This window comes from Herpailurus yagouaroundi, unplaced genomic scaffold (assembly GCF_014898765.1).
Source record: "Herpailurus yagouaroundi ecotype Mexico unplaced genomic scaffold, PumYag 28, whole genome shotgun sequence".
Lineage (NCBI taxonomy): Eukaryota > Metazoa > Chordata > Mammalia > Carnivora > Felidae > Herpailurus > Herpailurus yagouaroundi.
Window position 1 is genome coordinate 157,567,452 of NW_024412376.1, and position 72,089 is coordinate 157,639,540.

The following is a 72,089-nucleotide window of genomic DNA, read 5'->3' on the forward strand; positions in this document are numbered from 1 at the left end:
AGATTACTTGTGAAAGACACTCTAAACTCTTAGAGGCACCAGTTGTTATTCTTGGAAAACCTGCAGTCCTCTATCTGAATGCAATTATAAAGTTTGAACATTTTTCATATATTAGGGTCTGTGTTCTTATGGTTGATTCAATTTCTTCTCCTTTGCATGCATTCAGCAGCCAAGTTTCCAATTATATCCTAAAACCCAGGTGGCTTCATCTGGATCTTATAATAAAGCCTTTGCTGAGTTCTATCAAATACGTGAAGACATCGAGAAAGAGGCCAAAGGAGAAATGAATCTTGTTGGAAAATTTCATCTTCCTCTTGGAAGATGTTGCTGAAGTTTAGAGATGGGAGAGTTAAGTGAAATGTTCTTTATCGAGAGTGGTAGGGAATAATCTAGTCATAACTTCGAGGTGAAGCCATTCGGGGGGCCCTTGCCCTGCTCCAGAGGGTTAGATGATCCACAGATGCCTACTGTGTGCTTGTCACTATTAGCTGTGAGAGACAGAGACGGGATAGAGCCGCTTCTGTGAGTTTCTCGAGAATTCACCTCTCATGGATTCCAGTCATGGTGAGCAAATCTGAAAGCCCCTTTTTACCTTCTTGGTGATATAAAGTAGAAGATCAGCTTATTGCCACTCATCAAAATGAGAAAAGGAGACTGTTTGTAGATCAGAGGATAGCCGACTGGGGACAATCGAACTCTCTCTGTCTGTTCACGAGCCTCCTTCACAGCCGTGGCAGAGGCCACTCCATTTCTGCTTGTCTGTTCCCAGGGAAAGGGGCCACAACTTCACCAGGTTATGCTCTGAGCAACAGCAAATATTCCTGCTCAGTTTTCCACACGTAAAAGCTGTTACAATCTCCAAAGGCTACTTTCAGCCATTCTCATCTCCCACAGGCCCGTTTTCCTCATCCCAAGTTCGATGATTCTGGCTCTTTCTAACTGTTCTTCATGTGACATGACTTCAATTAAGGTGCCATCTTGATTGGTTGCCCTTCGGTGAACCAATGTCCAATTTATTGCTAAATGACTCATGAGCCCTGTGGTAAGCTTACCAAGAATTCAACAGTTAGAGTTATAGCCTGAACTCTGAACTGGCCTTGAAAAGTCATTTTCCTACTCTTAGCCTCTGTATGTATGCCCCACCTATGTCCCAGCGCTTTGAGGCACAACACTTAGCCTTTGACTCTCTTTCCTCTGTGGGATCTTTCTTTCATGCGTTGGTCACCCTCTCTTTGGAATCTATAGAACTAATAGGACCTCTCCCCTGACACCATTCTTGTTTTTCTCATGCCTGCTGGATCTTACTTCTTGGAGATAGCACATTCTCTTCAGGTTTAATATCTCAAAAGAAAACTATTTTCCCTCAAACTCACTCTTCCTGAGTTACCTAATTCTGTCATTAAAACCACAATCCTGTCAGGTTGTCAGGATTTTAAATACTGCTTTTACTCCCTCTTCTACTTTCCCCCAAAATTCCATCATAAAATACTGATTGTTTCTTTATTATGTCTCTGAAATCTGGCATCCCGATGCACTTATATTATTACAATTTATTTATCCCAGTGTTTCCCTGGAGTGTTGTCTGTAGATTCATATTCTGGAATGTTCCATGGGAAGAAACATGACAGTAAAATAAGTTTGGATGATACTAGTTATATATAGGAATCTCTTAGTCTGCTCAGGCTGCCATAACAAAATGCCATAAACTGGGTGCTCCAAACAATAAAAATTTATTTTCTCATGGTTCTGGAGGCTGGAGATCTGACATCAGAGTGCCGTCAGGGTTCGGTTCTGGTGAGAGCTCTCTTTCTGTCTTCTTGACGGCACCTTCTTACTGTGTCCTCACATGGCAGGGAGATAGAGTTCTGGTGTCTTTTCCTTCTTTCTATAGGGTACAAATCTCATCACGAGGGCCCGACCCTTGTGACATCTAAACCTAACTATGTCCCAAAGACGCATCTCCAAGTGCCATCACATTGAGTGTTAGGATTTCAACATATGAATTTGGAGGGAAGGCAATTCAATCCATAACATTCTGCCCCAGGTCCTCCAAAATTCATGTTGTACTTGTATTCAGAATACATTAATTCCATCCCAAAGTCTTAACTTGTTCTAGTATCAACTCTAAAGTCCAAATTCTCATATAAATATCATCTCAGTCAGATATGGGTGAGACTCTAGGCAAGATTCATCCTGAGGCAAATCCCTCTTCAGCTGTGAACGTGTGAAACCAGAGAAGTTATGTGCTTCCAAAGTGCAATAGTTGAACAAGCATAGGGTAGACATTATTATAAAAGGAGAGATAGGAAAGAAGAAAGGGAGAATAGGCCTCAGGCAAGTCCAAAACTTAGCAAGGCAATTGCAAGGCAATTTGCATTCGATCTTAAGTTTTGTGAAGAAGCCACTTTGGTTTGATGCTCTGCCTCCAGACTGCCTGGGGGTAGTAGTATCACCCCACAGTTTAGCAGGGTGCCCACACCCATGAGGCTCTATTGGGTGGTGGTCTCACTCTTTGAAACTGTGGTGGAGGCCATCTTGCCTCTGAGCCTGTGTATTCTGGGTCTGTAGTGACAGTGGTAGCCTTGATGATTTCTGAATTGTTTTGAGGGTTCCTTCTTCCCTTTTCTGGAAAGATAGTACATGTTTACTGCCAAAGAACGATATGGTTCCATCCTGTAAAATCCAAAAAAAAAAAAAAACCAATATGACAGCCTTCCTTTATTTTCTCCCACCTTTTTTTTTCTCCTGTAGTCAAAGAGGCAGTGTCTCTGTTGATAAAATCCCATCTCTATTCCTGGCTTCTGTTGAGATGTCTGACTAAGTGAGTGAGCTCCACCCATGATCTCTCTACCAAATGCTTGTTCAGCTACCCCCTCCGTGTACTTTTCAGAACAAGTTTCTTACTTTTACGATATGCGTAAGCCGAGAATTTTCTAAACCCTCAATTTATAGTTCATTTTTGCGTAACAGTTCTTTCTTCAATTAATTTATCTCTTTTGGCATTTCACCCCAAGCAGCAGGAGCGTGGAAGCCACTTCTCCAGCATTTTGCTTAGAAATCTCAGCCAAACATCCGGTTTTGTTGCTCACAGTTTCTGCCTCATTCAAAACACTAGGAATATAGTTCAACCAAGTTCTCTGCTGATTTTAAGATTTTAAACAAGGATTACCTTTCCTTCAGTTCCCAATAACATGTCCCTCATCTGTCTGAGACTTGCCAGAATTGCTATTAATGTCTATATTTCCAATTTGGACAATATTCCAAATTCATATTTCTCAATTCCAAAGTTGCTTCCAGATGTTCAAGTGTTTGGTACACTGGCACCCTGCTTCTCGGTACCAAAAGCTGTCCTAGTCTGCTTGGGCTGCCATAACAAAATACTGTAAAGTGGTGGCTTACAAACAGCACATTTATTTTCTCGGAGTTCTGGAGCCTGGAGGTCTGAGATCAGGGTGCCAGTGTGGTCAGGTTCTGATGAGAGCTCTCTTCCTCCTGTTTTAGATGGCTGCCTTCTCACTGTGTCCTCACATGGAGTGGCAAGAGAGAACTCTGGTGTCTCTTCTTCTTCTTCTTATAAAGGCACTAATCCTGTCATAGGGGCCTCACCCTCATGACCTCATCTAAACCAATTTATTTCCCAAAGGCCCCACTACCAAATACCATCACAGTGTAGGTTAGGGCTTCAGCAGATGAATTCTGGAGTGACACAATTCATTCCAGAGCAATCTCATTTAGGGCATATCATTTAGCTATTCCAATTTTTTTAAATGCTTAAAACAGCAACAATTTATTATTCTTCATGAATCTGTAGGTTGACTGGGCAGTTCCACTGATCTTGGCTGTGCTTGGCTAGTAGGCATTTCTTCTGGTCTTGGTGGGCACTGACCCATATGTCTTTTGGTCTTCTGGCTGTTGGCTGATCCAAGATGGCCTTGGCTGGGCAACTGACTCTGCTTTGTGGGTCTTTTTCTCCAAAAGGATAGTGTGGGCATGTAGTTGTAAGGAAGTTGTAAGAGTCCAAAAGAAGAAGTGCAAATAGGCAACTATTTTTTTCAAATTTGTGTGTGCATCAAGTTTGCTATGAACCTATTGGCCAGAGCAAGTCTGGGCTCAAGCCCAGAGTCAGTGTGAGAGAGTCTACCAAAGTCATGGACACAAGATGTGAAAAAGCTGCATCATGAGTGCAATCAATCTTCGACTAACAGCTAAAATATTCCATATTTTTCAAAGAAACACTTGATTCAAAGAATGTTATTGGTGGTGCACATTATGATACAAATATTGGGCAAAGCACGTTCAGAAAGAGGCTGTTCTAAAGTAATGAACTTGTGGGGAAAGGGAGGATATGTTTATCTCCCTGCTCACGTCTCATCTTCAGCCCACAGGAGACACAAAGATAATACTACCATCTTCCCTTTCTGCAATCTTCCTTTCCTGGTGTAACCTCCCTCTAATGAAGACAGAGTTATAATCTGCTGGGTCCAAGGCTGGCCACAGTTCATTAGTGGATGGAGACACAGCCATGACAGCTTGGGGCTTTTCTAGCTGAGCTTTTTTTTGATTCTGTGGTCGACTGGGGAATAACTGGTGTCCTCAGGGCTGAGCAGAGCCAGTTCTCTTGTCTACCTTTCATTTCCTGTGCTTAAGTGAGGTGTGTGTTTTCAATTTCTTGTTTCTGTGTGGTAGTGGGCAAGTCAGTACCCCACCAGGTGGGTCCACCACTGCTTCCATGATTAAGTAAGTGGGTTCAGTGTTGGCTTTGTGAATATAGGGGTGGGAGATGTGGAGCAGCAAATCTCAGTTTGAATTGAAATTATAAACCTTGTGCTTCAGCACTAAACATCAGAAAAGTTCAGCTTTTCTTCTCCCTGACCAGGGAGTGGTACAAAGGGGGCACTCGCAAAGCTATTAAGCATCACTTTCTTCCCCACTTGGCTAGTAATTCTTGCATACATAGTTCTCTGGGAACAGCAAAGCCCTGCCTACAAGGACAAGTTGTAGCTTCCAAGCTACAACCATTTGTCTCATGCACAGAGTACTTACCACTTTCTGCTTTATCTTATAGTTCTTTATGTAAGTGCCCCCCCCCCTTCATACTAAAGTATAAGTTTCTTGAAGGCTGGGACTATGTCTTAAACTTCTTTGTAACTTTCCATTATCCATGGTGCCTTTTGCGATACCTTGTATTTATATACATGCTAAAAATTTGCCAAATGAAACTACATAAGGGTAAAACTATATGAAAGGTTACGTGGTGAAAATGTGGTCAGAGTTATGGAACAAATTTAAGGTACGAATGCATGCTTCCATCTATTTCTAACCTGTCATGAAGTGCTACCAGATATAATGCTTGGGACTGGACGTTATCATGTTGTGAATCATATTGTGAACAGGAAAGAGACAGACTATGTAAAACTGAAATCGTTACATTCTGATGGTGGTTTATTGCCAGAATGAAAGAGGAAAATGGGAACAGAGTCAAGAAAACACTTTTGCTTGGCTTTGGTTTTAGGGATGGACAGAATGTCTGGATCAACTTTTATTTTGCCTTCATGGATAAACTTGTACCTGAATGTGCAGTATAATTCTTTCAATTCACAAAAGGTCAAAATAAAATGTTATTTTACAACTGGCCAGAAGTTGAAATAATATATTTTCATTGATGATAGTGGTTCTTTAATTTGCAGTGTGCTTTTATGAGGTAGGTTTTGTTCTTCAAACCAAAATACTAGGCTGAAAGAAATAGTTCAATAAGATGATGCAGATAGTAGTGTATCCTTTTGAATGCTTTCAAAACTTATAATAATTGTAGCACAAATGCAATGGGGTCTTATCAGGTAACTTCTGCTCTTGGTACCTGACTTACAAGCACAGCTACAATTTCAAATAGATTGGTAAGAAATGTGGATTTACTGGAGGTTTTGTGAAGAGGTAGAGAAGACTACATTGCACACTCAACAACAAAACTTAATCCAAATTAAATGGGGCTGCTATGGAGTGTCTCCCTCTCTCAAATTCATACATTGAAACATTAACCTCAATGACATTTGGAGATGGCATCTTTAGGAAATAGTAAGGTTTAGATGAGGGCAGGAAGGTTGGCCCTGCCTAAGAAAAGACACCAGAAAGCTTGCTTCTTTCTCTCTTTCCAGCTTGATCACCTGCAAGCTGGGAAGGGAAGCTTCATTGGGGAACCAAGTTGGCCAGCGCCTATCTAGGAATTCTTAGTCTCCAGAACTGTGGAAAAATGAATTCCTGTAAATAAAGCCACCCAGTCTGTGGTATTTTGTTACGGCAGCTGGAGCAAATGAGTAAGGCGGTGCTGTGGGTAATGACATTAGGACACTGGGTAAAATCCCAAACTGTCCTAGAGACACTATGGTATATGGTAACTCTATACATTAGCCTTCTCTCTTATACATTTGTCGAGGTCTTCTCTCTTCTGATCTAAAAGAGTGTCTTAAGGGGTGTCACCAGGGAAATGGAAATTGAAAACATAGTGAGGTAACAGTACACACCCCCTACTGTGGCTAAAATGTAAAAAATGACACTGCCAAGAGTGGATAGATATGTGGAGCAACTGGAACTCTTGTGTATTGCTGGTGGGCGAGGAGAATAGCACAAACACTCTAAGAACTGGTTGGTGCCTTTATACACAGTTAACTACATCCTTATTGTGAAACCCAGCAATCCCACTCCTAGGCCATTTACCCAAGAGAAATGAAAGACTATCTGCAAGAAGTGAATACAAAAAAATATTCCTAGCAACCTAATGTTTAATAGCCCCAAACTAGAAACAAAACATTCATCTGTGATTGGATCACCAATTCTAAGTATATCCATAGGATAGAACACTACTCAGCAGTGAAACTACAAGCAACCCAAATGTTCATCAATTGGTGAACAAATAAACCAATTATGGTAAATTCATACAATGGAATACTACTCAAGAAAAAGAAAATGGAAGGCTGACCTGTGTAACAATGTGTATGAATTTCAAAAACACTTCTGAGCCAAAGAAATCGGATACGGAAAAGAATATACTATATGATTCCATTTGTAAGAAATTCTAGAACAGGCAGACCAATTTATAGTGAGAAAGAAGATCAGTGATTGCCTGGGTCTGGCATCGGAGTGGGGACTGAAAACACAGGGGCTGCAGGGAAGGGCTCCAGAAAAATTTGAGGGAGTACTGAGAACATTCTAGATCTTAACTGTGGTGGTGGTTACAAGGGTAGACAATTGTCACAACTCATTGAACCATAAAACCATACACTTAACGTGGTTGTATTATATACATTATACGTGAATTATATTTAAAGAAAGTTGACAAAAAGTATTGAAAAGAATTTTTGCAGTTATCTTGAGAATTCTGATTCTTCCCTTCAGTTTGTATATCCTCTTCAGAAAAGTGTATCCTGCGGTAGGAAGGCAAACATTATGATTGTTGATGTTCAAACACTCCTTGTGTTGTCTTCAGTTCATTGTACCATAGATATATTTCAGATAAATATTGGAAAGTCTTGAAAAGTACCATGATTTGATACTTGTTCTGAATTATTACCTATAAGCTGGCCTTATTTTTATATATTTATTTTCATCTGTTTATCAGGCATAAGGTTCTAAATTAAAAATTCTAAAATTTTTGTTGGCTCCAGCCATTCTATATTTGGGAATGTTTTCCAGACCCATCTCTATCCTCTTTTCATTAAGTCTTCCGTAGTCCTGGATATAAATGCCACATAATAATAAAAGTCCAGCTTGGCAGGAATTGTGCACCAACTTAAGTGAAGACTGGTCATTAAATTATCCAAACTATAAGCTGCCAACACAACTCAAGGGATAGAGACTGGCATCTGGTGGCCAGCTGTTTAGACCCTTTTAAAGAAAAGACACCAGACTTTAAAAGCCTTCCAGATGAAACAAAGTATACAGGTGGCATCATTTAACTTGATGACACAACTCATCATGCTTCGGAAACTGGGTCCCCAAGAGTTTTCCATTTGAGCTGTTAAAATGTCAAAGGAGAAAGTGTCTGATGGTGGGCACTGAAGGGTCTGGTTCAATGTTTTCAGCAGGACTTGAGTCCTGTAGCTGGAAGAGATCTACATTGTTACTGAACCCAGCTATCTTCCAGGCATGAAGTGTAGAAAGTTGTCAACAACAAAGCTCCTCCAGGCCACCTTTTCTTGGCCCACTCCAAAGCCACCAGCTTTTCTGGCTTTTGCTCAATGACTGCTAGCTCTCCACCCCACCCTGGGGCCACTGGGGCTGGGATGATTTCCAAAAAATGGTTTCCAGGTATTTGGTCCTTCCTTTCATGAGTTCCCTTTACACCTCACTGCTGTCTCTAGGATATCATCCTTGAACAGAAGGATCACAGAGTTACTTTACCACCTGAGGTTTTTTCAAAAACCACCCAAAGTTTTTCAAAACCTGAGGCGCAGAGCCGGTACGTGATATCTCCAATGATAGCTGCAGATGCCAGGTTGAGAACCCACACTCCAGGTCTCAAACTTTCATCCGAGGCAAATGTTCTCTACCTCACACACAGATTCAGAAGTATGCCTATATCATCCTGGGGGTGTGGTTTGAAGGATTTCAAAGCAAAGGGGTTGATCCAAAAATTTCTCCTCAGAAATGCCGTTTGGGTTCTTTCTCTTTGAATCGACGCCCATAAATTTCAAGTCACTGTGGAAGGATTTATTGAGCCTCCTAGACCAGGTTAGAACTCTTCCCTATCACCTTGGGCCACTAGGTCCTGGAGTACCCTGTCTGTTAGCTGTTAATATCGCATGCTGGTGAAGACAGCAATTATAGTCAGTCCTGTTCACAAATGGACAAACCCGTCACACACAGCACGTCACGCACAAAACACTGAACGAATTCTCTCAGCTCAGCAAAAATGAGCTTAATATCAGAGTTGCTTTTCTAATAATCTATGAAAATGAGTTTTTCAAAGTGTATGAAGGAGAGAGGGAGGAAGCAGGTTTGACTTTTAAGCAGGAGTTCAGGATCAAATACCAGAGGTTCTGAGTACTTGTCATGTAATATTGGTGGAACACGGAGAGTCTCTGGGTAACAGCTTCTTTATCCTCAGATGAGAAGTATCCATTACCATACGTAAGCCCTTTGGAGAATTAAATGAGATAATGCAAGTGCAGTCAAAAATGGACCATACTTGCTAGCCAAATTGCTAACCAAAATATAAGACATTTAAGAATTGACTGTGTGAATTATGATTCTAAATGGTGTGAAATAGTACTTCTCAAGCTTTATGTGTATGGGAATCACCAGTGTGGTAGGCTGAATTCAAAGATGAAGCTTCCAAGCCTCCCAAGGATGTTCCACCCTGTGATTATTGTTAAGAAATATATATTTTGTCTTTGTCACTGTTTCTATCACAGAGTTCTTAAAACCCTTGGAATTTCCTAAATGAGAAGAGCGATAAAGGGGTCTTGATATTTATAACAAACCACCTTCAACCATACCTGAGTTTTTGTTAAGGAAGTGATTTGGGGAAAAGGCCTAAGAATGGGGGCTGATTGCCAGGAGAACCAACCATGTGATTAGAGATTTGGCACTTTCAGCCCCTCCCCCTGACTTCCAGGGAAGAAAAAGGGGCTGGAGATTGAATCAGTTTCCAATGGCCAATGATTTGATCAATATGCCTACGTAATGAAGTCTCCATAAACCCAAAAGCATGGGGTCTGGAGAGCTTCCTAATTGATGGACACTAGGGTGCCTGCTTGGAGAAGACATGGAAGCCATCACATAACTTGCCTGTGCATCTCTTTCATCTGGTTGTTTCTGAATTATATCCTTTGGTAATAAACTGGTAACTAGTTCGTAAAATATTTCCCTGAGGTCTGTGAGCTGCCATAGCAAATTGATGGAACCCAAGGAGGAAGAAGTCATGGGAGCCTCTGATGTACAGCTGGTCAGTCAGAAGCACAGGTGACAGCCTGGACTTGTAATTAGTGTCTGGAGAGGGGGTAGTCTTGTGAGCCTGAGCCCTTACCTTGTGGGATCTGGTGCTGTCTGCAGGTATATAGTGTCAGAAGTCAGCTGAATTTGTCAGGCAGTGGGTCAGTGTTCACTGAGAAGTGGAGAATTGCTTGATGGCGTTGGAAAACACAGGAATCATACACCTGAATTCTCTGGGACCTGTGAATGGGGTGAGATACTACTCTGGTGATTGTGCTTTATGATATGGCTGCAAAGTTGACCTTAAGAGGGAGAGATTATCTATGTGGGCCTCATCTGATCACATGAGGCCTTAAAAGCAGAGTTTTCTCTGGCTTATTGGTGGCAACACAGGATGTTAGAGAGATTCTAAGGGTGAGGAGGATTCAGTGGCTGTTGCTGCTTTGAATTTGGAGGAGGCCATGGTAGAAGTAGTGTAAGTGCAGGCGACTTCTAGAAGTAGAGTGAGCCCTGGGTCACAGCCAGTAGGAAAGCGAGGATCTCCATCCTCCTACTGCAAGAAAATGGATTCTGCCAACAATCTGAATGAGCCTGAAGAAGATTCTTCCTTGGGACCCTCAGGTAAGAGGGTATGGCCAATAGCTTGATTTGGGGCTTATAAGACTCTGAATATAAAATCCAGCTGACTCTCTACCCCACCCCACCCCAGCTTCTGACCGGCAGAACTGTGAGCTATTAAATGGATGTTGTTTTCAGTCACTAATTGTGGGGTGTGTGTGTGTGTGTGTGTGTGTGTGTGTGTGTATTCTTTGGTTCTGTTTTTCTAGAGAATCTTGACAGATACACAAGGGTTAAGAGAAATAATGGCACGTTGGAGACATTAATAAATGTTTATTATTATTTTTAATTTGTGTCTCTTCACATTGCAGTAAAATTGATGGAGGAATATATGGCAGGAAGGGTTCATTATGGATTTCCATATTTCATCCCCATTATTTGGTCACATCTGTTGGTGATGTGATTAATTCTTTTTCCTATTCCAAGGGCGGGTGCTGGTGGAGACTCAGCAGGTTTCAATAATTACAGACTATGGAGATGATTATCATTGACATAAGCAGCCAAATTGGGGATCAACTATAATCATTCTGTGAAGGGAACCTGAAAGCAATTGCTGGGGGAGGATGGGCAGGAAGGAAGCACTTCTCCTGAAATCATACCAGGACCATAATGATGATGGTGTTAGTATTTCTCCTTTGATGTCATGTGTCTGATTATCCACATCTGCCTTCCAATGGGCTTGTCAACAACTTTTGCAGACTGAAGAAACCAAGGGTTGGTTGGCAGTTCTGGATGTGGATGGAAGAGTCACTTCACGTAGGAGGAAACTTGAAATGCGCGGATTGAAAAATGGCAGCAATCTTGTGTATTTGTGTAGGTTTTGCAGCATAAGAGGTGATTTCACTACTATCATCTTGTCTAACTTCTCCAAGTAGAGTATTGCTATCCCCATTTAGATGTGAAGGCATGGAGATGCCAAGACTTGGGGTTTCTCTGTGAAAGTTTTCTTGCAAGCCAAATGCAAAGCCTGGGTCTGTCTGGGGGAACAGTTCCATTTCCTCTGCAATAGCCACCTTGCTATGACATCTGTGCATTCCAGCAGGTTGCAAAAATCCCTGGCATCTAGGGATAACAGAAACTCTCCTTTGACTCTTCTCTCTTGTGGTGAGTGGAGAAACCTAATGATTAGAAACTTTTGGGGCATGGGGCCCTTCAATATTGGAACCATTGTATTGTGACTCAGGGCAGGAAGGAGGGGGTGGAGTTGGCAGGGAGGATGGGGACTGGCAAACACACAATAAGGCTAAGGTTATTAGTGCTCAAGAAATGAGGTCAGTTATGTTAGGAGCAAGATTATGAATTTTTAATGTAGACCAGACAAGAATTTTCAGAATGAAATTAATTCTCTTGGTGGTGAGGTACATTTAATTTTACATACCCCAGAGAGGCTCAAACCAAAATGCTTTCTGGGGGCCAGGAAAGTAGGATAAAGGAGTGAACAGGCTGTGTACAGGATAGTGGAGAGTCCAGGCTACTTTGGAGAACTAGGACATCTGGTCAAACAAGACATCTGTAGTTGAATTCTTGAGGACACTCGTTTCCTATCCCTATCTCTCAGACCAAGTAGTCACATGCTTCCCAATCATTAGGCAAGAGCTTGTGTTCAGTTTTCCAAGGAACTGGAAGACCACAAGCTGGAGCCCAGCTTTCCCCTTTAAGTGGGAAAGGGAGACATGCCTATGAAATTGAAGGGATACCCATTGCTGCAGGATTTTGCCTAATGTAAGAAGGAATCAAAGAGGATTGAGACCTGAGCAGTGAGACCTCATCAAAGAACGAAGGGGCTTAGCCAGGCCAACGGTTCAAGCCTTGATTTGTTCTACTCCTCACATTTCTCACCCCCTCCCATTGAGTGTCTCCAACCCCTGATCTCCAACTTTATCCAGCGTTGACACAATTTTCTGAAGTCTTTGGGATTTAAACCTTGATAGGTGTCAGTGTACCCTTGGATCTGGGAATCGTAGAGGCAGTGTCCTGAGTAAATGCCTAACATTCTGCTTCTCTACGTCTTGACTAGCATCCCCTCAAATTCATGTCCACCCAGAATCACAGAATGTAGCTTTTTTAAAAAAAAAAATAAGGTCTTTGCAAATGTAGTTAAGTCAAGGATCTTCAGATGAGGAGATCATACTGGACTCTTCAGATGGCTCTAAATCCAATGACAAATGTCTTTATAAAAACACACAGAAAGAAGCAAGATGTACAGAAGAAGAGGAGGCCAGTGATGATGGAGGCAGAGATTTGAGCAATGGGGCCATGCACCAAGTAACACGTGGAGCCACCAGAAGCTGGAAGAGGCAAAGAATGGACTTTCCCCTAGAACCTTCACAGGGAGCATGGCCTCAGGGACACCTTGATCTCAGGTTTCTCACCTCCAGAACTTCAAAAGAATAAATGTCTGCTGTTTTAGGCTACCCGTTCATGGCAATTATTTACGGCAGCTCTAAAATGAGCACACTTCATTCGTGGTCCTCACAGGCAGGAATCCCAATCATTCTGTGGGTACCTGGGCAATGGGAAGCATCAGCTGCTGGGAGACAAACCAGCTGGAAGAACAGCGAGATAAATCGCCTTCCAAACCATCTGGGTTCAAATAGGAACCCCTTGCTTACAACTCTGTCACCTTGGCAAGTTACTTAATAGCACTATGCTTCAGTTTCCATATCTCAAAGGGAGGACAATGGTAGGCTCTGCCTCACAAAATGGGTCAGGAGAGTCCAGGGTATGCTGTCATAACAAAAGACCTCCATTTTTCATGGTTTGTAATATCAGAGATTTTTTTATTTCTCTGATGCTCCATCTTCATGGTGGGTCAGTTGGGACTCTGTTCTGTCTTGTCAGAAGCTCATTATTATAACTACCTACCTTTTTTCTATAAAGTTGAAAAAAAACTGTTTTGGGTTCAACCTCTAACCATTATCGTCCATGCGAACTTGAGAAACACACTTGGTCTCTCTGAGCTTCAATTCCTACATCGTAAGAACTGACATTGGATTGTAGGATTGAGGCGAGGATAAAATGTGTGAGAAACTGCTTCTTAATAGAGCCAGTGGCACCTGAATGTTGTGGGTACTCATAGCAGGTGGAAAAGAGGTCTCTGGAGGGTCTGGTAATTTAGCTTAGCCAGGAAGACACACACATCACTTTTGCTTACAACTCATTGGTCAGAACCAGTCACATGACCTTGTCCAACCACAGGGGTTCAGGAGGTGCCTGCAGAATGGAGAGCCAGAAATAATTTGGTGAGCATAATTAGTGGCTAATACTTAGGGCTGTTGCAAGGATAAAGTGAGTTAATAGCTGTAACACCCTTAGAACAGTGCCCGGCACAGACTAAGGGTTTGATGACCTTTACAAAATAAGCTCTCTCCTTCCCAGAGGATATTCCCATGGAATAGAAAAGACAGGGTCTGGGCTCACTGTGTTAAGAAATGGCAAAAGAGTCCATTCCACCACTGTTTCTGTGTCTGTGGTTCTGATACAGGGCTGTGAGACTAACTAGCATGTGAACTTTGCCATATTCTTCCTTTTTCTAGCTCTAAAGTCCTTTCTCAATGCAATGAGAGAGTTAGGAAGTATGGTGTCTTGGGATCCTCAAACAAGAAGTGATTCAGGCAATCCCTATGAAAATAACACCAGTGTTCTTCACAGAGCTAGAACAAGCAATCCTAAAATTTGTATGGAACCAGAAAAGACCCGGAATAGAGAAAACAATCTTGAAAAAGAAAACCGAAGCTGGAGGCATCACAATCCCGGACTTTAAGACATATTACAAAGCTGTAATCATCAAGACAGTATGGTACTTGCACAAAAACAGACACTCAGATCAATGTAAGAGAATAGAGAACCCAGAAATGGACCCACAAACATATGGCCAACTAATCTTTGACAAAGCAGGAGAGAATATCCAATGGAATAAAGACAGTCTCTTTAGCAAATGGTGCTGGGAAAACTGGACAGCGACATGCAGAAAGATGAACCTGGACCACTTTCTTACCCCATACACAAAAACAAACTCAAAATGGATGAAAGACCTAAATGTAAGACAGGAAGCCATCAAAATCCTAGAAGAGAAAGCAGGAAAAAAACCTCTTTGACCTCGGCTGCAGCAACTTCTTACTCAACACATCTCCGGAGGCAAGGGAAACAAAAGCAAAAATGAACTATTGGGACCTCATCAAAATAAAAAGCTTCTGCACAGTGAAGGAAACAAGCAGCAAAACTAAAAGGCAACCTATGGATTGGGAGAAGATATTTACAAATGACATACCAGATAAAGGGTTAGTATCCAACATCTATAAAGAACTTATCAAACTCAACACCCAAAAAGCAAATAATCCAGTAAGAAATGGGCAAAAGACATGAATAGACACTTCTCCAAAGAAGACATCCAGGTGACTAACAGACACATGAAAAAATGCTCAACATAGCTCATCATCAGGGAAATATAAATTAAAACCACAATGAGAGATAACACCTCACACCTGTCAGAATGGCTAACATTAACAACCCAGACAACAATAAATGTTGCCAAGGATGCAGAGAAAGATGATCTCTTTTGCACTGCTGGTGGGAATGCAAACTGGTGCAGCCACTCTGAAAAACAGTATGGAGGTTCCCCAAAAACTAAAAATAGAACTACCCTACGACCCAGCAATTGCACTACTAGGCATTTATGCAAGGGATACTGGTGTGCTGTTTCGAAGGGGCACATGCACCCCAATGTTTATATCAGTACTATCGACAATAGCCAAAGTATGGAAAGACCTCAAATATCCATCGATGGATGAATGGATAAAGAAGATATGGTATACACACACACACACACACACACACACACACACACACACACACACACAATGGAGTATTACTTGGCAATCAAAAAGAATGAAGTCTTGCCATTTGCAACTATGTGTATGGAACTAGAAGGTATTCTGCTAAGTGAAATTAGTCAGTCAGAGAAAGACAAAAATCATATGACTTCACTCATATGAGAAATTTAAGATACTAAACAGATGAACACAAGGGAAGGAAAACAAAAATAATATAAAACAGGGAGGGGGACAGAACACAAGAGACTCTTAAATATGGAGAACAACAGAGGGTTGCTGAAGAGATTGTGGGAGGGGGGAGGGGCTAAATGGGTAAGGGGCATTAAGGAATCTACTCCTGAAATCATTGTTGCACTAGATGCTAACTAATTTGGATGTAAATTAAACAATAAAATTAAAAAAATAAAATCTTAAAAAAAAAGAAGGGATTCAGGGTCCATGCAGTGGATGAGGTCCTCAGGCTTCTGGGGGAGGAGATGGGATTTTGAAGGATTTGCAAAGGAAGAAGTAGAAAAAAATAATCAAAGGTCAGATCTATCCTCAAACAGTGAGGGTGCTTACATGATTGGCTAGCACTTCATATTTTAGAGGTTTGCAGCAAAGCCCACATCCAGAAAAGACTGAACTCTGGATTTTTAAGTAGGCTGTGGACCGTGGCATCATAGGGTGGGCCTCCTATGTTACCTGCCCTGCTTGGCTTTCCAAGGTGACTTATTGTTTGGCCATTGTTTTGCTTTCAGTGAATAATCTCTTTGATTTCAAAAGCATTATTCATTGGATTTGAATATTTGGGCTCCCAAGTATTTCCTTAAGAATAACTTCCCTTGATTTACTTGAAGTCACATGCATGTTGATTAAGGAACAGTGGCCGTGTGTGTAAGTGCTGATCCACAAGGGAGAGACCTGAGTTCATTTTTGAGAACTTCCAGAAGAGATGCTGTTTTTATTAATCAGGGAATTACTATGTGGCAGGCCCTGTTCTAGGAGCTGGGGATTTGGCAATGGTCACCACAGTCCCTTGGACCCTAGTTTTCTGGGCAGTGTTGAAGAGGGAGCTTGGGAGACACCAGCCTGTATGCGGAAGTCAATGAATTCATGTACCATTCTCTTTGCACTGCCAGAGAGAGCATCTGTTAGTCTCAAGTTGGGCTAGAATCTTGGGATTCTTTGGTAGGCTCCTCCTACTAGAACTATGACAAATCAAGGACCCCTCAGAATTTTTAAATGAGAATGATTAGACATTTATTTGTCTTTTCACTCATTTGGCAAAAAGTTCTCAACCACTCACCTTGTACGGCAGGCTGTGTTCTAGACATTACATATGGCGACGCATAAAATAAACAAGGTTCTGCCCTCTCAGAATGAATGTTCCAAAGGCCCGAGGCAGACCATAAAGGGGGAGTGAACAAACACCTATTCCACCAATTCTTAGACATGCATTCTTTCTTTTTTAATGTTTATTTATTTTTGAGAGAGAGAGTGAGAGAGTGTGTGTGTGTGTGTGTGTGTGTGTGCACAAGTGGGGGAGGGGCACAGAGAGAAGGGGACCGAGGATATGAAGCGGGCTCTGCATTGACAGCAGCGAGCTCAATGTGGGGTTCGAACTCACAAATTGTGAGATCATGACCTGAGCTGAAGACGGACGCTCAACCGACTGAGCCCCCCAGGTGCTCCTAGATGTGGATTCTTAATGTTGCAATAGTAAGAACAGAACTAGAGAATGTAGGCATAGTTGTATTTGCACATACAAACAATATATGCTGGTATGTATTTAACAACCAGATCCGCAAACAAACAGGACCTTGCTTTGTAGTACTTATGGATTTCCATGGTGTAAATATTTCCACCGCAGCCAATTTTAAGCTACCGATGTGATGTTACTGAACATGGCGTTGAGAACAGGTATGATAATGCAACTAACGTCAAGTGCATAGACAATAGTAAAATGTGGTAAAAAATGAGGATGTTATGAATTTTGTGTATTTTTTATCTTTATATATATATTTTTTATTTTAGAGAGAGACACACACACACACACACAGAGCATACACACAAGTGGGGGTGGGGCAGAGCGAGAGAGAGAACTTTAAGTAGGCTTCCCACTCAGCACAGAGCCTCATGCAGGGCTTGATCCCATGACACTGGGATCATGAGCTGAGCCGAAATCAAGAGGTGGATGCTCAACTGACTGAGCCATCCAGGTACCCCATTACCTTTATTTTTAATGTAATTAGTTTTAAGCTTATGTACTTTAATTTTAACAACACTTGCGATAACAACGGGCTCACAGAGTGCCTAATGTTGGAAAATAAGATCTCATGAGCTAGTATGGCTGTCTCTAACGTGCCACTGGCGCAAATACACATGTGTACACATGCACACACACATATGTATGCACATATGTACATGTTTTGGGAATCGTGAGTGTGCACTGACTGAAATCTCTCACTCCGGTCCGGGGGTCGTTCTTGGCACCCTCCCATTCTATATTTAAATTTCCCTTCTTCTTTAGTGAGAACCCTGGGTCCCAACAACATCAATGGCACATTACTCACTAAAATTGCTTCACCCACACCACTGAGAAAAACACACATCATAAGAGGAATTCAATTGTCTCCTGGTCCTCAACCCCACTCAAGATTAAGGGTGACACAGTGTGTTACTCAGATTAGTTATCCAACACCCCCCCCCCATCAGTATGGTTTTTGCATTGATTTTAAATATTTTGGGGTTTATTTGCCTTAGTTTGTAGCCGTTCTAGATTTTCTTCCCTCCATCCTATCCTTGCTGATTTAAAGTTACTTTTAGATACACAGAAATAAACTTGCTTCTGAAAGTCAAATCTATGGCGAAGATGTACTCGGAGAAATGCCACTTACTCTGGGACTCCCCCCACCTTGTTCTCCTCCCCGACATCAGCTTTCTCCTTCCTGTGGTTCTTTTTGCAGAGCTAAGCAGACGCACCTTTGTTTCTTACTTGATCTTCTTTCCCACCCACTTTTTGCACACTGCTCTCATCATTTGACATTATTTCCCGGAAATCACTTTGCATCAGTTCTTAGGGCTTCCTTTCTTTTCTTTCAGGTGCATAGTACTCCATTGTGTGCATGTGTGATAGTTTATTCACTCCAAATCCTATATTTGGGCACTGAAGTAGCTTCCAATATTTATAATTATAAATAAAGCAATAAAACCATGTGCATATGTATTTTCATGCTGCTGGAAGTATGGAAGTATGTTTGGGGTGGATTTCCAGGTGTGGGATTGTTAGATTGATGGAGGAATGCTTCCTGCTTGGGTTGTTTATGAGTATTACCAAATCTCCTCTTGGAATTGTATCATTTTTTATCCCCTCCAGCATTGAATGAAGGTATCTGTTCCCCCCATAGTCTATCCTATTTCTATATTTAAAGTCAAATTTAAAAAAAACGCACTAAAGACTGGATTTGGAATCTGGGGGTGTTGGATTTGAGCCACCCCCTGATTTTTACCACCTGTATGAGGTCAGGCAGTCCCCATATACAAGCCTCATTTTCCTTATCTAGAAAATTGGGATGATGGCTGCAGGATTGAAGCAATGGTGCAAAGTATCAGGCAAAGCTTTTGAAGCCGAGAAAAAGTGTACAAATATTGCTTATACTGTGCTTTTACTTGCTTTACATTAATCTTGATTAAGATAAGGTTCAAAAACAAGAATTCTGGCAACTCAGGGTTCCAAGTAGACAGGAATCTCCTTGTGGTTTTATTGAATGTGGACTGTAGGTCTGCCAGATAAAATCCAAGATGCACAGTTAAATTTGAATTTCAGATAAACAAGGAATAATGTTTTAGCATAGAGTGCCTCAAATATTGCATAGAAAAGACTGACACTGAAAATGTATACTGTTTTTTGTTTTGTTTTGTTTTGTTTTTACCTGAAATTCAGCTGGGCATTCTGTATTTTTGTTAAATCTGGCGACCCTATGATGGGGACAGGAAAAGGAAGACTTTTAAGTGAAAATGTCATGTCTTTGGTCCAAGATGGCTAAAAATAAAAATTCAATGTCCATTGATGGTTGACTGGATAAACACAAAATGTACATACATACAATGGAATATTATTCAACTTTATTTATTTATTTATTTATTTATTTATTTAAATTTTTAAAAAATGTTTACTTTTGAGAGCAAGAGACACTGAGCACAAGCAGGGGAAGAACAGAGGCAGGGCGAGGCGGGGGCACACAGAATCTGAACCCGCCTCCAGGCTCTGAGCTGTCAGCACAGAGCCTGACGCGGGGCCTGAACTCACGAACCATGATATCATGACCTGAGCTGAAGTCAGACACCCAACCGATTAGCCACCCAGGCGCCCCTAATATTATTCAACTTCAATAAGGAATGGAATTCGGAAACATGCTATAACATGGATGAATCTTAAAGATATTATGTTAAGTGAATGAAGCCAAAAAGGTAAATACTATATGATTCCCCTTACATGTGGCACTGGGAAGAGTCCATTTCACAGAGACAGAAAGTAGAATAAGGTTACCAGGAGCTGGGGGCACGGGGGCCAGACACGTAGGGTTGAATGGGTGTGCGGCTTCTGTCGGGGATGATGAAAGAGTCCCGGAGATGGATGGCAGTGTTGGTTGCATAACGAGGTAAATATACCTAATGTCACCGGACCGCACACTTAGAAATGGTTCAAATAGTAAATTTGATGTTAGGTGTATTTTGCCATACTAAAACAATTCGGAGGTGAGTTACTTCCGTTCTCTGGTTCTTAGTTTTCTAATCCACAAAATGGACCCCAGACCAGTGATGAAAGATGGGAATAGAGTGTCCTGGGCTGCATCAGACACACCCATGGCCTTGTTGCAAACATGAACTCCTCCCCCACCCCACTCCTGCCTCTGGGCTTCTAATTCTGTAGGATTCTGATGATCAGGGAACCTGTCATTTTAATGAGCATATCAGGTGCATCCTAAACAGCAGGAGAGTCTCTTTCACCAGAAGAATCTAGACACTTTCACAAGGACTCCAGGAGCTGAAATAATTAATGGATCTCACTGAATTCCTGTATTCACACTGAGTTTCCTCCTCTGGAAGAAATATTTTTCGATGTTTTTGAAAAAAGTTCAAAGCCATTGGAATTCAACCCAAACAGAAAGTCAAAAGGCTTCAATAAAATATGTCTAGGTTGATTTCCTGCCTTGGCAAAGATTTTTATTAATCCATTTTTTTCTTCTTTATCTTTCAACTTCCCTCTCATATACTTTGCATATTTTCCCCTGAAGTTTTCGGCTGTAACTTTGAACTTAGCTCTTTGAGGCACACACCACACACAATATTGATCTTTGTCCTACTTGTCCCTTTTATCAGAGAAAGAATGTAATTTCCAATGAGGTGTTAATCTGTAGATTAAAGAGGATTTCAAATTGTCTTTAGAGAAAAGGTCTAGAATATTCATTACCGGAAGAAAGAAAGAACAACAAATTCGCAGACTTTTAAAAGTCACTTCTCAAAAAAACCCATCGCAGCTTGCATTTTAGAACTCCAAAGTTGTCTTACTGGTTCGTATTAAAACACTTAATAAAAATCACTACTGTAGGGGCTTCCGTGGTCCAAAATGGATAATTAAAGCAAGCTGCCCCAATCTATAAGTCCTCCCTTCCTTGTTTTACAGGACGTAACGTTGTCTTCTCTGCCTGGTCTATAAACAAGGCTAATGAGGTCAGCCTGGGAGTAGAAATTCCAAAAGTGCTGCTAATTCTGTCATCCATCAACGCAAAATCAGGAAATCCCAGTTATTAGAGCTTAAATGACTCTGGGAAAAGAAGCATATGATATAATTGTTTATACTAGTCAGTGTATATAAAATAAATTTTTCTCAGGGGCGGGTGGAAAGGGAAGCTGGGGAATGTTTGTAGCAAGTTAGACCTTCAATTTTGGAGATGGATTGTGCTTAAGTTCTGGCTCTGCCTTTAATAACTGTGTGATTTTAATGAGAACACTTAACCTCTTTGCAAAAGATAGGTAATAATCCCTAAAATTCTCTCTGTGGCTAGTGCCAGAGGTACAAGAGATAGGTAATGATTCCCTACAAAAATAACGACAGTCAGAAGAACAAAAAACTAATATTCTACGGCCCCTACTCTGTGCCAGATACTGTTTGAAACACTTCACATTCAATAATTGAGTTTTCAGGGGCACCTGGGTGGCTCAGTCAGTTAAGTGTCCAACTCTTGGGCTTGGCTCAGGGCTCGTGGGTTCGAGCCCCGTGTCAGGTTCTGCACTGACGGTGTGGAGCCTGCTCGGGATTCTCTCTCTGTCTCCTTCTCTCTCTGCCCCTCCTCTGCTCATGATGTCTCTGTCTCTCTCAAAATAAATGGATAAACTTAAAAAATTTTTTCTAATGTTTATTTTTGAGAGAGTGTGAGAAAGAGAGAGAGAGACAGAGCACAAGCAGGGGAGGGACAGAAAGAGGGAGACACAGAATCCGAAGCAGGCTCCAGGCTCTGAGCCGTCAGCACAGAGCCCCATGTGGGACTTGAACCCATGAGCTGTGAGATCATGACTTGGGCTGAAGCCGGACACTTAACTGACTGAGCCACCCAGGCACCCCCCCACCCCAATTTTTTTTTAATAATTGAATTTTCCTTACAACCACATGAGGAAAGTTCAGTTCTTACTACTGTCTAACAGGTGAAGAAACTGAGTCACACTATGTGGATTAAGCATGCCCCTAGCATGGACGTTCCCTGAGGGTAAGAACTTCTGTTCCTGTTCTGTTTTCTTCACTGTTTTGGGCCCAATCTTTAGAATAGTGCCTGGCGCCCAAGCAGGGGCTTCGTGAAGCTCGTTGAATAAATGCATGCTTAAATATCTAGTTTCGTCTAGAGGACTTGTCTTAAATTAGGTACTCAATAATTGGCCAGCCCTGTCACCCCATTGTCCGCTGTGCTCTGATTATCTGGTGTTCATTGAGTGGTTACTCTATGCCATGCACAGAGCTAAATGTTGTCCACGCATGACTTCATTAAATTCTCACTCTAATTCTGTACCAGTGATACTATCATTTGTCTCATTTTGCACGTGTGGACACTGAGGCCCAAAGAGAGTCCTACTTGCCCAAGATCATGCTCTTGGTGAGAAACACAGCCAGGAGGCAAAGTCAGGTCTGTCTGACTCCAGACTTCACGTTTTCTGTTAATGTGGAAACTCCATACAAAGTTCTTAAGATTTAAAAAAGAAACCAGGGGCGCCTGTGTGGCTCAGTCGGTTAAGTGACTGACTCTTGATTTTGGCTCAAGTCACGATCTCATAGTTCATGAGTTCAAGCCCCGCATCAGTGTGGAGCCTGCTTCAGATCCTCTGTCTCCTTCTCTCTGCCCCTCCCCACTCATTCTCTCTCTCTCAAAAATAAATAAACCTTAAAAAAAGTGAAAAAAAGAAACCAGAACTTGACAGAGACAAGCATAGCTAAGCATTTATGGGAGGAAATAGCTACTTTTGAATTTTAAGGCGGCATATTGTCTTTGCATTTCTTTTCGCAGCTGTGCTGTGACTTCAGCCCCCTATGACATAAAGCCCTCAGTGACATACACATGGTCCCTGGCATGTGTCCAAGGTCCAAAATCCTCAGAATGGTATTCCAGGCTCTTCACGAAATATCCACAGCTAACTGGCATGTTGTGGGCAGTCAATAGAGACTTGTTGCATGAGTGGACGTATTCACTCAGTGGCCTGATTTCTCAATTTCCCCACATGCAACCAATTGAAGTTATGTCTGCCTCAAAAGTGTTGCATTCAGGGGTCCCTGGGTGGCTCAGTCAGTTCAGCATCTGACTCTTGATTTCGGCTCAGGTCATTATCTCATGGTTTGTGGGTTTGAGCCCCATGTCGGTCGTGCTTGGGATTCTATCTCTGTCCCTCTGCCTCTCCCTTTCTCTCTCTCTCTCTCTCTCTCTCTCAAAATAAACTCAAAAAAAAAAAAAAGTGTTGCATTCACGTTGCTTCCCTCAGGGTGACCAGGGCAGGATCTTGGGAACAGCAGGTTTTATTAGCATTTGTTGAAAGAATGACAAATGTAATAACCCTCAGTGTTCATTCAAATGTCTTCTGATAGCAATCAAGTTCATTCATTCATTCATTTATTTGGTATTTATTGAAACAATATATTTCAGATGCTATGCTTCATAGTAGAAATAAAGGGATGAATAAAATATTATCCTTGTAATCTACTTATTTAGTGCTATTGTGAGGAAGTGTTAGTTAAACAATAAACTTTTTAAAAAAAAACATGCAGAATTGAACTTAAAAAAATCTTTTAAAAACCCTGAGAGAGAAGCATGCATATACTGTGAGAGATCCCAGCAAGTCAGTTGTTTTCTCTTCATGAAACTTCATGAAGTTTTTTTAAAGCACTTTCTGGGCAAGAATGTCTTAATTTCCAAAATGGCTGAATCAAGACCATCCAAAGAACACTTCCAGCTCTCGTACTCTGCTGATTGTGTTTGTAATTACACAAAGGAGGAGAATTGCAACGGGATTCAATATTTTGGTGAAAAATCTCCTAGACATTAAGGTATATTTTCCACTATCTGAGCATCCAACGATCCATCCTAATACATGTCTCTCCATTTCTCTGTCCATCCATCCATCCATCCATCCACCCAACAGTCTATCCATCCATCCATCTCATGTACCTAACCATCCCTCCATCTGTCCATCCATCTTGTCCACCCAACTATCTATCTATCTATCCATACATCTATTATTTTATAAAGTGGAAAATTGAGGCCAGAGAAGATAAAATGAATGGTGCTTGGTATACAGTGAACTTGCAATAACCATTAGTTATCATTAGTATTAACTTATTCAGTCAACCTTTGCTGAGTACTGCTGATTACTGTGCTAAGCCTTGAGGATGCAGAAATTCGCCCAGAGCTGAGGAGGCATACATTCAAACACTTACTGATAGTAAAATAAGTACAATACGGAGATGCATTTACACTTACTGAAGGCTCTTCAGAAGATCTAAGGACATCTACTTCTTTCAGACAATAGACTTGTTTTCCAGCAAGCCTACCAGAGACGTAAGGCTTAATGGAAAGAACAGGAAGTAGGAAGATCTGCCCTCACCCTTTATTACCTCTGTGGAGCTTTGGCCTCAGTTTCTTCATTTCTGAAATAGAGACCGTCATCACAACAGCGATGGAAATAGACCCTCCCTCATTGGAGTGTAGTCAAGATCACCAACAAGTCTATCATGTTGAGAAGCTTCTGGGCCTTCCAGGCTCCCCTTTGCAGCCTCCTAATTGTACCTATGACTCTTGGCAAGTCTCTTCTCTTCTTCAAGTCTTAGTTTTCCTGCACGTGTTAAGAGGGATTTTGCTTAAAATCTGTTTTTCAAACACAGAAAGGTGAACCTCTTTAGGTTCTAAAGAGATGCCCAGAGGTGACACTCAGGTTGATGGTAGAGGGATGGAGGCAGGTAGAGTCCTGGTGACACATACCATTCTTCTAATTGGAAAGATTTATTTTATTTAAAAAAAGGTATTTATTTTTTGTAGTTGGCTCTTGCTGCTTAGTTCTTTTTTATTATTATTTAAATGTATTTATTTAAATTCAAGTTTCTTAACATACAGTGTAGTATTGGTTTCAGGAGTAGAACCCAGTGACTCATCACTTCTGTATAGCACCCAGTGCTCATCCCAACAAGTGCCCTCCTTAATGCCCATCACCCATTTAGCCTATCCCCCTACCCGCCTCCCCTCCAGCAACCCTCAGTTTGTTCTCTGTGTTTAAGAGTCTCTTATGGTTTGCCTCCCTCTCTGTTTTTATCTTATTTTTCCTTCCCTTCCCCTATGTTCATCTGTTGTGTTTCTTATATTCCACATGAGTGAAATCATATGATATTTGTCTTTCTCTGACTGATTTATTTTGCTTAGCATTATATACTCTAGTTCCATCCACGTTGTTGCAGATAGCAAGATTTCATTATTTTTCATTGCCAAGTAATATTCCATTGTATAGATCACGTCTTCTTTATCCATTCAGTAGTCAAAGGACATTTGGGCTCTTTCCATAATTTGGCTATTGTTGTTAGAGCTACTATAAATATTGGGGTGCATGTGCCTCTTTGATTCAGTATTTCTGTATCTTTTGGATAAATATCTAGTAGCGCAATTGTTGGGTTATAGAGTAGTTCTATTTTTAATTTTTTTGAGGAATCTCCATACTGTTTTCCAGAGTGGCTGTACCAGTTTGCATTCCCACCAGCAGTGCAAAAGTGTTCTCCTGGGAAAATTTCTTTTCAAATTAAGTTCTTGTGGTGAATATGTTTGAAAGCCACCAGATGAGACAATCGTCAGGTTTGCTGCTCAGCTCTTGACTTAAGGAATTCTGAATAAACAGATGCTAACTGGCTGCAAGAATGCAATCAATGCAATTATTTTAGTATAACTTGTAATTGTGGAGAGCACTACATCTCAAACTTGAAGTGTGTCTAAATCATCTGCAGATCTATTAAAATGTAGATTCTGGGCGAGTTGGCCCCTTGTCCTTTTTATTTCCTAGTATGCTCCTGGGTGCTGCTAAGGCTGCTGGGCCATGGACCATACTGAGCAAGCAGCAAGCATGTAGAACACACTCAGCTCATTGAGCTGGACAAAATATTTCTCAAAAGGCTTCCAGCAAAAAGGGTTTTCAGGTGAACCTTCAGTTAATCAGGGATGACCCCAGATTCCCCTTTCCTGAGTAATTTCAGTTAATCCAGGCTCCATTTTTTTTCATTTCTAAAAAATGAGCGAGTATATTGATTTTCTGTAGCTGCTGGGATGCATTACTACAAACTTAGTGGCTTAAACAACACAATTTTTTTATTCCATAGCTCTATAGTGTAGCAGTCCAACACGGGTCTCACTGGACTGAAATCAAGGTGTCATCAGCAGGCCTGAATTCCATTCTTGAGCCTCTAGAGGAGAATCCATCTCCTAGAGTCTGTCCACCTTCCTTGGCTTATGGCCTCCTTTTCCCATCTCCAGAACCACATTGGAATTCTTTCCACATTGCACTGCACTTACCACCCTTCCTACCTCCCTCTGCCATTTGCAGGGTCCCTTGTGATCACATTGGATCTACTCAGGAAATATAGGATAATCTTCTTATCTCAAGGTCCTTAATGTAATCACATTTGCGAAGTCTCTTTTACCATGCAAAGTAACACATTCATAAGTATTGGAGATTGGGCTGTGAATGTCCTTGGGGAGCCATTATTCTGTCAACCCCGCTGAGTAACAGCACATGAAGCACCAATAAGTCAGGGCAATTGGGAGGAAATGCTACAGATCCAAGTTTAGAGGAAGCAGTGACAGCTGAGCTTGGAAAAAGTGGAGAGCTTAGACATTCGTGACCAGAGAGTGAATGAGAGACCCAGGGCAGCAAGCAAAGAGAACTGTCCAGGAAGAGGCGGGGAAATCCGTGCAACAGGGTGAAACCAGGACTGGTCTGAGGTGGATGGAAGGGAGGACAGGGGATTCCTGGAGGACAGGATGAGAAAGTGGTTGCAGGTGTGAGGGAGAGAGAGCATCACGGGAAGGGTGTAACTGCATTTGGCTCGATACCTGGGTTTTAATGGACTCTTTCAACAGGACAGGTCACTTGTCCTCTTACTACCAGCAGAGAGGTCCCAACTGTAAATCATAATAACCAAAGTCCACCAGGCGCCCGGGGGGGGGGCTTGGCAAAGGAGGCCTCTGTTGTCACTCTAAAATGGAAAACTAATGACAGAGATAGAAGTTGAAATTTGAAAGAAGGGGACATGGAGAATAAAATACATTTTGACATGAAATCACAGGTGGGAGGCTAACCAAGCACATATTTCTATTTGAGCAAATAGAGGAGGAAGAGCCCATCTAAGTTAGGGCTGTGTGGAGCTCCTAAGGGTCAGGCTCTCATGTTAAGGGTCCTGGAGGGGTTCTCCTAGAAGTGTCCCAAGTGCTATAGAGCAACTATGGACCTGAACTCCAGTTCCATCCCTCACCAGCTATGTGATCTTGCTCAGTTCACTAAATCTCTAAATCTCGAATCTATTAAATAGAGGCAGTAGTATCAATCTTACACGGCTGTTGTGAGGACTAATGAGGTCAAGTGAGAGAACATACATAAAGAGCTTATCATACTATTTGACATACAACACACGATGGTTGATACATAACCAGAGTATGACCACCTTTCCTTATGTTGCATGGTTACTCTTCTGTTCTTTCTGGTCTCTTCCTCACATGCTTGTTCTGGTAACATTTTCTTTATTCCAGTGTCATGCAGTTTTTGCCTGGGTAGCATATGACTCCTCTCCCCTCCGTCCAGTATCATACAGGATCACCTAGTGAAGTCTGCAGAAGCTCCCTGTTGCTTCAGGCTGGAAATCAGCGTGCCTCAACCTGTAACTTGAGGCCCACCATTGTTTCACCATGACCTTCCTTTGATGCTCTCTGCTCCCCCAACCCCCACTGCTCCCCAAACACTAACCTTTGACTCCACCCAACAAATACATCCTTGTTGGGGTCACTTCTCTGTCCTCCCTCCTGTCCCTAAGACCTGCTGGTTCTCACCTTCAGTCACACCTTAGTCTCTGCCTAGAATATGTTCTCCCCTCTGCAAGTCATTATATTTATGATATTAGATGATGTAAGAGGAGAGGAGGAAGGAGAGAATTAGCAATGAAACCAATAATGACAGGAAGAAATGTGTATGTTGTGGTGGTGAAGGGATCTTCTGGTGGAAACACAGGGAGGGGAGGTGTTGAGTGGAGGAGGAAGAGAAAGAACAGATTCAGGAAACAGGAAATTGTTATCCTAAAGGCATATAAAAAAAACCTTCGTGGCAGAGGTGGTGAACATTGAGTGGAGATGGGTGAGATACAGATGACTCACTCACTCACTCATTTCCAAGACAATAATCCATGTGATAAAGGGAGGTGGAAGAAGACATCAGAACATCCACATTCCTTGGGATGGCATGCAATGTCTACCATTTATCTGGCCCCTTCTTTCTCAGCAAGGCTCATTCCCTACTGCCGCCCATTCCACCTTACTTTTCAGAAACATACAACTGCCTGTGGTCTACCTCGACCCTTGTTACCCACACCCTGGGTTGTCTGCTTTTTTTAATGTACTCATAGTCTTTTCCTCACCTGGAATGCTTTCCCATGCCTTGTCCAACTCTTATCCTTTCAAATGCAGCACCAAGAATAACATCCAAAGAGCCTTATTCAATGGATGTTGCTTTGCTTCCTCCTTTCTACACCTCAGACAGCCTCTCCTATCTCTGTGCTAGCTCTGCTTCTGCCCATGTTTCTGCTGCTACAAGCATCCTACTTTCTGAACTTCCTTTATTCATGCATTGCGTGCTCTATTATTGTAAACTGCTAAGTGTAGGAACTATGGTTTACTCATCTGTAAGTACTCAGTACCTACCTGATCATGTAGTAAATATCTAGAAACATTTATAAAGTTACATCAGATATCTTGGGAAGATTTGTTGACATTGCATATGGAGGGACAAAATGAGAAGTTTTAGGTAAAAATATAGGAATGGCGATGGCTTTACTTCACAAAGGTAATGGAGATAAACAGTGAAATGGGTATAATAGATAGTGTTGCCTAGACCAATAGAAAGAGTTTAATAAAAACCAATTCATGGCCCCAACCAATCAGAAGTTATAAATCAAGTATAAATGCTGATGCTTTTGTGTAAATCAATCTGTCATTATAATTAGCATCTAAAAATGTTGACATTTTACCTGAGGCCTGAATGATAAGAAGGAAGCCAGTGCAGTAAAAAGCTAAGACAAAGAACCTTCTCAACAGAATAGTTTTTGTGTATTGGTTAGCTTTTGCCGCATAACAAGCCAGCCATAAACAGCAAATATGTATTCTTTCTCACAACCCTTTGGGGCAGGGCTGGCTTGGCTGATCTCCATGCACAGTTGGTGTCTTCTCCAGGACTGGAGATTCTAGAGTGGCTCCGTTCATATGTTTAGCAGTTGGCAGAATGTTTAGTCTAGAGGTCCTCAAATGAGGTGCCTCATCTCTGCTTCAGTGCTGTCTCTTCTTCCAGTTGGCTGTTTAGGGCTTTTGCACATGGTAGACTCAGGGTTCCAAAGAACAGCAGAAGAGAGAAAGCCTCATCGAGCAAGTATCTGCTTATATCACATTTTTTATTGTCTGGTGGCCAAAACAAATCACACAGCCACGCTCAAAGTCAATGTGACAGGGGACCAAGAGAGTGAGGACAGAGAGGTACGGATCACTGGGGGACAATTTCAGCAATAGTCAACCACACTTGGGGAAGTCATCAGGGGGGATGCAGCTCTTTATGGAGATCTCCAGAGTCTGGTGTGACAGAAGTGAGAAGGGGTGAGTGGCATGAGGTGAGGATGGAAAGGCAGTCATGAGGTGGGACCACATGCTTTGATTTGACAAGTCAAATGGGAGCAAAAGCACTACATGTCATTTTCAGACAAATCAACTAATTGCCTATGTGAGATTCAATCACCCAGTTTTCTCTTACCCCAGCAATAATGGAATGTCTGACACAGAGGAGAGATGTTGAACCATCACATGTAGGAATAGCCAACCCAGAGAGACATCCAGACCCCCAGTATTCTTTGTGTGGAAGGCAAATAAGCCTTTGTTATTTTAAGCCTCAGCGTTTGGGGTATTGATGATTACTGCAGTATATCCCAACCCTGCTGATTAGTATGGAAATGAAAAGCATGGATCTGTTAAAGCCACAGAGATAGATGATTTTACCTGGGGAAAGAAGGGAAAGAGCAGGACTGAGTCTGGGAGAATTGCAACATTTGCGAGCAGATGGAGGAGGAGAAGTCAGCAAGAATCTGCCACCATTGAGACAAACATGTGGATGAAAACTGTGCATATCCGAACATTTTCTTCTCTAAATTCATGCATAACAGAAACTGATGGTTTTCATCTGTACAGGGCTACTGCTTATGCAGGGAAGCAGCTGCCACCTTTGGGTTTTCCTGAGCAACTTCTTACCTTGCAACTGGATCTACCAAGACACCAGAGTGAGGATGTGAAGATCAAAAACCAACCAGACAAACAAATAAACAACTCTCCAACAAATAAAACTCTTGCGTGGCTACAAATCACACAGGAGATTTTTGGTCCAAACAGGGGCATTCTTAAAGCTGAGAAAAGGGCAGAAGAAGAGGGTTCTTACATTGGTTATCCTTTTCATCTTCCTGTTTGTGTTTTCTTGGCTTTGTCAAGTACGCCCCTAGGGTACACAGGCTTGTACACCCACTGGCATCCCCAAGTAGCATCCCCGCATGTGACTTCCGGCTTAAAGCTGCAGGGGTTAGGAATGGGGGAGGGTGTGATTTTGTTTCCTGGGGTCATTTGTTGCAGAAAAGTTATTTTCTATTTTCAAGGGTGTCTCCGGCATGTTGTTGAATAACAGCCTTTCCCCTGCAGTGGATGTCTACAAAACATAATTGCTATCAGCATTGCAGTCTGCCATTATGATTCTCTTAGGCCTAAGGAGGCTGCCAGAATGTCTACCTTTGTTGATCCCGTGGGTGGAAGATGTGCTGACCCCCCCGTGTGTCCTAACTATGGCAATTTTGTTCTGAGAGCCGCATAGACGGATATGATCTAGCTCAACTATGAACCACTCGAAACCAGTTTTGCCAAGCCGGGTCTCTATTCCATGTCGAAATTCACATGGAATGCAAGTGGCAAGGGCTGATGACACTCCAGGGACGGATCTCCAATCCTCCCCACTAAGTTCCTGTGTGATAAACAAATCTGGAGGATTTGGTTCTGCAGTTTGAGCTAGTCTGGTCCTGCATGGGCCATTAACTGAAGATCAAGTTTTTAAATTTCAAGATTTACTTCCTTTGACCTGAACCAGCAGGAGGGCTGTTTTATCCTGCAGGTATCCCTGTGGTGAGAAAATGCTGCAGTGAACTCTGCCTGCAGTACATTTTCTGGATCTTGTTATTTCTGTATGTGGAATGTTCTCAAATGCCATACCTAGTCAGCCCTGGTTTGTTCTTCCTGTCACCCCAAGGACCCCCTTCTTCAGAAAGCTTCCCTGGCCCCTCCTCTCATTGCTGTCTGAGCTGAATGTACTTCCCTGGGCCTCCATGGTCACCTGGGGTCTACTGCCTAGTGACATTTCCACCCTTTGCTGTAAGTACCCAGCAGGAGCTTCCTGGGTCTTCCCAGGATGTGTCCTGTATCAGGGCTTCACGCATAGCATCTTGCGCAAAGCTCGGTCAATGTTATTGGCCTCTTCATTTTGCAGTTGAGAAAATGGAAGATTGCAGAGATTAAGAAACTTGCTCAAGGTCACACACACAGTAACTGGCATTTTAGATTCAAATCAAGGCAGCCCATGTCCACATAGGCCTTCCCATGACCCCCTGGCTTCATATAATCAGGGACCATAGTATGTCTACCTTTGTGTCTTGAGTACCAGCTAGAGTGCTCAGCATATGGAGAAAACTCTCTAGTATGGACCGGCGGACTGATCTGCATGAAGATCAATCTTGTAGGGTTGAAAGTTCTTTATGAGTAGGGGCTGTAGCCGTCTTAGAGCTGATGGCTGGTCACTAACAAAGACTCTGGCATAGATTGCCGAGTAATACTCCATCGTATATATATACCACATTTTCTTTATCCGTTCATCCATCTATGGACATTTGGGCTCTTTCCATACCTTGGACTTTAAGAGACAAAACAAATGAACATAAGGGAAGGGAAACAAAAATAATATAAAAACAGGGAGGGGGACAAAACAGAAGAGACTCGTAAATATGGAGAACAAACTGAGGGTTGCTGGAGGGGCTGTGGGAAGGGGGGATGGGGTAAGGGCCATTAAGGAATCTACTCCTGAAATCATTGTTTCACTATATGCTAACTAATTTGGATGTAAATTTTAAAAGATAAAAAATTAAATAAAAAAATACTCTGGCATAGAATAATATAAACAAAAAGAGTAGCAAACAACAGTGAGCATGTTTTCATATGCTGGGCACTATGGGAAGCACTTCACATCTATTATGTTTTAAATCTTGACAATAACTCTATAAGTCAAGTTCTTTTATAGTGCCCATTTTACAGATGCAGACGCTGGGGCACAGATAAGCTAGGAATTTATCTCAAGGAGGCAACTTGCTCAAAGTTACACAGCATGAAGACTGCAGTATTAGTTTATGGTCCCAAACAGTTTGTAGAGAGTAAATGTTTGTTATGAAATACATATGAAATAATGGGTGGTTAGTTTCTACATTTGGTTTGGTAGCAGCGTAGCTTCCTCTTTATTCCCTAGTTCCCTTGAACTAAACATTCACTGATGTGGCAACTGAAGTCTAGAACCCCTTTCTCACTTCAGCTGGGGTTCCTGTGTGAGCATATGGTGAAGAAGAGTTCCCATCATGGCTTTTTTTTGTGCCTTTTAGATAAAAGAGGTGAGATCATGGCCACCAAAATTAGAAAACGATTGCCACACCTCACCCGTGGAGGGACAGGTATAGAACTGGGAAGGAAGAGAAACCTCTGGAGGCCTTGCTATGGGATGCATCATTTCTGGGGAGAATCAAAACATGGCACAATCCACAGGAATCTCAAAGATGGCTCAATGCCATCCTCTCGTAATGAAGAAGGGAAATAGGGCTTGGAGAGAGGCAGACTTGGTTTCATCCCATAGCAGTTGGGAAGTGTTGTCAGGAGCACATTCTCTCAAGACCAGGTCAGAGGAAAAAGAATTTGGTTGCACATGGAAGAGAAAAGCAATCAGTCTCTCTTGGAAACTTGATCTGTTCCATGCACTGCGTTAGCCCCGTATATCCCTGATTTCATTTAGTCCTCAAATAATCCTAGGAGACCTGAAATCTCTCATTTCAGATGAAGAAACTCAGACTCTGGACCATTTGCTCAAGCTCATGCTGCTAATATGTATTTGAACCAAGGGGTTTTGAAAATGTCTATTTTGTCTAGAGTTTTTTAGTTTTCCAAAATGAAACCATTCTTTGGCATGAGACCAACTACTTAATTACTGTACTAGCCATAATAAAGAAAATTACTCCAAAGGCAATTAGCTTAGGGTTGCTGTAACAATGAAAAAGACCCCCTCAACCTCCTGACTCCTTTTCTTTTCTGAGTGTTTTCTTTCAAGAGCTAAGCGCATTGCTTCCATTTAGTTAATCTGGATGACACTCAAATACAGAGGAAGCAGAGTGGCTCATTTAATCTCACAAAGCATGCAGCCCAAGAAAAGCAGTTTCATGACAGAATGACCACTCTCTCCCTAGAAGGGCTCTCTCTATGAATCTGGAGACACCCAAGGTCCTTGGTGAGTCTGCATGCTCCAGGTATGATTTCAGCTGGGGTACAAAGTTACTTCACTTCCCCCCTCTGCAGACCCCTTTTTGCTCATCTGAAGAAGGTGGGCTTGGGCAGGTGGGGGCTGAGGTCATATCTATTGCCAATTGTCTGGGAGCTCCCGACTCTTTCCCTTGGGTTGTCTCTGTTTGGCCCCATTTTCCAGGCTGGGACAGGATGGGGAGGTGGATGTTCCTGGACTGGGCTGGTGGGCTCGAGCATTTGCCCAGAGTATCTGGCTGAGCCAGAAATACACTCTAAGTTGTCAATTTATTGGGATCTTTCATCAGAGATGCAAACAGTCTCCAAAGGAAACATAGGGGGGCATTTAGCATCTTTGAGAGAGGAGAAAGAAAGCTTCTCTTGGCCCATTTAGGCATGGTGATCTGCTCCAGGTCACTGCTTGAAAATCAAGGTTCTTTTTATTTACTGAGAGAGAGAGAATCCCAAGTAGGCTCCACGCTGTCAGCCCTGATGTGGGGCTCCATCTCATGGACCGTGAGATCATGACCTAAGTCGGACGCTTAACGAACTGAACCAGCCAGGTACCCCAGAAATCAAGGTTCTTACTAGCACTATGGCATCACAGTAACTTCAGTCAGCAAGCTGATGGAAATAGTAAAGAATGGGATTATTCTCCGGAGGGGAAGCAGGAAGTTCAAGATATGTTTTCTCTCTGCCTCATCCAGAATTTATGAAATGTTATCTTCAAGTCACTTAACTTCTTCATATCTCAGATTCTTCAGCTATCAAGAGGAAAAGATTTCATAGACCCTTTTCGACACGCCATACAGATGTTGTTAGAGGCGAATTTGTTCAAACTCAAAAATATTTTGTGATTCAGGGACACTGGATGATAAAAGAGAAAAGAGATTGATATTTCTTCAATTATATGACAAATATTCACAAAGCACCTATCAAGTACAGTGACTTTCTCTCACCACTGCATCATTACCGGTATGTTAATTTGTGTATTCAAGTTATCTTGAGATGAGATCTTTAATCACATCTAGCTCAATCTGTTGTTTGGGGCTCACTTGCTGAGGGGAATCAGGGCCCCAAAAGACAGCATCTCTGCCTCTCACTTTTTATTCAATTACAGTGCTCACCTGGACAATGGAGAATCTTTTCTAAGCCATCAATCATAGCTGACAGGCTGGGCTGCTTTCCTGAGCCCCATTTTTCCATTTCAGTGAAGTTGGGCTCATGCCAAAGAGCTGCCAGGGGGGTACAAATGCATCATAAGAAAATTAATCTGTGACTTTTCATCGAAGACAAAGTTATGGGCGACACAAGACCCATACTCCTTCCCCCGTGTTCCGTCTGACCTTTCATTTTGGAGATGGTCTTGGGGCCCCACTGGCACAGGCACCTCAGGTAATGGGATGTGTCATCACTTCCGTTGGCTCAGTGTTTCCTTCCTACAAAGCACTCATGTATGCATGCTCCAGGGTGACATACTCCAGTGGCCACAGAAGGTGTGGTTCAATTTTCCTTTTCATCACAGACCTGCTGTAAAAATTTGAGTACTAACCGAGTTCCCTGGAATAACCACTCACCATTCCCACAGATGCCTCTTTCCATTAACATCACTGGCCATTCTCTGCCAGGGGAGACCCAGCCACCCATCCTGGGGCTCAGTCACATTGCTTTCCCAATTGCCTATGTAACCTCTTGAGGGTTACTTGTAATACATTTGATAATCCTTTTGTCCACTCAGCTATAATTACACTTTTGTCCATGGTCTGAATTGTAGATTAAGGAGCCTTACATGTTTTTGGTTAAGGTTTGCATCAGAGACTGAACTTCAGTCTTCACAACTGATCAGAGCAGACAACATTCTAAGATTGCGGTACTGGCTCCAAGACACTTTTCACTCTCAGATCCTCAAGAAGACGGCACGGATGCAATCACTCATCCACTTAAGCCTGTCAGGAAGGAAATTGCTTATGAGAGGAAGGGAACTGTTATGTGAATTTCCATAAGATTGTGGGCCAAGACTATTACATGTCATGGCTTTTCAAATATTGAAAGAAGAAAAAAAAATCCACCCTATTATTTCTCCGGCTAAATACAACCTGCTCTTCTATTTATCCAATTCACTGAAGAAATTGTATTTAGCTGCTTAGAAAATTGCAAGACTATCTACCAGCAAATCTTGTATTGGGTATTATGTTTGGTCTTGGGTGTTGGCTCGTGGTCCATACATTTTCCTTAACTTGCTTTGCCAGATGGAGTTTGAAATGTCTAGGGAGCAGGGGCGGGTGGAGGGAAACATTTTTAATTAGTGGATTCATTCACCTATTCAGAGAAGGGGATTGTGTCCTATGGTTTTTGCCTGTGGTGCATTTATTCTCCTTTTTAGGGGTGGTGAATCTCCCTTTTGGAAATCACTCTACCCTCTATCCAGACATGCTAATCTGTTTCATGCTGGCCAATCAGAATACTATGTTTCCCTGGCCACAATGATTGGTTCAGAGAGGGATATATGAACCAATCAGGGCCAATCAGGGTCTTCATTGTGATTCTTACAGGGGCATTAAGAAAGAGAAGTCCTACTTCCAATGGCATTGCTAAGTTGGGAGTCCATGAGTCCAAGGCTCTGTGTGGCCATCATATTAACCATGCAAAGAGAACGTTGTTGAAATTAAGCCAAGAAGAGGGATGGAGGGAAGGCACAACCCTGGCCTCCTCTCTTGAGCACTGACTTCATCATCCCAGACTGCTTGAAGCCATCCAGAGAACCCACCCTTGGACTGAGGCTTGGTTATGAGAACCATAAAAAATCAATTCCACCTTTTATTAACATGGTTTGAATTAGATTTCTGTCGCTTGCAATTGAAAGAGACATTCCTCAAAACCCTTACTAGGTGCCAGACAATCGGCCAGACACTTTTCTTTCTGTACCTTTCTTAATCCTCAGAGTGTCCATAGGCATGAGAGAACACCATTCCCATTTTATGGTGGTTCCAAGAGGAATGAGGGGTCAGTCATGTTCTTGTGACTAAGGGATGGTATCTCCAGCTTCACACTCAGGTGATAACCAGATGTGAGAGGGTTTAGGTGTGAGCTCTCTCCATGCCACAGAGCAGGTCATTTTGGCTCACCAGTGCCCACTCTTAGCTCAGGAAATCCAGCGAAACTGGAAATGTTAGAAACATGGGAAGGTCATAAGGAAATGGAACTGAGGCTCCCAAAGTGGGGCCCCACCTCAGGGTCCTGTGCCATTCTGAAGAGAAACTAGCTTCATTTTTGGACATTGACCTAAGTTTCTCCCTGGGACTTCTATCTGACTTCGTTTCACAGGAAAGTAATGAAAAATGCAACCTTCTCTTTTTAAATTGGTTTGGGGCAGCCTCCCAAAATCTATCCCAAGGAGTTGTTATCAAACAAGAGAGAGAAGACATCATTTGGAACGCTAATTTTCTTCCATAACTGGATTAGGACAGATTAGATTATATTAGATTAGGTTAGGGAACACCATCTTCAGGATTCCCTTAGCAGCAGGAGCATAGATCACAGCTCAGTTAAAGCTCCTGGAGAGCTTGCCTGTGCCTTTTTGTTCCTACATGATGCCATTTTTCTAGCATTTGGCCAATAAACACTCATCTGGAAACAGGAAGTGCTCAGCTGGATGTGTGGCATATGCAACATCTACTGCACACCCAAGTCACATGTTCAACAAAGGCAATGGGAACAGGACAACAGAAGCTTCTAGGTTCCAGAATTTTGCTCTCTGTGTTAATTAAGAAGCTACAGGGGTGCCTGGGTGGCTCAGTTGGTTAAGTGTCCAGCTTCAGCTCGGGACATGATCTCATGGTTTGTGGGTTCGAGTCCCATGTCAGGTTCTGTGCTGACAGCTCAAAGCCTGGAGCCCGCTTTGGATTCTGTGTCTCCCCCTCTCTCTGTTCCTTCCCCACTTGCACTCTCTCTCTCAAAAGTAAATAAAGATTAAAAAATTAAAAAAAAAAGAAGCCACAGAGTCTTAAATACAGAGAACAAGCTGGGGGTTGCCAGAGGATGTGTGAAATAGATAAAGGGGATTAAGGGGTAGAAAATTCCAGTTACAAAATAAATAAATCATGGAGATTAAAAGTACAACACAGAGAATGTAGTCAATAATATTGTTATAACATGTATAGATTTTACTTCTTGTAGTGAGCATTGAGTAATAAAATTGTTGAATCAATACGTTGCTTACACCTGAAATTAATACAGTGTATGTTAATTATACTTTAATAAAAAAATACATTTCAGGTACATATATACAAATAATGATAGCTGCTTCAATATGCATTTATTAGGCACTAATAGTTGAAATTTCCCAAAATACTTATAAAAATCTTTCAAGCTAAGGATTATTGCCCCCATTTCATGGATAAGGACATTAAGGCTCAGAGAAGATAAGTAACTTTCCTGAATTCCCCAAATACGAAAGAAGCTAGGGTTCAATCTAAGATCTCTCTGATTGCAATGTCTGACGTCTTCTTGCTTTGCCATGTGACCTTTCTGCCCCAGCACTTACTTGACCCCACCAAGTTCATTACTGAAAACAAGATTTCTACACTCAGTGTGTATACTGACAAGGACAGAAATTGATAGCCTGAGAGTCCCCAGCTGTGAATTTTATCACCCTGCCAGTTGTCAGACTGGATTCTGCTGCCCTGGCTATCTGGTCAAAGCCAAAGTCATGTATGGGCTTTGTCATTATATAGACATAGGTCAAAGTCCTGGCTCTACGCAGTCTAGCTTTTTGGCCTTGGTAGCATTTGCCCCTCTCTGGGCATTGACTTCATCATCTGTGAAATGGGGCTCATCAGCTGCTTCATGAAGTTAAGGAAAGAATCCGATGAGATGACACATGAAATACTTTGCACAGGACCTGCCACAGTATAATAAAGAGTCTGAATTCATTTCTGACATTTGACTGCTGACAGCATATAAGCTTCACCCCTACCTGCTTCCCTTCCTGCCACCCATCTGAACAGGCTGATAAGAAAGCCAGAGTGGTTCTTCTGAACCAATGGAGGATCCAAGCTATACAAAGCCCTGAAGTCCTCACTTGGCCCTACCCTCCAACCACAATAAAAACCTCAAGTTGGGGGCGCCTGGGTGGCGCAGTCGGTTAAGCGTCCGACTTCAGCCAGGTCACGATCTCGCGGTCCGCGAGTTCGAGCTCCGCATCGGGCTCTGGGCTGACGGCTCAGAGCCTGGAGCCTGTTTCCGAGTCTGTGTCTCCCTCTCTCTCTCTGCCCCTCCCCCGTTCATGCTCTGTCTCTCTCTGTCCCAAAAATAAATAAATGTTGAAAAAAAAATTAAAAAAAAAACAACAAAAAACCTCAAGTTGGTCTTATTTTCTAGGTCTCTCAAAGTCATTTTCAGACCCACATAGGAGGCTTGCTCTGATTTCCCTAGGAAGTCTCATCATGTAAATGGTAGACCTTTACATAGCATCTTTGTCTGTACACGGAATTATCAGTCTTGGCATCCAGACCAAATTTTGGGTGTGTGTGGGGGGGGGCCTTCTGTTTCTGCAGGGTGTCCACAACATACAACGTAGGTTAGCTATCATCATCATCATTATCATCATTATTATTAAAAAGTTGATTTTTCTTATTTTAGACGGAGAAAGAGTGCGCGTGTATGCATGTGAGCAGGGGAGGAGGAGAGAGAGAGGGAGAGAGAAAGAGAGAGAGAATCCAAGCAGGCTCAACTGTCAGTGCAGAGCCTGACATGGGGCTCGATCCCCAGACCCTGGGATGATGAACCTAGAGCCAAAATCAAGAGTCGGATGCTCAGCTGACTGAGCCACCCCAGTGTCCCATGGGTTTTAAAATTTTATGCAAGAGCCTCATTGTTAATAGTATTTAACATGAATTTATACATTTATTTGACAATAGTGATGCTGGAAGGAATGGACAATCAAGGAGTAAGTGGGTTATCAGAAAGACTGCTGGGAAGGTCATTCACTCCAATTTGGACAGATGTGGATCCAGGATGTAGGTGGTAGGGGGTGTGGAAATTCCTGGGCTGGGCTGGTGGGTGCTGACATTGTCTCAGGGGGACCAGAAATTGACTGAGCCAAGAATCCACTATAAGTTGCTGATTTAGTGGGAAAAATGAAAATCAAGACTGAAGAATTGGTTTCCATTTCACATCTGAGGGGGTTTAAAATCTGAAACTTAAGACATATTACGAGAGGTGAAGGACCAAGGATATTGACAACAGTTAGTGAATCAGCATGTGAAGCAGTCAGAGGCAGAATGTGGAATTCGCAGGCTCTAACTAAGCTGATCTCGCTGGTTCCTCCTTGATGCCCTCCCTAAACTGAGTGTCTCCTTATTGCATGCCACATTGCCTTAAAGCAAAAACAACCGGATAGATTATTTGCATTGTATTTTTCTCACGCAATAAATGATGAGCCATACAGCGACAACTTAGCAAATCAATCTCCTGAAGGTTATTTGTCCTGAATGCACCAGTTCTTACAAAGTTTCTGGGACAAGAAGCCTGACTAACTTTTCTTCTCCAGAAGTTAGGCACTGAAACATCCTAAAATGAGTTCAATCTGCTCCAAATCATCTGTCCAAACAGTGAACATAGTGTTGTTCATTGGACAATGTTTTCCTGATTTAAGTGTTGTTGAAACACAAGGAATATAATTTATGTTTTTAGCTAAGTCAACACAGTAATGTGAGGATATTTTAAAAGCTCTGCATAAACAAAGGTATGATGTTTGGGCTCAGAATTACAGAGCCAAAAATGAAACTTGGCTGCTGGATGCTATTGTTTTGTGCAAAAGATTCCTATTTCTTGAAACAATGAAATAAAGGGTGTAAGTTCAAAACGAGGCAAGCTCACCCTAGTAAGATTTTGCAGAGTGAGTCAGCCTTCCCAACACACAGATGATGATCTGTTACTCAAAGGGGATCAGGACACAAGTGTCAGGAAAAGAGAATTGTCATTACATGGAGAAACCAAGCCCTCCAGGACCCTTACAACAATGATGTGTTTCAGTAATAGACAAAAATTGCCTTAGCACCTTTTCAAGAATTTGGCTTCAATACAAAATTCTTTCTGCCTGCCTCAAGTAATTTTTAAAATGCTGTTCCACCCCAAATTGGTTCTGTGAAGTTTACTTCATATGGTATGATTATAAAAATAATTATTCATGAAAGCATTACTTTGGGGATATTTTTTACCCCAAAGATTTTTTCTCAGTAGTGACAGGAAACCATTATAAAGAGAGTGTGAATTAGACATTTTATGCTGTGAGTTGCCTGGATGTTTCTTTTTGACAATTGACTGCCTCATCATTTCCTCACCCTCCATGGTAAAGAGATTTGTGTGCAGAGCTCTTCAATCTTTCCCCTTTCCTCTCTCCCCCCTTCCTTTCCTCCCTCTGTCCTTTCTTTTTTCCTTCCTTCCTTCTTTCCTTCTCTCTTTCGACAAATGATAATTGAAGTTCTACTGTGTGTCAGACTATGGCCTAAACGCAATTGTTTGGTTACACAAAATGATAAAGAACACAGTTTGTCATTGGATGTCTAGAAGTCAAAGAAAAATCAACCCATACAAAATCGAACACCTTCATTGCTTTCTAGGGGAAGTGCAATAGTGAAGTGATCAAGCTCATGGCCATTGTTATTGGACATCCCCTTGAGCTGCAGACCCATTGCTATCTTTCCTTCCCAGGGACACTTCTTCCACCAGTCATCTAGAATCACTGTTTCAAATTCCTGATCAGACACTTTAATCTGGCTTGGATCATCCTCCCCCACCAGAGGGTTCTTGCTAAATTAATCAGTGGGCTGTAAGCTGCTAAACCCAGATGATATTTTGATTTTTTTTTTAATTTAAATCCAAGTTAGTTAACATGTAGTGTAATAATGATTTCAGGAATAGAATTTAGTGATTTATCACTTACATATAACAGCCAGTGCATATCCCAAGAAGTGGCCTCCTTAATGCCCCTTGCCCGTTTAGCCTGTCCCCCCAACCACCTCCCCTCCAGCAACCCTCAGTTCTCTGAATTTAAGAGTCTCTTGTGGTTTGTCTCCCTTTGTTTTTATATTATTTTTATTTCTCTTCCTTTCCCTTATGTTCATCTGTTTTGTATCTTAAGTTCCACATATGAGTGAAATCATATATTTGTCTACCTTCTGTGACTTATTTCACTTAGCATAATACACTCTAGTTCCATCCATGTTGTTGCAAATGGCAAGATTTCATTCTTTTTGATCACCAAATAATATGCCATTGTGTATATATATGCCACATATTCTTTTTTTTTTTTTCAACGTTTTTTATTTTATTTTTGGGACAGAGAGAGACAGAGCATGAACGGGGGAGGGGCAGAGAGAGAGGGAGACACAGAATCGGAAGCAGGCTCCAAGCTCTGAGCCATCAGCCCAGAGCCTGACGCGGGGCTCGAACTCACGGACCGCGAGATCGTGACCTGGCTGAAGTCGGACGCTTAACCGACTGCGCCACCCAGGCGCCCCATATATGCCACATATTCTTTATCCATTCGTCAGTCAATGAACATTTGGGCTCTTCCCATACTTTGGCTATTGTTGATAGTGCTACTATAAACATTGGGGTGCCTGTACCCCTTCAAAACAGCACACCTGTATCCCTTGGATAAATACCTAGCAGTGCAATTGCTGGGTCATAGGATAGTTCTATTTTTTATTTTATTTATTTATTTAAAAAATTTTTCTTTTTTCAACGTTTATTTATTTTTGGGACAGAGAGAGACAGCATGAACGGGGGAGGGGCAGAGAGAGAGGAAGACACAGAATCAGAAACAGGCTCCAGGCTCCGAGCCATCAGCCCAGAGCCCGATGCGGGGCTCGAACCCACGGACTGCGAGATCGTGACCTGGCTGAAGTCGGACGCTTAACCGACTGCGCCACCCAGGCACCCCAAGGATAGTTCTATTTTTAATTTTTTGAGGAACCTCCACACTGTTTTCCAGAGTGGCTGCACCAGTTTGCATTCCCACCAACAATGCAAAAAAGATCCTTTTTCTCGGCATCCTCGCCAACATCTGTTGTTGTCTGAGTTGTTAATGTTAGCCATTCTGACAGGTGTGAGGTGGTATCTCATTGTGGTTTTGATTTGTGTTTCCCTGATGATGAGTGATGTTGAGCATTTTTTTATGTGTCTGTTAGCCATCTGGATGTCTTCTTTGGAAAAGTGTCTATTCATGTTTTTTGTCCATTTCTTCACTGGATTATTTGCTTTTTGGGTGTTAAATTTGATGTAATTTATAGATTTTGGATACTAACCCTTTATCTGATATGTCATTTGCAAATATCTTCTCCCATTCTGTCGGTTGCCTTTTAGTTTTACTGATTGTTTCCTTCACTGTGCAGAAGCTTTGTATTTTGAGGAGGTCCCAATAGTTCATTTTTGCTCTTGTTCCCCTTGCCTCTGGAGACGTGTTGAGTAAGAAGCTGCTGCAGCCAAGGTCAAAGAGGTTTTTGCCTGCTCTCTCCTCGAGGCTCTTGATGGTTTCCTGTCTTACATTTAGGTCTTTCATCCATTTTGATTTTTTGTGTATGGTGTAAGAAAGTGGTCCAGGTTCATTCTTCTGCATGTCGCTGTCCAGTTTTCCCAACACCATTTGCTGAAGAAACTGTATTTTGTTCCATTGAATATTCTTTCCTACTTTGTCAAAGATTAGTTATACGTTTGTGGGTTCATCTCTGGGTTCTCTATTCTGTCCCATTGATCTATGTGTCTGTTTTTGTGCCAGTAGCATACTGTCTTGATGACTACAGCTTTGTAATACAGCTTGAAGTCCGGAATTGTGATGCCCTCAGCTTTGGTTTTCTTTTTCAGGATTGCTTTGGATATTTGGGGTCTTTTCTGGTTCCATACAAATTTTAGAATTGTTTGTTCTAGCTCTGGGAAGAATGCTGGTCTTTTTTTTTTTTTATAAGGATTGCATTGAATACGTAGATTGCTTTGGGTAGTATTGACATTTTAACAAGATTTGTTCTCCCAATCCATGAGTATGGAATGTTTTTCCATTTTTTTGTGTCTTCAATTTCTTTCATAAGCTTTCTGTAGTTTTCAGTGTATAGATTTTTCACCTCTTTGGTTACGTTTATTCCTAGGTATTTTATGGTTTGGGATGCAATTGTAAATGGAATAGATTCTTTGATTTCTCTTTCTGCTGCTTCATTATAGGTGTATAGGAATGTGACCGTATTCTGTGCATTGATTTTATATCTGCAACTTTGCTGAATTCATGGATCAGTTCTAGCAGTTTTTTGGTGGGATCTTTTGGGTTTTCCACATAGAGTATCATGTCATCTGTGAAGAGTGCGTTTGATTTCCTCCTTGCCAATTTGGATGCCTTTTATTTCTTTTTGTTGTCTGATTGCTGAGACTAGGACTTCCAATACTGAGTTGAATAACAGTGGTGAAAGTGGACATCCTTGTTGTTAAATCCAAAAGATATTTTTCAATTATAATCTCTTTTTTTCTTCAAGTTTTTATTTAAATTCCAATTAGTTAATATATAGTGTAACATTAGCTTCAGGTATAGAGTCTGTTGATTTATTACTTACATACAACACCCAGTGCTCATCACAACAAATGTCTTCCTTAATACCCATTACCCATTAAATCCATCCCTCTGCCTATTTGCCTTACCCTAACCCTCAGTTTGTACTCTATAGTTAAGAGTCTGTTTTCTGGTTAGCCTCTCTTCCCCCCCCCCATGTTCATCATTAAGTTTCTCAAATTCCACATATTAGTGAAATCATTTGGTATTTGTCTTTCTCTGACTGACTTAACATCAGTTAGCATAATACTCTCTAGTTTCATCCATGTTGTTGCAAATGGCGAGATTTAATTCTTTTTAATGGCTAAGTAATATTCCATTGTGTGTGTGTGTATATATACATATATATATACACACACACACATATATATATATACCATCACTTCTTTTTTTTAATTTTCATTTACAATCTCATTGACATTAGAGAAATTCCATACTTTTGAAAACTTTTGTTTCAATGATACTATATATTCTTTGTTTTTGATATTCTTTGTAGGCTAAACTCTTCTTCCTGTCCCTTACAAATTGGAGCTCATTACATTCCATCAGAGGTCATTTTCTTAGATCATTTTCTCAGTCTCTTCTTAACATTATAGCTTCCGTTTCATCATCCATGTGTTGGTGACTTACACATTTATATCAGTCAAGGCTTTCCCCCACAACTCTCCACTCAACCTCTCCACCAGGGTGATTCAAAGGCATCTTATGCTCACTATGTCCAAAGCTAAATTCATGATTTCCCTTCTGCCTTCTGACCTAAGCCCCTTCTACTGTTTTTCTCTCAATGCATGGCAGCAGAGTCTTTCCAGATCATTCAAAAATCTAAGGTCATCCTTGATAGTTCACTATTCAATCAGCAAATCCTAAGATTTTGTCTCCTAAATAGTTCTCAAAACTGTACACTTCTATTGCCACCACTGCCACTCTGTTCTTCCCCCAGTTAACCCCAGATCATTGCTCAGATTGCCGCAGAAGCAACTGACCCTGAAGAAAGAACTTTTTGACCTTCCAGACGAGATGAGATCCAAATGCCGTGCATTTCATGATGTGGCTCCCTTCTTTTTCACTTACCAAAGTTTGCAAATAGACACTGGATTTTGTGATTATTTGCCTATTATTTGTCTCTTCCATGATAGCTTTCCTGACTTCACTCTCATTGTATTCTCAGTATTCTAGAACTGTACCTAGGGCCTAATAGTTACTTAAATATCATTGCTTAATATAATAGGTAAAATTACTAGCTCTACCTTTTGCTACCTGTGTGGACTTAAATGAGGCTTTTGCCTTCCTCAAGCCTCTGCTTCCTTGTTTATAAAATTAAGATATAATTCCCGTTCTCTTAGGGTTAATATGAGGTTTACATGAGATAGTATATTCGAAATATTTCTTAGTGTAGTGTCTTGTGAAGCAGTCAGGAATGGCTGCCCTACCCACATATGGAGTATGGGTAAAGATAATTATTTTAGAGTTCATATGAAGGAAAACCCTCATCTGACTCCAAGTTTATGACTTAGAGGGGGAAAGAAAGTCCTCTTGGAAGATCAAGTGCATTCAAGATTGTCTTTAAAATATATTGTGGGTAACTGGATATGGGGTCAAGAGGTGTTCAAACAAATTCAGAACAAGCACCACCCAGGGCTGAGAAAGCAGCATTCAGGGATGCCTGGATTCTTCTAGTGTTCAAATACCTAATAATAGTCAAGCCTTGGTCCCTAACTAACCAGTTTTGCAGAAAACACTCAGGGATACACTGCAATTACTTAGCACATTTGCATTTCTTCACAGGCAGGCATATTTCCCGGAGTCCAGTAACAGGAAGTATGGGAGGGTATTGAATTTTGCCCTTCAACCAGCACCCAATGAGAATGGTAGAACCCTGTGCCATGTACAGCATGAACATCACTGTTAGGGGGTGAGCTGCTGTCCTTCCAACTAGGACTATGCTATAATGCCTTCTGCTACGAGAACTTGTCCCCATGCAGAAAGCTTTTTATGTCCTTTGCCACTAAACAATCATCATGACCTCTGACTGTCTTGTTGGCCCTTTGCTGATCATGTTATGATATATTGTCCACATAGATGGGTAGACCCTCCACATTTCAGGAGCAAGCATTCTAGGTGGACGGAACCATATGTATAAAAGCACAAATTTCGGAGGGTAGAAATTCAGTGAAGAAAAGATAGCAATCTTAGGCATTAGAAGTGCAACATTCCTGGGGGTGGCTGGGTGGCTCAGCTGGTTAAGCATCAGACTCCTAATTTTGACTCAGGTCATGATCTGATGGTTCATGAGTTCAAGCCACACATGGAGTTCTGCCCTGGTGGTATGGAGCCTTCTTGGGATTCTCTCTCTCTCTCTGCCCCTCTCTTGCTTTCTCTTTCTCTCTCAAAATAAATAAGTAAACAAAAATAAATTAAAAAAAAAAGAAGTGCAACATGCATGAAGGGAGCAAAGGAAGCTAAATCAGGAAAGAAAATGTTCCTGACCATAAATTTCTGTCCAGGAGCTATTATTATTATTATTATTATTATTATTTGCAAGCCATACAGAGACATTGAAGACATTTAAGCAGATGATTATCAAAATTGTTTACATTTAACAGAATCAAAATGGAATAATACAGTGGTTAATAACTCATTCTTTGCAGTCAGGCTAGTAGGATTCAAATCCAGGTTCTACTACTTACTTGATGTAAGACTGAGCAAAGTACTTAGGCATTCCATGCCTCAGCGTTTTCATCTGTAAAATGGAAATAATAGTTGTACCTCTCTCATAGGGTTCTTATCAAGGTCAAATAAAATAATAGAAGTAAAATGCTGAGAAGAGGACTTTCCTCTGAGGAAGCATTCAAGAAGTATGAACTCTCATAAAGGAGAAATTTCTCTCCTTTGGCAGGAAGTAACAAACTTGTTTTTTCATTTGAGAGGGACAGAGGCAGTGCGAGTGGGGAAGGGGCAGAGAGAGGGGGTGAGAATCCCAAGCAGGCTCCACACTGCTGGCGCAGAGCCCGAAGCAGGGATTGAACCCATGAAACTGTGAGATCATGACCTGAGCCGAAGTCGACGCTTAACCAACTGAGCCACCCAGGCGCCCCTGTAATAAACCCTTTTAAGCAGGGGAGCCACCTTATTGAGAAAAATGCTTTGATAACTTCCCTTGAAGGTGGACATCCAGTACCTTCATAACTGTGGACACTGAGGCTTCCTAGAGAGAAGACATCTAAATTGGAAAATAAAAGAAGAAAAGACAAGTTTTAAGGAGAAAGCAGGTAAGTTCTGCTTGAGATGTGTCACGAGTGAGTTGCCTTTGTGCTGAGCAGATGGGAATATGCGTCTAGCACTTAGGAGCGAGTTTGCGGCTAGAAGCACAGATGTATAAAAAGTATGTGCAAAATAGTTGTAGTCACAGTTTTAGGCGTTTTACTTAGTTTGGGTCAATTAATTCCTAACAGCTTTGCAGTAGAGAGCTACAGTCAGTCCTCGTTGTTTGTGGAGTCTATGTTTGTGTTGTTTGTGGAGTTTATTTGCTAAAATTTGTTTGTAATCTCCAGGTCACATTGCTTTCTTTCCAGGTCATTTGCAGATATGCAGAGAGCAGTGAAAATTTTGAGTTGCACAATGCACGCTGCCAGCCTAGGTTGGACAAGATTTGCTCTGCCTTGCTGTCTCAGTTCTTGGACAAGGATCAGGTGTTTTTTCCACAGCCAGTTTGGTGCCATGGGTTTTGCATGTTTTTACTTTTTTGTGGTAATTCCCTCAATGCTGAAGTGCAGTGTAGTATTCCTAAGTTCAACAACCCTTGGGGTGTGATGTGCCGTTTGGAAAAATATGCATTAGACAAGCTTTGTTCACTTATGAGTTACAGTACTTTTGGCCATGAACTCACTGTCAATGAATCAACAAAATAGATAAGGTATCTTTAAATAGAAAACATACATGAAACAAGGTTATGTATTGATCAGTTGACAAAAATGTGACCAGAAGTTTGCAGGAACCTAGCCCTTTTTTTCCTTTAAAAACAATGGCTCGCTATTCATCAGGTTAGTGTTTGTAGTGACTTTACAGAGACTAGCTCCTGGGAAACATGAGAATCCACTGTAGATACAAGAATATACAAGTTGCAATAGACGCAGGGAAGGGGGAAGAGATCAACTGTCTTAAATGTCATACGGCAGGTGCATTTCCTTTTTATAAAATTTTTTTCTTAAGTTTATTTGTTTATTTTGAGAGACAGAGAGAGAGAAAGAGATAGAGAGAGAGGGAGAGGGAGAAGGTAGGGGAGGGTCAGAGAGAGGGAGAAAGAGAATCTCAAGCAGGCTTTGCACTGTCAGTGCAGAGCCCAATGTGGGCTCGAACTCATGAACCTTGAGATCATGACCTGAACTGCAATCAAGAGTCAGATGCTTAACTGATTGATCCACCCAGGCACCCCAACAGCAGGTGCACTTCCTAAAGGCCACTTAAAGTTCATTGGGAAAATGATGTCCAATCTGCTAAAGTCAGTAGAAGGAAGGGAAGTAACTAATATACCAACATTCCATCTTGAAATTCAGCTCTTTGCCAGACGCAAAAGTTTCAAATCACAGCACAAAGTTGCATGACATGGAAAACACATGTGTTCAACAATTGCGTGGAGAGCTTTAGTGAGAGGCTGAGATCCTGTGGGTCTCCTCCCACTCTGCTGACAGCTCAGCCCCAGGGAGGGACTGTGTCAGCAAGGCTCCACGGATCGGCCTCTTTGCTCCCACTTGCCTTTAACCCTGCTTGGCCCGAGTCGTTGATTTTCCACAAAGCTTGAGTCTCTAAGATACCATGTCTAAGATGGCACTATCTGGTAATTTTCATAGGAAACTATGGCCTATCAGTCACAAAATAATACACTACCTTATTGATACTAATGACTAACATGTGTGCAGTTTGACATTTCCCAAAACAATCTGTGTCATAGCCACCATGAAGATGGTAAGACTCCTCCTAAAGACGACAATCCAAGGCTCAGGAATGTCACATGACTTCTCCAGAACGCACTGTTCATAAATGTGGTAGTTGAGACTCAAACCCAGGCCCTCTGGCCCCAAAGCTCATGTTATTCCTGTTCTACCTGAGTGAATTTCTGGCTGGGTTTCAGGGTGCTCCAGATTTGTGCTGAGGTGTCTCACAGTCTGACAAGGTGATGGTGATCGCTGGAAGCATTTGGCTACACGTCCTCACCTGCCACCTGGCCAGACCAGCTCTGCTTTTATTTTTATTTTTTAAAATTATTAATCTGTAGATTTATAAGTTGATACATTTCATTAGAATGAAATTTATAAGATGTGACTTCTTCTGTTTTCAGAGGTTTATGGACAGAGGAAGAAAAATCTTTGCTCTGAGAGGAACTTTCTTGGTGTTTAGTCCAATCTCTTGATTTTGCTGATGTGAAAACGGAGAGCAGGAGGGGAAAGTTCTCCAGACTGTGCTGTGAAAAGGAAATTGGTGGTTTAACTTAACTCAAGGATGGACATTTGCTTTCTGGGGATGACAGCATAGAATGGAAGGTGGGTCACAGGCTCTGAGGTCAAAGGGGCCTGGCTTCAGCTTCTCCTTTGCCACCTGCTGTCTGGACAGCCCTGCAGGTTACATAACTTCACTGAGCTCAGCTCCTTCATGTACTAAGATGGAAATGGAAATACCTATAGTTGGGACTCAAGGGGACCATTAAATAACACCCCCCATGCTCTCCAGTGTCGGGAACCCCTAAAGACAGCTGCAAGAATCACACAGGTAGAGATTGAAACACTGACTGGTCTTACTGCCCTAAGGCTGCCCTGAAGGAATGTGGTGTGACTGTAACTGCATGGGTTTCCATGTGACCTCTATTCCCTTTGTCCTTTGGGGGTGGACTCTCTCAACCACTCACCCATCAGGAAGAGGCCAAGTGCTCCCCTGTAAGCTCCTCAAATCCAGGATCAGGAAGTAATGTGCCCACTAATGGAGGTGGGGCATGGAGCCGTGGCTAAGTTCTTTCTCTCAATGCCACACATTTGGGACCTTTTCTTTCTCCTCTGGGGATGGGCAGGAGGGGTGGGTAAAGGCCCTCTGTGTTCAGACACCATTCCCTTGAGAGGAGACATGCAGAGTCTTTGGTTGATGCACCTGCACCTCATGTTCTTGATGTAAAGACAATACATGTTGTTGGCAGAAGCAAGTCCATAAACTCTGATCCCTAGTCCATTATTCTTTCCCCAATGATGAAACAAACGAGTATTTTACACAGCCCTGGGCAGCCTTTGGAATGGTTTAGAGCTACATTTTCACCACTCCATTTTCTGTAGCATAAAACCTGGCAGGAACTCGGGATCAACATAGCTGATATATACACAGTACTTCCCTGACTTGTCTACCCAACAGGACCTGAACATTCAGGGGTGTGTGTGCATGTGTGCACGTGTGCACGTGAGGCTGGTGAGGTAACAGGAAAGAGCATCACCCAGTAAAACAGGCATCAGAATACACAGGAGTCCTTTATGACGCACATGGTCCTTACAGGGCACCGTGCTGACAACGCTACATACATTATCTTTAGTCCTCATGGAAGCATTGCAGGCTGGGCAGGCATCATCCTCGAGGATGAAGAAACCCTCAGAAATTAGGCTTTAAAATCAGGTCTAGCTTGTTCTAGGGTCTTCCCCTTTTCACCAGTGCTATAAACGTCTCCTCTTTCTGCTTTGAAGGGGGTGTTCGTGGAAAGGAATGACTGTTCCTTAGATTTAATAGGAAACCAGCAGCAAACTCTGCCTGAATAGAAAGCATGGTGGAGCAGGGAGACCCAGATGCCAAAAACAAACAAACAAACAAACAAACAAATGCCTTTGAGAAAGAGCGGGCTCTCCATGGATGGCAGGGCACCCAGAATTCCCACTGGAGGACCACTTTCTCTCACCCAGAGAGAATCCAGTGTCCAAGGCCACGGCATCTCTTCTAATGATTTGGTCAGAAAAATAGGACTGAGTGGGAAACTACCCAGACCCAGTCTTTCAACAGAAACTGCTACGTCCAGGTTTGGGTGGCTCTGTCTGCGAGGCTGATGCCCCACAGGCGGTCCAAGCCAGTCCTGCATCCACTTTCTCACTATCTGCCTTTGATGTGAGTTTCCCTTGTGCGTACATTTTAATCCGAGTCTTGGCGTGACTTGCCTTCAAACAGATCCATCCTCAGTCGGATGCAGGCCTTCTTTTCTCCTCCCGCTGCCCCCTTTGCATCTCTCCCTAGTGTGGCCAGAATCAGGTCACAGAGCCATGGCACCAAGTTAGGGAGAAGGGATTTGAGTAGGGCCTGGGTCCGGATTAAAGCCTGCAAACCTCAATCCAACATTTTCCTCCTAGCAGGAGCCATTTCGGCCTCCTTTCTTTTAAAATCAGAGGGGGCTCCTGGGTGGCTCAGTCGTTTGAGCGTCCGACTTCAGCTCAGGTCATGATCTTGCGGTCTGTGAGTTTGAGGGGCGCGTCGGGCTCTGTGCTGCCGGCTGGGAGCCTGGAGTCTGCTTCGGATTCTGTGTCTCCCTCTTTCTCTGCCCCTCTCCCACTCACGCTCTGTCTCTCTCTGTCTCTCTGTCAAAAATAAATAAACATTAAAAAAAATTTTTTTAGGTCAGAGTTTTAACGAGTGCTGTTAATAAAGTAACATTTTACATGATATGTTTGTTAATTGGGACATCACATAGGCCTATCCTTGGGGTCCCCCTGTGTATGAGTGGCAAGGAGGGTACATACCCTTCTAAACAGATTTCCAAAAAGTGAAATAAGTCAGTCAGAGAAAGACAAGTATCATCTGATTTCACTCATATATGAAATTTAAGAAACACAACAGATGAACATAGGGGAAGAGAAGAAAAAATAAGATAAAAACAGAGAGGAAGGCAAACCATAAAAGACTCTTAACAATAGAAAACAAACAGGGTGGGTGGAGGGGGGGGGGGGGCCCCGGGCTAAGTGGGTGATGGGCACTAAGGAAGGCACTTGCTGCGCTGAGTGCTGTGTGTCGTATGTAAGAGATGAATCACTAAATTCTATTCCTGAAATCATTATTATACTATATGTTAACTAACTTGGATTTAAATTAAAAAACATAAATAAAAAAAAAATGGGGTGCCTAGGTGGCTTAGTCACGTGTCTGACATTGGCTCAGGTCGTGACCTCGTACTCCGTGAGTTCGAGCCCCGCATCGGGCTCTGTGCTGCCAGCTCAGAGTCTGGAGCCTGCTTCAGATTCTGTGTCTCTGTCTTTCTCTGCCCCTCCCCTGCTCATGCTTTGTCTCTCTCTCACTCTCTCTCAAAAACAAATAAACGTTAAAAAATTTTTTTTAATTTTTTAAAAACCCCCGAAATTAAAAAAAAAAAGAAGTAAAACCCAAGGGGGCAGTTGCAGTCCGTTCACTTGTGAATGAAGGCCAGAACACATTCCGTGATCTCGCAGGGACCCAGAGGAGGATGGCGTCAACTCCAGCCTTCTGCACAAATGGAGTCCTGTCTTACATCTCAACTGCTAGTTCCTTCTTATCCTAAGGCGATTGTGCTGATAAAACCAAGGAAACAATTTTATCTAGAAGTGGGAGGAAGGATTTCTCTGCCTTTTGGTCATTAAGGGCCTTGGTCTTATTAGGAGTGAATTCAAGTTTGGGGGGGAAAAGCGGTTTGAGGAAAAACCAGTTTTCCAGATGTCTGAAACAGGCCTTGATATCATAGATGGCAGTCTGCTGTCTTGTTCCTCCTCAGTTTCTTTCTTTCTGTTCATCATGTCTTCCTTCAGACTGTGGATTAGTGATAATGACCCTTGAGATATTACACAAAACAAAAAAATGTTGTTTTATTTTCTTTTGAAGATGGACTTAAATTATCATTTTTTAGTATCTCTTTCCTCTCAGGTTTTAATCCCTCCATACTGAATGTGACTGACATAGTTGGGCTCACCCAGGTTCCGAAGTCAACCCCATTTTCTATGGCTGCCTCCATCACAAGAGCTGTAAGAGTGAAATAGTTGATTTCCCAACCTTTTTTGTACCTAGAATAATAGTAATGACCAATGACTACCCTGACTCCCTCTTTTTTCCTACCTTGAATAGAGGCCTGATGTCTAGACCTGAAGACACCATCTTATTATGAGGAGGTGGTGGGCATAAAGCAAATACAAAGAGAATCTGAGAAAGACCAATTCTGGTATTATATCAGATTTTACTTGATTATTTGTTTGTTTTCTGTCTACCTAACAGCTTATTTATGCTATTTGCTTAAATATATATTTATTACATATAGACAAAAATTTATTATATAACATATATATGTTATATATAATATATATATATATATATATATATATATATATTACACACATGCATGCACATACACACACACACACACACACACACAACACTTGGCACTTGCTATGGCCAGGCATTGGTCTAGTAATTTGGGATTCATTAATAAACAAAGTAGACAAAGATCTCTGTCTTCAAGCTTGTGATTCAGCAGAGAGAGATAAACATGAATCAATAGACATAACAATAATACATAATAATAATACAACAATAATACATGATAATAATATGATAATAATAATGCCATGAAAAAAAAAAAAAGTAAAACAAGGTAAGGGGCATGGAAGTAAAAAGGTAAGGGATATTTTCAATTATAAATTGGGCGGTCAGCATAGAATGTAAGCCTCATTTGGTATAGGGAGACATAAGGTGGGTGCCCAGTAAATGTTTATTGAGTAAATGAATAAATGAGTAAGTGAATCAACAGCTGCTTTCCTCTCTACTTCTTAGAGGAGAAAGATTTCCTATATGTGTCATTTACAGTTAGTTAAGTTTTCTAAAATTGCAGTAGAAAGTATTCATAACCAATGCACTGAATTACACCCTTCTATCAGTTTTTCGGTGAATATCTTCATTTGAGAATGCATTATTATTCCTACTCTTTTTTGAGAGAGAGAGAAAGCAGGGGAGAGGGACAGAGGGAGAGAGAAAGGGAGAATCTCAAGCAGGCCCCACACTCAGCATGGAGCCAGACACAGGGCTTGATCCCATGACCCTAGGATCATGGCTTGAGCCAAAACCAAGAGTTGGATGCTCAACCAACTAAGCCACCAGGTGCCTTCCTATTCTTGAATAAAGGTTAGATTACAGGAGTTTTTCTTCCTTTTCAGCACTTTGGTAGGATTATTTGAGTATTTTCTGTTATTTATTGCCTCTGAAGAGATGTCTTTAAAGGTCACTTGATCACTCTATCTAATGATTGTAAGATTTTCCAGTTTTTCTTTGATGTTCTATCATTTCTATATTGTGTGATTATTCAGTATATTTACTTTTTTCCTGCTCAAGAGTATGCTTTTTTGGGAGGTATGCTTTTTTTTTTTTTTTTTTTTTTTGTCTTGGGAACTCAATTATTCTTTTTTTTGAAAATATTCTAATTTTCTTTTAACATTTATCTCTTTGTTCTCTCTTCTCTTGATTTCTGTAATTATTATTAGATAGCTATTCATTCCTGTCCTTCTTTATTTCATAGGCCTTCACTTCATTTTCATATTTCCCATCTCCTTCTCTCTTTGGGCTACTTTCTGATCGATTTCCTCAGTTCTATTCTATAGTTTTCTTGTTTTCTCTTTGACTGTCTAGTCCACTATTTAATGAGTTTTTATTTTATCTACTGTAATGCTTCAGTTCTAGATTTTTTGGATTCATTTAAAAAATCTACCTTATAATTTTATTTTAAAAAGTCCTGCCTTATCTTATTGCTTTATTTCTTTACTTGACTATTGAAACATGCTTTACTTATTTTAAAGTCCCTTTCATATTTCTCTGCTATTGTAAGTTGTTTGGATAAGAATTATCCTACTTACTGAGTCTACTTGCTCTTTCCTTTAACAGATGCTATCTTTGGGTACTTTGTAAATTCTAAAAAATATGTTCATTTTTAATAGGAGTTTGTCTTGTACCTTGGATTGAAGGAATCCCTAATGGGATGTGTTGCTCTTTTCTCTGAATGGACCTTAAAGATGAAATATAAATAGTTTTTTTGAAGTCCTAATGGAGGGCCACACTAACATAAATATGTATTAACACACCATACAGGATATGGTGAGCTCTTTTAGGAGTAACTCAAGGAAGTGTTAGTAATAACTGGTTTTGTAAAAGACATTAATGAGAAATTGAACTCCACAAATGAGGTATTCCGCCATCAGTGTATCTTAACAGTGGAGTTTTTTGTTATTATAGTCCACGAACAGACATTTTTTAAGAACATTTGCAAAGATGTCAAAGAATTATGTGGATTTAGTAGAAGAACTGAAACAAATGTGGGAATTGAGACTCCTTAAACTATGATCATTTATCATGTCAGCAAGTGGGATGAATCTAATAGGGAAAAGACTTTCAGAAACTGGGAAGCCAGGGACTCTAATGAGGTTTCCAAGATTAACCTTTTAAAACTTCCCTGTAATCCAATGATATGACATATTGACTAATATGCTTATTGCTATTAAGAGCTGAAATCTAATTAATCTAAGAAAAATTTAAAAATACGCTATTAACAACTTCCCTCTCTCTTATTGTATATAAAATTTAACCAGAATTAATACAGAATCCTGCCCTTAATACCTGCATTTGTGTTTTAATTGTGCCCCACTAAGGTTTGCAGGTCAACTGCAAAGGTCAACTTCCTCACTTACTAGCTGTATTTCTTTTGCCAAGTTACCATCTGAGACCCAATTTCCTTATCTATAAAACCATGATATTAATTGTAACTACTGTTAGGGCTGTTGGAGGATTAAATGAGGTAATTTTCATGGAGCGTGAGCACAGCATCTGGTCCCCAGGGAAAGTAGCTAATTATTATTATTTTCTATGATCCAAGTGAGTCTAATTTTCCAGTTTTTCTTCCACGTAAATTTCACACCAAAGACACAATCCAAAAATTTAAGTACTAAGAAGATCAATTTCCTGCAAGAATCACAGCAAACAAACAAAACCCACTTACTCACTAAGTGGTCTCTTACATCATCAGCAGCAGCCCACAGTTTAATAATTCCATTCTGGTTCAAGACAACCCATGAGATTGCACATTCCCTTGCCCCAGGCCTGTAATCCATTTGCACCATGAGAGCATATAGTCTCTGAGCATTTGAAAGCCCTCTGAGGAATGTACAAGTAAGCAGAGTACATGCTATTTTTTTAAGCTCATGGGCAACTGGAAATAGAGAGTAGTTGTTGCCAGTAGCTCATAGAGAGAAACAATGACAAACTGGAAATGTTAGAGTCTTAGACTCTCTATAGTTAAACACTGTGGAGGTAGAGGGGAGATTTTAAAGAGAACCCTAGAACACATAGTTTCTGCAGAGGAGCGTAGCATGAAAGTCCCTAGGTTTGGAGGCACCCGAGTGGCTCAGTCAGTTAAGCGTCCGGCTCTTGGTTTTGGCTCAGGTCATGGTCTCATGGTTCATGAGCTCGAGCCCTGCATTGGGCTCCGCACTGACAGCACAGAGTCTGCCTGGGATTCTCTCCCTCCCTCTCTCTCTGCCTCTCCTCCACTCTCTCTGTCTCTCAAAATAAATAAACTTAAACAAAATAAAAAAAATAGAAAGTCTCTAGGTTTGGATTCAAATGATCTGGATTTGAATGTTAGTGCTCCCAGTGGGCAATCTCTTAGCCATGACCAGTCAATGCACTCTCTGAGAACATCAAGTTGTGATCAGTAAAATGGGGACAGTTCTGAGAATAAATTCACATGGGCTAACTCCATTCATTCGCTGATTTGTTCATATACTAATTTATTACAAAACATTTACTAAATATCTCTATATGTGATGCACTGTGCTAGGATCTGGGGAAATGGAGATGAATGAGAATCTGATTCACCTGATTCCATTGCAAATTATACTTTACAATTCTATGTCATGCTTTTTTAAACAAATAGATCCTACTTGTGATTCCAGGGCAAGAAATACTAAGTGGACAGCTGCTCTGGTTGACGTGATATTGATAGGTCTGGAGTTCCACCAAATGGACTTCTCCTTGACTCCCCGGGGTGCTTATGAGTCACTTTCTAGGGAACTCCTGAGCCACTTGGAGCGGCTAGAAAACCACTATATCATCATGCAAGCTGCCTTTCTGTAATACTCTGTAGTACATATATAACTAATTTCCCCACATTTTGGACTCCCCAAGCAGGATTGGCTTTCACAGAGTCTAAAGAATCAGAGGCAAATCCTAGTAGCTCTGGAGTAACCCCCATTTTTTTCGGGAGGCTGATGAGAATTTCCATGACCATCCAGCTCCCCAAAATCTTTCGTGATTAGGCTTACTTTAGAAAATCGGCCTTGATTTTAATACAGCACAGCACCTGGCACATAGATACTCCATCCATATTGGTCTTGGATATACATATTTGCATACATACACATAAGCACTCCATATATATAACTGAATGGAATCCACCATGACAGTCTTTCCATCTGTGGGGCTCATGAGAATGAGCCTCTAGACCTTCAACCACTGAGAGAAGAGATCAGTAAGGGCTTACCTGCTGGGCTTTGAAATCCACTGTTGTGTTTGTGCCCAAGATGTGCCTCCCACAGATGGATCTTGCTGAAGTCCTGGGCATGCTGGAGATACTGAGACTCAGGCACTTCTCTGAGGGGCAGCTTTATCTCAAGGACTTGCTGATGCCTTTGCTGGATCCTCTTTTGACTTGATGGTGAACAGTCTATGCTTCCACCTAACCTCGTCTGCTTCTGTCTTTCACTTAGACTATCATGATGTTCATATGGCTTCCCCACCTCACCTGGATCCCTCTCTATGCTCTCTTACATGGGCATTTCTCCAACAAAATTGCAGCACATTTAATCCTTTCTTATTGTTTACTTCTCAGAGGACCTAGTAACACACCTGCAAATCACCTCATCCCATTTTCTTCTGGGAATGCTGATTCAGTTGCCCAGCTGATGCTTATGGATCCTGCAAGAACAAGCCCAAGAAAATGGCCATTTGTGAGGCTGGGCGGGAGTAGGAAGGCTGTGGGTCTAAGTCAATGAGGGAGGGGTGTTCTGCGGACAGTTGAAGAGGAGCTATGTTTGGTGAGGGGTGGGTGGAACAAGTCCCACTTCTAACAGGAGAGAATCACAGGAACTGGCAAATGACTTAGTCAAGTCAGTGGCAAGGAGGGAAGCATAATAGAATCAGGAGCGAAAAAATGGACTGAGGGGGGCAGTTTAAAACAAAGAACATCAATAAGTGCTTAGGGAAGCTTGCTTCTTAGGTGGTGACTGATGTTCACAATCAGGACAGTTCTAGAAACTTAAATGGACCACACAGGGATTTCTTTTTTAATTTTCTTGTTTTCTTTTAATTTTCTTCTTTCTTTTAATTTTTTTCTTTTCTTGTTTAATTCTTTATTTCTTTATTTTAATGTTTAGTTTTGAGAGAGAGAGAGAGAGAGAGAGAGAGAGAGAGAGCATAAGTGAGGGAGGAACAGAGAGAGAGAAAGAGGGAGACACAGAATCTGAAGCAGGCTGCAGGCTCTGAGCTGTCAGCACAGAGCCCAATGTGGGGCTTAAACTCACAAACTGAGAGATCATGACCTGAGCTGAAGTCAGACGCTTAACCAACTGAGCCACCCAGGTGCCCCATAGGGTTTCTAAGAATTCTATTTGGCAAATAGATTTTGGGACAAGGTAGTGGTCAAGATCAGGGAAACTGAAGAAGTTGGTGGAGTTCTGAACAAAACTAGACCATGGATCAGTAGCATATGACTCTGATGGACCCTGACGGACCCTGACATTACTCCTTGGCCAGCCACACTGATTGGACAGAGGTGAGGGTCCAATAGGCTTAGAGAGAGAGGAAGATAGAGAGAGAGGGGATCCTGGCAGACAAGTGGCAACACACCGTGATGGAAACCCATGTGGCTTAGGACCAGTCACTGCTGTGTTCGTCTGCCATCCCTGCCCGTCCCTAGCTGGGAGACTTTGGGCACGTTTATTCATCCTGTTCCACTTTAGTTACTCTGTTTATAAAACAAGGTTAGTAATATGGGCCTTGAAGGTCATGGTGAAGTTAGAGATCATGTAAACATTGTGCCTAATACAACGCCTGGTACTCAATAATGGGTGCTCAAAATATGGCACTTATTAATATCAGAAACCAAGAAGTCTGTCTTAGCTGGGATATGTCAAACCAAGTAGCAAATATATAGCCTCAGAGTTCTGATAACTAGAAAAATGAGTTAGTCTGAGTCTTAAGAAATATTTCTTTTTTATTCGAGTAGAATTCACTCCTAGATCTATTCTATTGCTCAGGAATTTCCAATTTGCAAGCATTTCCTTCCACCATTCACAGTCAACTAAAATAACTTTCATCAAAAAAGTAAAGTTGTTGTGTCAGGCATCTGGCTGGCTCAAGGGGTGCACCTAGCCTCGGAGACTGGACCAAATGCTCAAATGATGCTCTGAGGCCTGCCTCCCATTTCCTTCAATGTTGCTTCATTCTTCCTGAGGAGGCTGAGAGGGCTCAGAGGAGCTCTGGAATTGTATTATCTTCCCAGAGCATGATCCTAGAGAAAAGAGGGCATCTCTTTTCAGATAATTTCAGCAAAAGACCTGGGGAGTGATTGGTTGGCCTGGTCTGGTTCAGGTGTCCATCCCGAAGTCAGTCACTGGGGCCAGGAAGTAGAAGGATCTCTGAATGGCCTGGCCAGCTGCTCATCCCTAGAGCTAGTGATAAGAATGAATGAAGAATGTTTTGAGAAATGGCTGTATAAAGGTTTGTTTTTCCATCTTCTTTCTTTATTCCCAGAGAGTCCCGAGAGGGCCACATCCCTTTTCCAGATCAAGAGACTCTCTCACAGCTGGTTCTGCGAAAAATTCGGACAGAAGACTGATTCAGACCCTAACCTAGGAGATGGACATTGATGTGGAATTTTACTTAAAGATTTGTCTCAGATATAAAACTTAGAAAGGGAACCTACTTTTAGGTGAAGTAATAAAAATGTCTTCTGAAGCATTCTGAGACTTAAGACTCATACCAGTTCATAGTTTCTTAGTCTCCAAAACAGGCCAAAGACACGGGGGAGTGGTTTTCTTTCCCTCCCATCCTCTCTCCTTTTCCTGCCTGATGTACGCAATCAAAACATGTATCCTCAGGAGCCAACTACTCGTGGTGGTTAGGAGAACCCCTCCAACAGGAAGGATGCTGGGGCACATCTGTGCTGTGTCAGGCCATGACACATTGGCATGAAGGAAATATTCCAGACGGTACAGATGCCGCTGGCTTCAACGGTCTACTGCCTCTGGCGTTAGTCCTTTCTTAGAAACAGATTATGTAACACTTCATTTATTTACTTACAGTCAATGAATATTAATTTTTAAAAACTAGGAAAATATATAAGTATAGAGAAAACACATGTCACTTATAATTCTACCCCCCCCAAAGCCCCAAATTTAATAGTTTAATGTATATCACCCTAGATCTTATCTGTATAATTCCATTTGATGTGAAGGATGGGTTCTGAAAGAACCCACCTAATTCAAAAGGAGCAAACTGGGAAGCTGTTTCTTTTATAGGAATTAAACCTAAAGTAGTGTGGAATGTGTTCTTGGAACATATGAATCTGCAATGTGTAAGTTGAAGAACACCTTTGTGATGCCCATCTTGTAACCAAGTAACTGGATTTTTTCTTCCTCAAGGTTTTCATTATCCTTCCCAGGTTATATGATGACTTTGGCAAATTCATCCTGTTCTCACTTTGAAATTCACACTTCATATTATTTCAGGTAATAGCATGGCCTTCTTCATAACCCTTAATCATATCTAACATTTAGTTCCAAAGTTGTTGATTTTTAGAAAGGTTTCCCATTCTGTGTCTCTGCCTAATGAAAGTTTGGTTGACGCTGTTTGAGGATATGAAAACAAAAATGAAAAATAGTCTAATAAGTCTTATACTGACAAATCCTTAAAGTCCCTCACATAAGGCCAGTGCACATAGTCATGTGGACCCCAGGATGGACAGTATTTCTCATTAGCGACCAAGGTGTCTCCAGCTATAACATAGACAAAGACGAACATTTGCCCAGACCTCTAGATTTCAAGTCCTTTGAATCCTGACAGTTTTTTTTAAGTTTTGATGGATTTATACTATTTTGAGTTTATTATGAGATTCTTAACATTTCTTGTTTTTTTAAATTTTTCAAATGTTCATTTTTGAGAGAGAGAAATAGAGACAGAGCATGAGTAGGGGAGGAGCAGAAAGAGAGAGAGAGAGAGAGAGAGAGAGAGAGAAAGACAGGATCCAAAGAAGGCTCTGAGCTGTCAGCACAGAGCCCGAAATGAGGCTTGAGCTCATGAACTGTGAGATCAAGACCTGAGCCAAAGTTGACGCTTAAACAACCTAGCCACCCAGACACCCCTAGATTCTAAACACTTCTATATCCCACCGCTATAGATCCACAAACACTGGGACCTTCTCTGTGCATGTGTGAGTATGGATAAGCCTTTTCTCACAAAAATAAGATTCACAGTGGACACTGTTTGGAAACTTGCTGTTTTGACTCAATATATCATTGCTTACAATGGGTGGCACATAGAAAACAATTCAGATTCAGCAACAACGGATACTTGGCTTTTCATCACATTGTTTAAAGTGTTCTCACCAACTAGAGACAGACATCCAGAGACAGCCCATGGGGGTGGTAGGTCAGTTATCTAAATCTTTGTAGTAAGGTGTTCCTAGTCCTAACTGTAGTCTGTGGACTCCAAAATTATCAGCAAAACCCAGACCTTCTCAAAATCCCTCATTCCAAAGGAGATGATCCAGATGTCCCTCACTGCTTGAGATGCCAGCACAGAGAAGCAAACGTGGTCTGGGCTCTTTTCGGGTCGTAAGTCCTGGATGGAGAAGGGTGATAAAGCAAAGGCATATGAGAATCTGCTGCTCAGCTCAAATGACAAGGAGGGATCTGATTAATTTGGAGAGTGCAGAGAGGCTGTCCCGTGGAAAAGCTGTTTCAGTTGAGACCTGAAGTATCCCTCTTTGGAGGGAGAAGCTGGGAGGTTTTTTTTGAGAGGAAGAGAACAGTGTTCCAGGATGACAGAATGGAGTGTTTGGAAATCTGGAGGGAAGATGAATCAAGGCAATTAGAGTTTCTGAAACGCATCCAATTCCACAGGACCCAGAGCAGAATAATGGGGAATCTGAAGGAACATCTTGGGGACAGATTTCAAATTGATACAAGGGGACATTCGGTGAAGCCAGAGTTAACCAGCAACATCATGACCTTCCTCAGTGTTTGACTCCAGACTATATAAGCAAGGTGGGGTTGCTGTAGGGGGAACTGAGCTTTGGAAGGGGGGTGGGTCAGAGAGATGACCCAGATACTCTCTGATCTTATAAAATATACTTCCTAAAAACCAAAGCCCATAACCAGAGCCTCTTTCCTTAGTTTTATGACTTTGTGTTTTTTTCCTTTGGCCAAATACCAAAGAATATTATTTAATCCCTGTAGAACTGTGCATGGAGTCCAGCTCGTGTTCAGTGCAGATCTCATTCAACTGCCATTCATCTGAAGATCTAAAGAAAATTTAACTTGCTCTTGGGCATTCACGTAGCAGAAAATAGAATTTTGAAAAGCGTCAAAAAGCATCTTCAAAAACATGAACAAAATCCATGACCAACACTGGATTTTAGAACCAAATGGGACTCTGGAGGCCAACAAGCCAACATCTTTATTTTACAGATAAAAAATGGAGGCAAAGAGACACCCAGTGACCCAGGCAAAGTCTCTGGATAGGGAGGGGCAGAGGCAGGGCTAGTGAAACAGGCCTCCTGACTCCCCAGCCACTCTTCCTTCCATGTGACCTGGAAAACTCTAACATCTGGGGGGTGACTCCTAAAAAATACCACTTACGTACTTCACAGAAATTCAAGTTAAGTTTAAGGAATCAAATGTCTAAAGAGCTGCCATGTGTCAAAGGCCTTCATTTGCATGCTCTTTGCTCACCTGACTCCTTCTCATTATTCAGGCCTCAGATTAAACGTTAAATTCACAGAAAGACCTTTGGAAGTGGAGTCTACTCTTCCCTTCACACACTTAGCAAAGTTCATTAGTGCGCAGACTTGTTTATTTTCTCCCTCCCTGACTGCCCTCTACATTCTGTGAAGTCAAGGACCAAGACCATTTTCTCAGCTCCTCTACGTGCAGTGATAGCGTAATGCCTGGCAATGGTGGGAGGGCTGGGTACCCCATGATTTCCCCTGCACATCAGCCCCACTCTTCTTCATTCTGTTCTGGAGCTGGGAAATGACTTTCATCTACCTCACCAATACGTTCCCTTGACTTCTGACATCTGATCAGGCTCTCCACTGGGAGATGAAGACAGGAGAAGACGGAGGTCTGTTTTCCTTCCTCTGCTCCTTCCCAGGCAGCTCACAGTCTGTTGGTCAAACCCTTCCACCCAAAGCCACGGCTTCAGTCTTTGGCTCTGTCCTGGAGGTAACCACTCTCCCGCCCTGCCCCTCCTGGTGGTACAGGTGGTAATGGCTCCCCTGTGTGGTGAGCTTGGGTTAACGCATGGCACTATTGTTTCCTTTCACCCCATCCAAGCCTTTGGAAATACGTTTGTCCTTTACCAACATTTTATCAATACCTTCATCCAAACGTGCTGTCTCCCTCTCGCTAAGATGCTAACAGATGCAGTTGTTGTTTGATAAAACTCAACTACACCTATTAAAATGGAGGAGAGGTCATACACATTCCAAAGAGATCCAGCAAGGAGAGTGTGACCACCCCTGGAAACTGGAGCGAGGCACAGGTACGTGTGTAAAGGAAAAGACATCAGAGACAGGAAGGCCGATCATCAAGAAAGTGAGTGGGGTTCAATAGATGTTCGTGAAAAGAAACTGTTTTAATAATTTCCATGCCACATAGATCACACGCACATCAAGGGAATGGGGCTGACTGCATGATCGTGGTACGGAGGTGAGTCTGTAGAGCTTGTCTACATACAGTCCGCTGGGAACTGCCACGTCACAGATTTCCTTTCCTCTGCTGGAAAACAGAAAGGCCAGACTAAGTGATTTATAAGACCACTTTCAACTTTACAATTTCCTGATTCAGCATTTCCATGGGGTGGGCTGGCTGTGGAGGACTTCGGAATTTCTTGGGTGGAGGCAAGCCACACTGGGGGAGGGTCTTTTGTTTCGAGCGTGTGAAGGCATCGTGGCAGCTGTTAAAGCTGCCATTTTGTCAAATCTCTTCAGGAAGAGCCCTGCCTCTCCCGTTCACTCTGCACTTTAGGTCAGACGAGCCCACCCATACTCCCTGTGGCCAGCGTCCAAAGAGAATCTTGGATTTCTTGCAGGCGGGGACTGAGTTCTCTTCAGTTGTATTCTCCAACATGGAACCTGGCGCATTGGATGTCCTCAATGAACATTCAGAGAATGGAGGAAATAAATGTTTGTGGCAGAATTTCTTGGCCCTTCCTGGCACTGCCTTCAATTTTATTTTGATTCTGTATTTTCCTGGCTCTTAACCCCTTTTGACTAAATTTTCTGTTCCTGGCTCCATATTTTCTCCTTGGAACCAACAGTGGCTTTGGCTTCTCCGGAACTAGCCTTTGGTAACTGCCATCTGTGGAGTTTGTCTTCGAACTGTTCTCCGTGCTTGAGCACATGACATCCCAAATGTGCCCCTTTAGATGCCACCTGAAAAGCCAACCTTAACAAAATCTGCAAGTTGGGTGACAATTGGCTCTCCCTCTTTCAGCCTCATCTTATTCCCGACCTTTACTTCATCTGTGACTCTCATTTCCTGCACTCCTATATGAAAGGGCAGTGATTTTCTGAGTAATTAAAGTGTTTAGAATATCTCAATGTCCTCCAAACAGAAAGCCATAATAAAACTGTCCTGAAAAACTGTGACGTACTCCAGCTGTCGCAGTAGTTGCTCAATACGTTTGGTCATAAAGAGACTGATATGTGTTTGTTCATCAGTGCCTATTTCCTTTTCTCTCTTGGGCACATAGCTAGACTGCATTTCCTAGCTGCCTTTGCAGTTAAGTGGTACCAACCAGTACCAACCAGTGAGGACAAAACAGTGGAATGTGGGCATGTGGGCACCAGAGATGTGTGTCACTAAGAGGCCTGGTCCCTAAAATTTCCCACCTTCACCTCTCCTCGCTCTCCTTTTGTCTGCTGTTTGGATGCAGGGTATCCAGTGGCAGATTCTAAAGTCCTCAAAGATGTTGGAGCTCATAAATGAAGGAGTCCGGGTCCCTAAATGATAGCAGAGTCACTGGATGAAGGAGTGTGGTTCTTGAATGGAACAGGGCACCCCCTACCTGCTGACTGTCACTGGAATGTGACATGAACAGGAAAGAAACCTTTATCACGTCAAGCCACTGAGATTTGGAGGCTGTCGGTTACAGCACTTGGTCTCCCTTGACTAACACAACTCACCTACTCACCCCAAATTTTGAGCCCCTCTGAATGTCTAGGCTGGTGCTTCTCATAGGAGAAATTTGACAAATTCTAAAACAGAATTCTACCAAGAAGGATGTGTTTAGGCAGAAATATTTCCCTTAAATATCTTTCCTGTGAGGTGTGTGTGTGCGTGTGTGTGTGTGTTCAAGACTAAGAGAGCTTCCTTCGGTGAAAGAAACAGATTGGTCTTGATGTCTAATAATCTGCTGCATGCCCCTACAGCAAAAATCAGCCAAATAGAAAATAGTGACTTAGGAAGGGGGGAAGAAAGAGGCTGTCCCCATCAGCTCTGGTGGCCAATTATTACTGTGGCAACATTATTGTCCATTCTCCCAGCCTCTGCTGTTTTTGGCAGAGTTTCCAACTTATGACCTTTCTCAATTAAAGTGTTTCCTTGGAGAAGGATTTTAAGAGAGGAACTTAGCAATTAGGAAAGAACAGATAAGTTTCTGCCCTGCGCAGTGGGCCAGCAACATCCCATCCAAACCTTGAGATAGGAAACGCTTTGCCTGATCGGCCAACAACCACGCACATTTCAGTGACTTGATTCTCTCCATCCCATCAGCTGCTGCCCAGGGCAGGTGAAATGCGAGAAATACGTAGCTGTTTCCTAGTTGGTTTTGGTCATTTCTTTAGGAGATATCATCGAAAATATAGTAGGGGAGAAACTGAGGAAAAACCATTTCATTTTGTCCTCTGCGGTTTTTGGCTGTGATTGAAGTCTGCCTTTTCTTTTGCCATGTGTGATGATCTGGCCAATGTTAGTATAGTATATTTAGTGATCTGCTAAAATATGGGAATGCCCATAAATAAACAGACAGATAAATAGATAAATAAATAGATAAATAAATAAATAAAATAAAGGAAGCCCCAAGCCTATAGTATGTGGGGAGAATTCCAAGACCATTTGGAATTGTTTATTATGGGTTTTTTTTCCTGAATTATTTATTGTTCTGCAAGACCAATATGGCTAAATTAACTCATAAATTAATCCATCATAAAAAGCTGGGAGATACCCTTTTTATTGGCTTCCTATTTGAACATCCACAATGGAGTTGGAAAGTGACTATTATCAGTGGCAATACTTGCTTTCAGGTTTTTTTTTTTTAATTTTAATGTTTATTTATCTTTGAGGGGGGGGAGAGAGAGAGGGAGACAAAGTCAAGCAGGGGAGGGGCAGAGAGAGAGGGAGACACAGAATCTGAAGCAGGCTCCGGGCTCTGAGCTATCAGCACAGAGCCCGATGCGGGGCTCGAACTCACGAATGATGAGATCATGACCTGATCCGAAGTCAGTCGCTTAACCAGGTGAGCCACCCAGGTGCCCCTCCTTTCAGCTTTTTATAGACTGAAGCTTCCTGACTTGTCCATAAGAATTTTCATTTTTCCAATGTCTTGAGGTCATCTGGGAGCAGTGGAGTTTGGGACACAGGCAGACATGGGCAGCAGTGTAGATTCTACCGGTCTCCATTAGTGCAACTTTGGGAAGCTTGTGAACTTGTGATAGCAGTATCTGCATCAGGGGTGGCTGAGACGTTTAAGGGGGAGAATGAAGGAACAGTGTCTGGATCAGTGGCTGGTACTTAGTAGATGTTCAATAAATCCTGTCTTCCTCCTGGAGATTGGCCATGGAAACTCCAGTGGTCTCCATGGGACCCCCCTGGGAACTCTAGAAAAACAGGTCAGGCCCCTGCAAGAGGGAAAATGATTTGTCTGGCACTACCTAGATGGCAGGAAGTGGAGCCCGGCTCAGACCTGCCCCTTTTTGGCTTTTAACCCCATATAGTCATTTATTGAGTGTATATTAAGTGTATATTATTGAGTGTAGATTAAGTCATCATTTATTGAGCGTATATTAAGTTCCAGGTATTTACAACAGTCCCATGAACAAGGCTTTGGGCATCAGGACAAGGCGTCAGGACACTGATGCTCAGAGAGGCAAAACTACTTGCCCACATTCGTACATCGAGTGTGTGTGATGGCGCATTCCCTGTCCGTGGGATTCCGGCGCCTTTGTGTCTCACATTGTGTTTTGCCATCAGAAAGAGGTTCTGAGATTGATCAGCACGTTCCAGGTGCAGAGGTCAGAACTCCAGCCAGATGTACAGAGATGAGCGAAGGGTATAGCGTTAGTGAGCCGAACCCTTTATGCTCCTTCATGTCCTACCAGATGTAAAAGTTCAATCAGCGAGAACACCTCCAGCCAGCAAAAGATCTACTTCCTGTCCGTCTTTTTTAGGCTGTGTTCTCCTGATGACTTTCAAAGGGGCTTGGAGCCCAGATTAGTTCGACAGAATAACAGAGCGAACCAGCTTTGTTCCCACAAACACCACTTCCAAGTCGCTATGAGGTAACTTCAGTTCACTGTCCAGCTTAGACTGGAAGGGCCAAGCTCTGGGGAGTCCCCCACACCCACGGCAGAGCCAGCATCTGGATGCCCAGATCGAAGGGTGGACACAGAACGTCCGGCCCATCCCTTGGCCGGTTAATGCAAAGTTAAAGCTCTTAAAGCTTCAGCGTCCCAGAAAGATCTTGGCAGATGACAGCAAATTGGAGGAGAATAGACCCGGGGAGGAAATACCGTTTGCAGCCTGGGCGGCTTTTACATCCACTGTCTCTTCTTTGCTGCCGAATTTCAGGCCTGTGACTTTCTGACAAAAGACTTTTCTGGCCCAAACCTGTAGACTAACACTGTGAAAAAACCATGCACAGAAGTGGAGTCAGATGGGACCAATGGACCTCACAGTTCTGAGCCTCTATTCTCTTTGAGGAGACTGAGCAGAGCCAGGAAACAGGGTGGATTTGCCACTTCCTTGCAGAGTGGCTTGGGCCAGCTTCTTACCTTTTCTTGACCTCAGGGTCCACCTCTGTAATAGGGAACAACAATGGTCCTTATCTCAGAGGCTGTTAAGGAAACCCTTAGAACAATCTCCAGGCCATGCTAAGTGCCATGTAGGTGGAATGTATGCCATTATTATATTTTCTCACGAGAAAGAAGGGGATAATGATAGCACATACACAGGATTGTTAAGGAACAAACGACTGGATATTCCTGAAGGACCCAGCGCTATGTAGGCACTAGGATGTACGTACTGGGTCTCATGCAGAGAGGCTGACCAGAGAGGAGCCTCTGAGACTGTGGGTCTGGGGATTCCGGAGACAGAGGCCCAAGTCTTGTGTCTGCCAATTACCAAATAAATATTTTGCAGACCGTGTTATTAGCATACGCCATTTGTTGTTCCAGGAGGTGATATTTAAGGAAAAAGAAAACGCCCGGTAGGCAGAAGGGTGGACCAGGGTAAGGAGTCCTGGCTTGGAACCCAACTCAACTGTTGGAGACCAGTGCAGCCTTGGGCGATCTCTCCTCCACCTTGACTTTGAGTAGTCTCTCTTCCGTGGAAGGACAGTGTAGGTGATGTTCCTTGGAATGCTAACAGCAATATTATTGCCACGGGGTCTCACGCTCATCCACCGCTGGTGGGAATGGGAAACGGAACATCGCGCGAGCGAGCCACGTTGTCGTGTCTAGATCAGATGAAGGTGTATGTGCCCACCTCCTCTGCATGATGTGTCGGAAGCTTTATGTTTGTTCATGCCACATACCGTTTTGAGCCTCCATTATGTGTGGGCACTGTTCTGAGAGCTGGGGATACACCAATAAGCAGAACGGATAAAATTTTGGCGCGAGAGGGGCAGGGTAGACCAACAAAAATAAGATGAGAACGTGCTTAAGAGACACTGAAAAAGAAGGGCAAGGGGCCGGGAAAGTCGCGCTGAGAAGGTGGTGTGGCTGTCCAGGGTCTGCTTCCGCAGGAGATGGGCTATGGTCCCAGCGTGGTGCCTGGCTCACAGTAGGCTTGAGTAAAAGGTTAGATGAGCTAAAGGCTTAATGAGTAGAACCTGAATCCTGAAAAGACTGATTTGGATGCAGATGTGAATAGTCAGTATATCTTCATCCGAAATGAATTAGTTCTGACAGTTTCCAGAGCAGAAAGAAAATGATTACATTACCATTATTTTAAGCCTGAGAAGCACAGGGGGAACGAGGCACACATTCTCCTCCCGAACCAGCTCAAGCTTTCGAGGCCCCGAGAGGCGTTATTTGCACTTTGCTGCCCCCTGGTGGTGATATAAAAATATAGCCGGAACTCCAGGACCCCGGAAGTTTGTTGACCTCCAAGGTAAAACATGCCAGTGGGCGTGCGCCTCCATCATTGCGGTACTGGGGTTAAACTATCAGTGTGCTGACCACGTCTTTCAAGTCCAGGAGTATGCACGGAACGACTTTCAGGCTCAAATGGCTAGATTACGTGAAAGAACTATTTCAGGTAAGTCAGTACACTGGGGCATGTTATTTCCCCTATTTTGGAGCGGGTCATTTCTGCACAAATATTGCTCTTCATGAATTCACGATGACTGTAACGGGGTCAGAGCTCATAGGGACCTAAGGTATTTCTCAGTCTCAGAATTGCAGGAATGTTTCCTGGGGAGTCCATGTGTGGACTTTAGGGAACCTCTGTAGAGGTTAAACGCTAAACAGGGGAAACCCTATTCCCAAAATGTATAGGGAAGTGTCCGATCCAAACAGCTGGGGAAACTCTGGGCCAGTTGTCCAAGGTGAGTCCACCATGAAAAGAGAGACTTGTGTTTGATTATCACCATCGTTCTTCTGGCTGGAACATTCTATTCCGTTTATACACACATGTCCATCTCTCACTTTACCTGGTATCAGTATGGTGGTAATGAGGTCACCTCTGTCACTGTCTTGTGGCAAGTTTCCTAACCATCCTGAACCTCTGTTTTCTCATCTAGTGAAAGAAGAAAAGAATATCTATTAAATAAAATTAATCAACACTTAAGGGTGGGCACATGTGAAACTAGACTACCAAGCACCCATTAGATGCTTAACAAACAAATGCTTCTGAAAGTATGCTCATTAAACATTGATATTTATATAGAATTATAAAGTATTCAAGATTCATAAATGATACGAAGACTTATCTTATGCATTATTCCTGGTATTATATTCCCCGGAAGCTGTGAACGATCCATCAAATGGTGAAAATTTATGATTGATGGACTTTGTCTGTTTTCTTCCAGGTGTATTTCTATCAGGGAATACTTTGAAAGCCATTACGAGGAAAATTTTGCTGTGTTTGTGTTTGAAGATAGCGTGCTGACCCCATTTCTGTTCACACTTGGTTTTGATTGAGAATAATAGTCTATTATAAAGGCTAATGTTTGCTACGTCATGTACGTGGCAAAACTGCCTTGGGTCTGCGTCTTGGGGCTTCTCTTTGTAGAATCAGCTGCTTTCCTCTTTTCTTTTAAATCTTTATGGTTCTTGTTTTTACTACTCTAACTGTAATATGTGATTATTGTAAATACTATCGAGACATTGCAGAAACACAGGGCCTATAAAGAACACATTTTCTACAATCCCAACCTTCTCTCAAAGGTTTGGCATATTGTGTTCATTTTATTTAATGAATATACTGGTGTGTGTGTGTGTGTGTGTGTGTGTGTGTGTGTTAACAAAAATGGACCGTACTAACATGTTGTTTTGCAATTGATTTTTATAACCTTTATACATCTTAGATAAGCTCTACGTCAATCTGCCTGCTCTCTGTCTCTGTCTTTGTATCTCTCTCTCTCTAACTCTTGTGTAGTATTCCACAGCGAGGTATCCCTGTTGTAACCCCAAGCTTCCCTTCCAGGTCGCCTGCTGCCTTTGATCCACAGGGTAGATCAAAGATCTCATCCACGCAAGGTCTCTCCAAGACTGGAGAAAAAGAAGCAGTAAGTGAGAGTGTTCTCGCGAGAGACTGCAGAGCAGTGAGCAGTCATGGGTGGTTGACGGAGGAGGCTGAGGACCTGGAAACATTGTGGACAGTGCTCCTTGGCAGGTAAAAGATGCACGGTACTCTGCTGATCCCATCTCACCTGTAAGAATCATAGACTTGAATTGGTGCGTTCTTATGACTTCTATTTTAAGCCTCATTGTCATTCATTCAATCAACAAACATTCTAAACTATCTACTATGAGGGGATCAGAGCTGCTGAAATCAACTTGCTTGATAGATGAAAACTGGTTATTATACACAAGGCAATAACCAATTGCATTCTGCTGGACATGATTCCTTTGTACTCCTCTGGACAAGACTAATTTGCATTCTCAGTTTTCTATGATTTATAGAGGAGTGAGCTAGTTTAAAGACAATGAAAGGCAGA

The 72,089-nt window shown here is 42.1% G+C and overlaps 1 long non-coding RNA gene across 1 annotated transcript in view; it reads left to right on the forward strand.

The window, feature by feature from the left end:
• Positions 1-71,529: 71,529 nt before the first annotated feature.
• Positions 71,530-72,089, forward strand: part of LOC121033738 (uncharacterized) — a 2,021-nt gene continuing 1,461 nt past the window's right edge. Inside the window, exon 1 of the long non-coding RNA XR_005792099.1 lies at positions 71,530-71,764. This is a non-coding gene — a long non-coding RNA (uncharacterized LOC121033738). The remainder of the gene's footprint in view (positions 71,765-72,089) is intronic.